This window comes from Triturus cristatus, chromosome 1_2, assembly GCF_964204655.1.
Source record: "Triturus cristatus chromosome 1_2, aTriCri1.1, whole genome shotgun sequence".
In the NCBI taxonomy this organism is placed as follows: Eukaryota; Metazoa; Chordata; class Amphibia; order Caudata; family Salamandridae; genus Triturus; species Triturus cristatus.
In genome coordinates, this window is record NC_140580.1 from 617,770,377 (window position 1) to 617,842,465 (window position 72,089).

At 44.6% G+C, this 72,089-nt stretch overlaps 2 long non-coding RNA genes across 2 annotated transcripts; both read left to right on the plus strand.

The window, feature by feature from the left end:
• Positions 1-28,578: 28,578 nt before the first annotated feature.
• On the plus strand, positions 28,579-34,649 carry LOC146867733 (uncharacterized). Its single transcript, XR_014966130.1, has 2 exons — positions 28,579-28,707; positions 33,607-34,649. It is a non-coding gene; the product is annotated as an uncharacterized LOC146867733 (long non-coding RNA).
• LOC146867734 (uncharacterized) lies at positions 29,234-30,197 on the plus strand. The gene is made up of 3 exons (XR_014966131.1): positions 29,234-29,394; positions 29,618-29,718; positions 29,999-30,197. It is a non-coding gene; the product is annotated as an uncharacterized LOC146867734 (long non-coding RNA).
• Positions 34,650-72,089: the final 37,440 nt, after the last annotated feature.

A 72,089-nucleotide genomic window follows, 5' to 3' on the forward strand; every position in this document is an offset into this window, starting at 1 on the left:
TGTGCCAGATGTCGTTTTCAATGATTGCACAGTGCAGACAAGCAACCGGCACTGTGCAATCATTGAAAATGGCATCTTGCACAGTGCGAGCTGTAGTTTTCTGCTGCTCGAGTAGATTTTTACTCGAGCGGCAGCTTTCTCAACACGAACTGGTAGTTTCTCATCGCGAGCGGTCGCGAGCATACGCAACCACTCGCAATGAGAAACCTGACCTCCTCACGTTGGGAATCTCGCCGGGAGGTTTATTATCCATGCTCGCGATCGCCAACTTAATGTTGCTGATCGCGAAGAAGGAAAAAGTCTCGCCGGGATGTCACTTTGCTTGCTCACGGTCGCCAACTTGACGTTGAGGACCGCGAGCAAGCAAAAAATGACCGCAGCACTACGCAACACTACGCTACGCGTGTTCGCACTGTGCTACGTGCAATTCGCGTAGTGCGAAGTAGCGCGAACTTCGCAAACTACGCGAGCGTAGCGTAGTGCTTTGCCCAGGCTTACTTTTCATACACAGGCAGTATTCCCTTGATATGTTCCTGCTTACTGAGTGGTACTGTGTTCATCCCACAACTTTGCCATGGGCTACCGGATGTGTGGGTGCATGACACACTACTGTTAATTGCTGTTTCATCATTGGGATTTGTCAGTTCTGAGTTGTGATGATGTTGTCAGACACAAATGGGACACAGTCAGGGGTCCCCAAGGCACTTGTTTGTTCGCAATTTCATGTAGTTGTCCCTAGGTGGTACCTTTCAGTGATTGAGACATATGTATGTGTGTGTGACTGCTCCCACTTGTCCGGTTCAGGGCTGCAATCTTTGCAGGTGTCAGCATGTGTGCTTTGTGGTTCTCCTTGGCTTCTGCATTGTCCTGGGACTGTGGCAGGTATTCTGAAGGTTACATGAGCTTTGACATCATTGCCATGTACCGCATACTGTGCAGTATGTCTGTCATTCACCAGAGTTGTGAACTGTCCTTGTGTGATGAGTCTGTGCACCTTAGTTCCTCCCAACATTCCTGTGTTGGTCATGGGTGCATGTGCAATGTCACCTGTCCATGTGTGCTTCACAGATGCACATTGGTGCAGTTCAGGGTGTGTGGTGTTGAGGGTGGACTGATGTAAATGTTTGCATGGATGGGCCCCTAGCTCCCGTTTGTCCATGTATGAAGGGCCATGCTGAGTGGTTTGTGTTTGTGTAGATGTGATGTACGTTTGTGGCACAGGACAAATGTCTGGGTTTCACAGTTTGGACGACATCTACCTTTGTCATCACAGTGGAGGTGTCATGCATGCTTGTGTCACCCCAATGTCTGAACAAGCAGTAATGACATTAGATGTTTCATCAATGATTACTGGAGAATAATTTCTGATGACCTTGAGCTCATTGAATCACCAATGCACTCTTTTAAAAAAGGTTAAAAGCATTGAGGACCATGTGGTCTGTTCCTTCATGGGAATCCCTTTACAGCCCTCAATCTGCTCCATGTGGAATTTACCTCAGATTGTGGGACATTACAAATGTGGTCACTGTAAGGCCTGTAGCATCACTATTGAGACCAAACACTTTACTTACAACCAACACACCTTTTAAGACTCATACCAATTGCAACAGTACTGACTTAATTTCTGGCATCCTCTGTCGCTGTGAATTATTGTGCATTGGGCAGACACGCCAGAAAGTAAAAGCACGAATATTGCAGCTATGTAGTTGTGTGAGATGGAATGTTCCGGGGGCCCCTTTAGTAGAACACTTTCAAATACTCAACCACCCAGCTGAGAGTCTCAAATGGGTGGTCCTTGAGAAGGTTACACTTGGTCTTAGAGGTGGTGTCATAGCAGATATTCTCAATTTGTGCGAGTGTAAGTGGATGTACATCTTAGACACAGTCCAGAAAGGTTTAAATGACCAGGAAGAGAGCATAATGGAGATGCCCTTTCTTAATACCGGTTGAATCCTACTACTCTGTCTTCTAATGTAATCCATTCAACATTGAACCCCTTTTTTGCTCATCAAACCCAGAAATGGCATATACATTAAGGATGTATAAAACTGAACATCTTGCAAACTACTTACTATTTCAACAAACTTGTATGATCTGTTCTTAATAAAATTATTAAATTATTAGGTACTGTACTGATGTATTCTTTTTCATCTTTTGTAATTCTCAAAGTGACTGTATAATCAATCATTAAATTGTCACACCACCTACAGTTGATCACAATATGTTGGAAATCCCGCTTTCTATGAAATGGTTCATGTATTGGGAATAGAATTGTTGATCTACGCTTGTATACAATATGTGGGCAATCATTCCCTGTATGCAATGTTCATTTTTTGTATGTATTGGGAAGAGAACTGTTGTCACTCACCGTGTTTTCACTTTGTGAAATCATTGAAATTTCACAATGATCTCGAATGACCTCTATTATTAATATTGTATGTTGGGATGCCTGGGTGAGGGTTTTTCATCTGAAAACCCCCCTCTAATCTCAGGGGTAACAATGAGGATTGGCTGAAACTCCTCAACCTTAAAAAGAAAGATAAACATACTGCATCTCATGCGGAGTTTATGCTGGAATACCTCAAGGCAGGGGTCATTCCGAATGGTCTTCGAATCAGGAACATGCCAGGCCTATTCGTCGAAATAAGGAAATTTCTTGAACGCTGTTCACTAATAGCCAACAAATGCTCTAGGGATCTTATGATCCTTATAATAGAAATGGCTAGAGAGGTAGTAGACGCTCTCTTTAAGGAAATAGCTGAAATGGAAGACACTATGAAAAAGAATAACTCAGTAAAAGATGCTAAGAGAAAACTTGAAGATATTAACTTAGAATTGAGTTCTTTCAGTGACTATCTGATCAAGAAAAAAACAGAAAAGTTACGTAAGGACATACGATACTTTTCTGAAGAACGAGTATATCCCTATCTAGGGGCTCAATACTGTAATCACTCAAGGGATTCTACCAATCGGGATGACCAGCAATATTGGTCAAGTAATAGAATACTTACATTCTCCGATACCTCTGAATCTGAGGGTGAGGGTGGTCAGAATACCTTTGAGAATTATGGCAACAGAAGAATTCCGTTTGAAGGTCAAAGAAGAAATACTCGTTTTTTAGGCAACCACAGTGAGAATATGAGGGGGAGATACAGAACTCAAGAGAGGGGACGATACCAACAAACAGACAATCCCCCCCAGTTTCTTCAGACGAGACGGAACCAATATTGGAGAGAATAGATTCCTCTATGCAGATTGAACCGATCCCGATTTTTAATATCTCCAAGATAACTTTGGATACTCCATCTCAGGATTTATTAGTCAGAGGTCTTTCGTTTATACTTAGCACTAACCTTAATCGGTTTGAATTGAATCAGGATCTCCAATCCTTCTTTCGCAAAATTCGCCTCAAAAGATTCTTTGAAAATCGGGTTATCAGTGAGATCGATAACAAATCTGGACTCAGGCCTAGGTCGGTATTTACTCCAGGTTTGGACGATATTGGTCCTGAAGTAGGGATTTTTTAAAAGTTTGTTAATACGAAAATCAACAACATGATGAAATTTGTTCCTAAACCCCCTTACAATTTGAATTATGATGAGTATAAAGTAATGCAGTCACTTGCGAAGAATAAGGATTTGACCATTAAACCCAGTGACAAGGGTGGTGGTATTATGATTATGGTGTCAGGAACTCAATTGCTTGCACACTTACCACTTCTGCTCCTAGAAAGACTAAGGTGTTTCGGCACGTTAAGCTTAGAAGGTTGCATCCCCATCTGTGGTTTCTGTTTAACAAATTGCTCCTGTTGATTGCGCAAACCGGCTTGAACCCCATCCAAGATGGCGGCTACCGTTTATTCAATATGACCCGCTCTAGTCTTCAGGAGAAAGGCTCGAGCTCAAGCCAATCTGCTGCGCGAGCGCCCGGTGAGCCACACACTTCAACTGACGAACTCCGCATCGACAGCTGTGTCCCTCAGCTGTTCCTGTGAAGAGACTTAATTCCAGTCAGAGATTCCCCTCCAAATTTTTCCGTTAGAATATATAGTGTGTGCACACCGGGAACTCGTTCCCCAGAATAGAGTTCACTAGTTTTTTCTGTGTTTTTCCCCTTACGCTTTGAGTTAAGCGTTCGTCTAATAGTTTCCGCCAGAGTTCCAGAGTGAGAATTTCAAGAGACGAGTCTTCGTCATCTTCAGAGGCAGTATTTCGGTTTCCAGTCAGAGTTCATGACCGTGAGTCCCGAGAGCATTCAAGCACACAGCGAGACCAAGTAAGGCACAGACATCTTGTTATTGGTTCAGTAGACTGAAGAGATATATGAATATAAATGACTTTTCTTCACATTTGATCGGAGAGCAAGTGCTTCACCTTTCCTAGCGACAATATTGGAGCATATTAAGACTACTGAGAAGAGTGTTACAGTTCTTCAGCATTCCCAGAGAGTTAGGCTTAGTGCAGCTACTCCAGGTGTAAACTTAGAGTCGCAACACTTCAGGAACACCAATTTCACTACCATCAAGAGAGAGGCAAAACTGTGACTACATCAGGTAGATAATGTTCGAATATGTAGAGAGAGAGGAATCCCAGGTAATAGGGAGGATTTAGAATTGTAAGGTTGTTTTTCTTCCCCTCTTCTGCAGGTCTGCCAGATCCTTCCAGAATCAAGAATAAACAAGGAGAATATTAATATAGAAGATTCAGAATAGTAAAGGTGGCAGCTCCTGAGATCGCAGGCAGTCTCTATTTCTTTTCCCATTCCCCTTTCTCCCCCGTGGGTGTCGATACAGAGTTATTCTGTCTCGGCAACAGCGCTGGGGATTTGGGACTTGTCATCTGCTTCTGTGGAAGAAATTTTGTCACCAAGGTAAGAATCCTGACAGATTGAAGTGCCTTCTATTTCCACCCAAGCAGGATGGCAGAAGGGCTAGATCTTAACGCCTTAGCAATCCTAGTTCAAAACATGCAGGGCCAACTAACGCTAGCTATGGAGGAGAATAAAGAATTAAAAGAGAGTATGAAAAGATCCCAAGTAAAGAACCAACAATTAATACAGAAATTAAACGCCCTAACTTCGAGTTCCTCATTCCAGGCAAGAGGACCAGAAAGAAAGGAATTCCCTAGTTCAAATTCTGAACTAAGTACACAAGTAGTACACTCTATTTCCCCAGTAATTCCTTTAGCCCATCCTGAACGCTTCAATTGGGACCCTCAAAAAGTGCAAATATTCCTGACCCAATGTTCATTGCATTTTCTTTGTAGGCCAGTTATCTTTGCCGATGACCAGTCTAAAACAGCTTTTGTATTGTCTTACTTGAGTGGTGACGCAGCATCCTGGTCATTGCCTATTGTCTCCCGCAATGACCCAGTGCTATATAACTTTCAGGATTTTAAAAAGGAATTTCTCCGTATTTTTGACCGTCGAGCTATTTCACAGGCCACGGATAACGAGCTGCTTGACTTGAAACAGGGAAATCGAGATTTAATTTCTTACCTGGCCCAATTCAATAAGCTAATAGTTGAAACGGAGTGGCCGGAAGAAAAAAGAGCTGCAATCTTCCACAGGGGTTTAAGAGACAAGTTGAAGGACGCACTAGCGCAAATTCCCGATAGACCTACAGAAGTCTCTAAGTTGATCGATTTAGTATCGCAAATAGACCAAAGGTTTTACGAGAGAAAATCAGAACGAGGCTTGAGTTCAAATCATTTCCTCCCCGGTTCGATCGGAGTAAATCTGAAACCACCAAGAATCTTGATGTGCGAACTGCAGAAGAACCTATGCAAATAGATAGTGTACGAGGGCCTCTTTCCAAGGAGGAAAAAGAGAAAAGAAGGGAATTTATGTTTGTATTGTGGACAATCTGGGCATTTTGTAAGGGAATGTCCTAAAAAACCCAAGAGAAATTATCCGTTAAAAGAGAAGTCCCATCAGTGAAGGGAGTTGCCCTGATGGTAGACCCACCCAAGTCGACTCTTGAACCCCAACATCTGGCGAATACCTTACAGTCCGCATCCCCACATCTTATAGTATCATTTAACCTAAAATTTGGAATAAAGGAGTTTAAGGATGTACCAGTGATGATCGATTCTGGAGCGACCGTAAATTTCTGTGACATACAATATGCCAAAAGATTAGGAATACGTTTTCTTCAAAAGAAGTTTGCAGAACCAGTCCGTGCTGTTGACTGTACTAATTTGACCTCCGGACCAATCACAGATGAAACTGAAATTGTAGAGCTAAAACATGGTCAAGGACATCTCGAAAATATTTCTTTCAACCTCATTGATGCCCCTCAATTCCAGCTAATTTTAGGCTTACCATGGCTCACGGAACACAACCCAGAGATAAAGTGGGAATCTAGGACTGTAAAACTTAATTCTAATTACTGTCAAAGACATTGTTACGACTCTCCGACTGAGCGTGGTGAGATTTCCCTGGCAAAGTCTTTAGCCATAAAACCAGTTGTAATTGGAGCCATAGAAACAGTGTCCATTCCCCAGGAGTATGAAGATTTGAAGGCAGTATTCGATAAGGCTAAGGCAAAGAACTTTCCCCACACAGGCCTTACGATTGCAAGATCGAACTGGAGCCGGGAGCAAATCTGCCCTGTAGCAGGATCTATGCACTTACAGAAAAGGAAAATCAGTTCTTGAAAGAATGCCTGGACCAATATATGGCCAATGGATTCCTCCGTCCTTCCCAATCACCAGTTTCCTCTCCTTTGTTCTTCGTCCCTAAGAAGAAGAAGGAGGAGTTAAGAACGTGCATAGACTCCAGGGCATTGGTCACGGTCAAGAATAGGTAGCCTCTCCCACTCATTTCTGTGCTTCTTGATCAAGTGAAGGAGGCCAAGATTTTCACTAAATTGGATCTTTGTGGAGCATACCACTTGATTCGAGTAGCAGAAGGAGATGAGTGGAAGACTGCCTTCCGGACCAGATTTGGATTATTCGAATACCAAGTGATGCCGTACGGCTTATGCAATGCACCAGCCGCGTTTCAACATTTTATAAATGACGTGTTAAGGGAGTTCCCAGATCACACTGCTGTGGTCTACATCGATGACATCTTAATCGTCTCCAAGAATCCTCAAGAGCATGTGCAACATGTAAGAGCAATTCTTCAACGACTCTTGGAAAATAACTTGTACGTGAAACTTGAGAAATGCGCTTTTCATGTAAACAAGGTTGAATTCTTAGGATTTGTTCTGTCAGAAGAAGGAATTTCCATGGATACCGCTAAGATTCAAGCAATTTTGGACTGGCTATCCCCTAAGAACGTAAAGGAAGTACAAAGCTTCCTCGGCTTGCCAACTTTTTCGACGTTTCATCAAAGAATTCTCTAAACAAGTGAGCCCCATTACCAAACTTCTAAAAAAAGGGGTGATCTTCCAATGGTCCAGCAAAGCTGAGGCAGCCTTTAAATTTCTCAAAAATTCCTTTACTTCTGCACCCATTCTTCTTTACCCTGATACTGAAGAACCTTTCTATGTTGAAGCAGACGCCTCGGAAATGGCCATAGGAGACATAGTATCTCAAAGACACAAGGAGACGGGACAACTTCACCCTGTGGCGTTTAGATCTAGAAAGTTGACTCCTCCTGAAATAAATTATTCCATCGCGGATAAGGAGCTGCTTGCTGTGAGGGAAGCCTTTTTGGAATGGAGGCATTATCTGCTGCTAGCTCGTCACGTGGTCACCGTGTTCACGGACCATAAAAGCCTACAATTTCTTAAGTCAGCCAAGACCCTAACATCCAGACAATTGAGATGGTCACTCTTTTTCGCTGATTACAATTTCACGATCACATATCGTCCTGGATCGGCAAATGGGAAGGCTGATGCATTGTCTAGATTGGGAACAATTCCTGAACTCAAGGAGCCCAAGGAAGAATCGATTATACCAGCAGAAAAATTCATATGTGCCTTGCAATTTTCGGAAATCATTGAAAAAATTCGGAAATCGATGTCTAAGGAAGAAATGCGGAAGTGGGCCCTGGAAGATGATGAGAGAGCTGTTATTGATGATCTCCCTTATGTCAAGGAAATCTTATATCTACCCGCAGAGGAAATGCGAGAGTCGGCACTACAAGCCTGCCATGACGATCCTTTAGCGGGGCACAAGGGAGTCATGAAAACTACAGAATTGTTGAAGAGATATTTTTGGTGGCCAGCTACGACCCCTCAAGTGAGACAATACATCCGCTCTTGTGAGAAATGCATTAGGGGAAAAAGCAATAGACAGGCCCCAGAGGGGGAACTGCAGCCCCTCCCCACGGCACCATACCCATGGCACACAGTCACCATGGACCTAATTGTAGAGTTGCCAAGCAGTCATGGTTTAACATTTTCGTTTTCGTGGATACATTCTCCAAAATGAGTCACGTTATTCCATTAAAAAAGATTCCCACGGCCCAACAATTGGCACAGTTGTTCACTCAACACATAGTTAGAGCTCATGGGATCCCAGTAGTTGTGATTTCCGACCAAGGGCCTCAGTTTCTTTCTCGGTTTTGGAGAGCCTTCTTGCAGCGGTTGGGAACTGATTCACAACTCTCCACAAGCTATCACCCAGAAACAGATGGCCAGACGGAAAGGGTGAATCAAGAAATTGAACAATACCTCCATCTGTACCTTCTAGATCAAGATGGGTAATGGCCAGAACTTATCTGGGCAGCGGAATTTGCATACAACAATGCGGTTCACGCTTCCACGGGTTTTTCGCCATTCTACTTGAATGCAGGCAGACATCCAAACATCCAAACATAATTTTAGGACGACCTAATGACAAGGTACCGGCCGTGAAAGATCTCAGTGAGAAAATAGAGAAAATACTAGAGACATACCAGTCAGCCAAACAACACTTGGCACAAGCTAAAAATTCTTATAAAAAGTACGCAGATCTAAAGAGAAGGTCAAACCCAAAATATTCAAGAGGAGATTTAGTCTGGCTCTCCACTAAACACTTACGTCTCAAAGGAAACAAAAAATTTCAACCTAGATTTTTGGGCCCCTTCAAAATAAACAAAATTGTTAATCCTGTCACAGTGAAACTCTCCTTTCCCTCCCAAATGAAAATCCATCCTGTCTTCCATGTGTCATTGTTAAAAAAGGGGCCAGCAAATGTAAGATTAACCTCTCCACCGAATCCAGTTACCATAGATTCTCAGTCCGTATATGAAGTCAAAAGAATTCTGGACTCAAAGATTAAGAGAGGGAAACGGTATTATTTAATTGACGGGAAGGGTTATGGCCCAGAAGAAAGATCTTGGGAGCCCTCTGGAAATGTGCACGCTTCCAGATTAGTGAACCAATTTCATGACACCTTTTCTAACAAACCAAAACTGGTAGGGCGATCCTTGGAGGGAGGTACTGTCAGGAACTCAATTGCTTGCACACTTACCACTTCTGCTCCTAGAAAGACTAAGGTGTTTCGGCACCTTAAGCTTAGAAGGTTGCATCCCCATCTGTGGTTTCTGTTTAACAAATTGCTCCTGTTGATTGCGCAAACCGGCTTGAACCCCATCCAAGATGGCGGCTACCATGTATTCAATATGCCCCGCTCTAGTCTTCAGGAGAAAGGCTCGAGCTCCAGCCAATCTGCTGCGCGGGCCCGCGGTGAGCCACGCACTTCAACTGAGGAATTTCGCGTCGACAGCTGTGTCCCTCAGCTGTTCCTGTGAAGAGACTTAATTCCAGTCAGAGTTTCCCCTCCAAATTTTTCCGTTAGAATATATAGGGTGTGCACACCGGGAACTCGTTCCCCAGAATAGAGTTCACTAGTTTTTTCTGTGTTTTTCCCCTTACGCTTTCAGTTAAGCGTTCGTCTAATAGTTTCCGCCAGACTTCCAGAGTGAGAATTTCAAGAGACGAGTCTTCGTCGTCTTCAGAGGCAGTATTTCCATTTCCAGTCAGAGTTCATGACCGTGGGTCCCGAGAGCATTCAAGCACACAGCGAGACCAAGTAAGGCAGAGACATCTTGTTATTGGTTCAGGAGACTGAAGAGGTATATGCAAATAAATGACTTTTCTTCACATTTGATCGGTACTAGACCTGATAATTTTTGGCAGTCTACAGCACCCCGCATACGTACCTGCTCCCTGCTGACGAGAGGCAATTACCTCGAAACACGTGTCCAGGGATGGCATTTTAAACTTTTTACTCGTGGCATAGGTGTACCCGCCGCTGTCACTACATCCTCCAGAATCCTATGGGGCTATTTGCTAGTATGACGAGCGGTGTGCGACCCACTTCGCATTTTGTATTTAAAGCTCCCTGAGCTATGGGTTGACGAGCCCGGATCCCGCACCCGCGCGCCGTGATAGGTACTAGACCTGATAATTTTTGGCAGTCTACAGCACCCCGCATACGTACCTGCTCCCTGCTGATGAGAGGCAATTACCTCGAAACACGTGTCCAGGGATGGCATTTTAAACTTTTTACTCGTGGCATAGGTGTACCCGCCGCTGTCACTACATCCTCCAGAATCCTATGGGGCTATTTGCTAGTATGACGAGCGGAGTGCGACCCACTTCGCATTTTGTATTTAAAGCTCCCTGAGCTATGGGTTGACGAGCCTGGATCCCGCACCCGCGCGCCGTGATAGGTACTAGACCTGATAATTTTTGGCAGTCTACAGCACCCCGCATACGTACCTGCTCCCTGCTGACGAGAGGCAATTACCTCGAAACACGTGTCCAGGGATGGCATTTTAAACTTTTTACTCGTGGCATAGGTGTACCCGCCGCTGTCACTACATCCTCCAGAATCCTATGGGGCTATTTGCTAGTATGACGAGCGGTGTGCGACCCACTTCGCATTTTGTATTTAAAGCTCCCTGAGCTATGGGTTGACGAGCCCGGATCCCGCACCCGCGCGCCGTGATAGGTACTAGACCTGATAATTGTTGGCAGTCTACAGCACCCCGCATACGTACCTGCTCCCTGCTGACGAGAGGCAATTACCTCGAAACACGTGTCCAGGGATGGCATTTTAAACTTTTTACTCGTGGCATAGGTGTACCCGCCGCTGTCACTACATCCTCCAGAATCCTATGGGGCTATTTGCTAGTATGACGAGCGGTGTGCGACCCACTTCGCATTTTGTATTTAAAGCTCCCTGAGCTATGGGTTGACGAGCCCGGATCCCGCACCCGCGCGCCGTGATAGGTACTAGACCTGATAATTTTTGGCAGTCTACAGCACCCCGCATACGTACCTGCTCCCTGCTGACGAGAGGCAATTACCTCGAAACATGTGTCCAGGGATGGCATTTTAAACTTTTTACTCGTGGCATAGGTGTACCCGCCGCTGTCACTACATCCTCCAGAATCCTATGGGGCTATTTGCTAGTATGACAAGCGGTGTGCGACCCACTTCGCATTTTGTATTTAAAGCTCCCTGAGCTATGGGTTGACGAGCCCGGATCCCGCACCCGCGCGCCGTGATAGGTACTAGACCTGATAATTTTTGGCAGTCTACAGCACCCCGCATACGTACCTGCTCCCTGCTGACGAGAGGCAATTACCTCGAAACACGTGTCCAGGGATGGCATTTTAAACTTTTTACTCGTGGCATAGGTGTACCCGCCGCTGTCACTACATCCTCCAGAATCCTATGGGGCTATTTGCTAGTATGACGAGCGGTGTGCGACCCACTTCGCATTTTGTATTTAAAGCTCCCTGAGCTATGGGTTGACGAGCCCGGATCCCGCACCCGCGCGCCGTGATAGGTACTAGACCTGATAATTTTTGGCAGTCTACAGCACCCCGCATACGTATCTGCTCCCTGCTGACGAGAGGCAATTACCTCGAAACACGTGTCCAGGGATGGCATTTTAAACTTTTTACTCGTGGCATAGGTGTACCCGCCGCTGTCACTAAATCCTCCAGAATCCTATGGGGCTATTTGCTAGTATGACGAGCGGTGTGCGACCCACTTCGCATTTTGTATTTAAAGCTCCCTGAGCTATGGGTTGACGAGCCCGGATCCCGCACCCGCGCGCCGTGATAGGTACTAGACCTGATAATTTTTGGCAGTCTACAGCACCCCGCATACGTACCTGCTCCCTGCTGACGAGAGGCAATTACCTCGAAACACGTGTCCAGGGATGGCATTTTAAACTTTTTACTCGTGGCATAGGTGTACCCGCCGCTGTCACTACATCCTCCAGAATCCTATGGGGCTATTTGCTAGTATGACGAGCGGTGTGCGACCCACTTCGCATTTTGTATTTAAAGCTCCCTGAGCTATGGGTTGACGAGCCCGGATCCCGCACCCGCGCGCCGTGATAGGTACTAGACCTGATAATTTTTGGCAGTCTACAGCACCCCGCATACGTACCTGCTCCCTGCTGACGAGAGGCAATTACCTCGAAACACGTGTCCAGGGATGGCATTTTAAACTTTTTACTCGTGGCATAGGTGTACCCGCCGCTGTCACTACATCCTCCAGAATCCTATGGGGCTATTTGCTAGTATGACGAGCGGTGTGCGACCCACTTCGCATTTTGTATTTAAAGCTCCCTGAGCTATGGGTTGACGAGCCCGGATCCCGCACCCGCGCGCCGTGATAGGTACTAGACCTGATAATTTTTGGCAGTCTACAGCAACCCGCATACGTAGCTGCTCCCTGCTGACGAGAGGCAATTACCTCGAAACACGTGTCCAGGGATGGCATTTTAAACTTTTTACTCGTGGCATAGGTGTACCCGCCGCTGTCACTACATCCTCCAGAATCCTATGGGGCTATTTGCTAGTATGACGAGCGGTGTGCGACCCACTTCGCATTTTGAATTTAAAGCTCCCTGAGCTATGGGTTGACGAGCCCGGATCCCGCACACGCGCGCCGTGATAGGTACTAGACCTGATAATTTTTGGCAGTCTACAGCACCCCACATACGTACCTGCTCCCTGCTGACGAGAGGCAATTACCTCGAAACACGTGTCCAGGGATGGCATTTTAAACTTTTTACTCGTGGCATAGGTGTACCCGCCGCTGTCACTACATCCTCCAGAATCCTATGGGGCTATTTGCTAGTATGACGAGCGGTGTGCGACCCACTTCGCATTTTGTATTTAAAGCTCCCTGAGCTATGGGTTGACGAGCCCGGATCCCCACCCGCGCGCCGTGATAGGTACTAGACCTGATAATTTTTGGCAGTCTACAGCACCCCGCATACGTACCTGCTCCCTGCTGACGAGAGGCAATTACCTCGAAACACGTGTCCAGGGATGGCATTTTAAACTTTTTACTCGTGGCATAGGTGTACCCGCCGCTGTCACTACATCCTCCAGAATCCTATGGGGCTATTTGCTAGTATGACGAGCGGTGTGCGACCCACTTCGCATTTTGTATTTAAAGCTCCCTGAGCTATGGGTTGACGAGCCCGGATCCCGCACCCGCGCGCCGTGATAGGTACTAGACCTGATAATTTTTGGCAGTCTACAGCACCCCGCATACGTACCTGCTCCCTGCTGACGAGAGGCAATTACCTCGAAACATGTGTCCAGGGATGGCATTTTAAACTTTTTACTCGTGGCATAGGTGTACCCGCCGCTGTCACTACATCCTCCAGAATCCTATGGGGCTATTTGCTAGTATGACGAGCGGTGTGCGACCCACTTCGCATTTTGTATTTAAAGCTCCCTGAGCTATGGGTTGACGAGCCCGGATCCCGCACCCGCGCGCCGTGATAGGTACTAGACCTGATAATTTTTGGCAGTCTACAGCACCCCGCATACGTACCTGCTCCCTGCTGACGAGAGGCAATTACCTCGAAACACGTGTCCAGGGATGGCATTTTAAACTTTTTACTCGTGGCATAGGTGTACCCGCCGCTGTCACTACATCCTCCAGAATCCTATGGGGCTATTTGCTAGTATGACGAGCGGTGTGCGACCCACTTCGCATTTTGTATTTAAAGCTCCCTGAGCTATGGGTTGACGAGCCCGGATCCCGCACCCGCGCGCCGTGATAGGTACTAGACCTGATAATTTTTGGCAGTCTACAGCACCCCGCATACGTACCTGCTCCCTGCTGAGGAGAGGCAATTACCTCGAAACACGTGTCCAGGGATGGCATTTTAAACTTTTTACTCGTGGCATAGGTGTACCCGCCGCTGTCACTACATCCTCCAGAATCCTATGGGGCTATTTGCTAGTATGACGAGCGGTGTGCGACCCACTTCGCATTTTGTATTTAAAGCTCCCTGAGCTATGGGTTGACGAGCCCGGATCCCGCACCCGCGCGCCGTGATAGGTACTAGACCTGATAATTTTTGGCAGTCTACAGCACCCCGCATACGTACCTGCTCCCTGCTGACGAGAGGCAATTACCTCGAAACACGTGTCCAGGGATGGCATTTTAAACTTTTTACTCGTGGCATAGGTGTACCCGCCGCTGTCACTACATCCTCCAGAATCCTATGGGGCTATTTGCTAGTATGACGAGCGGTGTGCGACCCACTTCGCATTTTGCATTTAAAGCTCCCTGAGCTATGGGTTGACGAGCCCGGATCCCGCACCCGCGCGCCGTGATAGGTACTAGACCTGATAATTTTTGGCAGTCTACAGCACCCCGCATACGTACCTGCTCCCTGCTGACGAGAGGCAATTACCTCGAAACACGTGTCCAGGGATGGCATTTTAAACTTTTTACTCGTGGCATAGGTGTACCCGCCGCTGTCACTACATCCTCCAGAATCCTATGGGGCTATTTGCTAGTATGACGAGCGGTGTGCGACCCACTTCGCATTTTGTATTTAAAGCTCCCTGAGCTATGGGTTGACGAGCCCGGATCCCGCACCCGCGCGCCGTGATAGGTACTAGACCTGATAATTTTTGGCAGTCTACAGCAACCCGCATACGTACCTGCTCCCTGCTGACGAGAGGCAATTACCTCGAAACACGTGTCCAGGGATGGCATTTTAAACTTTTTACTCGTGGCATAGGTGTACCCGCCGCTGTCACTACATCCTCCAGAATCCTATGGGGCTATTTGCTAGTATGACAAGCGGTGTGCGACCCACTTCGCATTTTGAATTTAAAGCTCCCTGAGCTATGGGTTGACAAGCCCGGATCCCGCACCCGCGTGCCGTGATAGGTACTAGACCTGATAATTTTTGGCAGTCTACAGCACCCCACATACGTACCTGCTCCCTGCTGACGAGAGGCAATTACCTCGAAACACGTGTCCAGGGATGGCATTTTAAACTTTTTACTCGTGGCATAGGTGTACCCGCCGCTGTCACTACATCCTCCAGAATCCTATGGGGCTATTTGCTAGTATGACGAGCGGTGTGCGACCCACTTCGCATTTTGTATTTAAAGCTCCCTGAGCTATGGGTTGACGAGCCCGGATCCCGCACCCGCGCGCCGTGATAGGTACTAGACCTGATAATTTTTGGCAGTCTACAGCACCCCGCATACGTACCTGCTCCCTGCTGACGAGAGGCAATTACCTCGAAACACGTGTCCAGGGATGGCATTTTAAACTTTTTACTCGTGGCATAGGTGTACCCGCCGCTGTCACTACATCCTCCAGAATCCTATTGATGAATACAAGCCCCAGCTAGGCCCGCAAGAGACAAGGGTTCGCTCTTCTGTAACGAAATCTATAAGGAAGTTGGCACGGAAACTGCAAAGTACAAAGACAACGTTTATTAACCCTTAAGGGTGGTCCTACAATCCACACAACACTCTTCAGTATTGCAAGGAGTAGCACACCGAACTTGCGTACACAGTCCCCTTTTATACACAACAGAGGGGCTCATGAGTGGGTGGATACCACATGGAGTCAAAGAACATTACCATTTAGGGTCATTCTCGATACCAAATCAATACATGGGCGGAGTTAACACACTCCTTAGGCCCGTGAAAACACATGGTCAAGCAAAGCTAATTATAACAGATGTGGTCAAGTCTGGGCATGCGCCAGATGGACAAGAGAGAGCTATTTATAACTGTTGCTAGGCAGATTACAAGAGCAACTAACACAGAGGTCGGACTCTCCTCGTGGTGAACACATGGCAGCATGTCAATACAAAATGGAGTCCGGACTTCGGCCAACATAAGGAGGAAAACACGATAAAGGGGAAACATTAATGTTTTCAGTAAATGCTTAATCACATTCTGCCTTAATTTACAACAGACGACCCTTTCAGCATTTACTGAAGACATCCGGTTTCCAAGAATAATCATCGTATATGTCAATTATCATCATTCCTCTAACCTCTTTAGCTAGACCCTTCTGACGGGTAACATCGGCAATAGCTTTCTTATCTGGAATGCAAAATGAAATGCATACGGAACAGCACAATGGTCCACATTGAATACACATACAAAAAAGGAACAGAATTGCTACAATAATACAGAGACCAGTTAGAACCTTCCAACCCCAGGCAGTAATCAACGCCCAAAACCATCCAGAAAAGGACCAAGTGCCGTTTTCTGTGTGGATTTCAGCTGCTATTTTATGCAGCTTATTAATGGCGTTATAAACGGATGGCGTATGATCAGGGATGAACACACAGCAGCTACTTCCAATAATTTTACAGGCTCCTCCTCGATCAGCTAGCATCACATCCAATACCATACGATTCTGCAATGCAACAATCCTGGTTATCTGTAATTCTTCCGTAAGATTCCCAAGAGCAGCAGCAGTCTGATTAGTCACAGCTTCTACCACTCTCGTTAATCTCCGGATCTTCCTACTATTCAGAGCGGCTCCAACAAAGAAAAACAGTCCTAAGTTGAAATCAATATACTGTTGCAAACTAGTATCGGTTTGATCCACCTCATTAATGGATAGAGTACGTTTATATCTATTTACAGTCACATTATTCAGCAATTTCAAATCCTTATGGTATGACGCGGGTGCTAGAAATACAGGAGGTAATAGGAATGATACATAGCATACCCCAGACCACCCAGCCGGCAAACGGTAATAACCTTTATTTCCACATACAAAATAGGTATTATGGGATGCTAGGAAGGTGCTATTATTAAACCCATCAATGTTTAACACAGTTATACAATCACTGACACCAACAGGGATAAAACCCACACTCTGGACACACAGGTCCGCTTGGGCTTGGGCCACTTGGATCACAAATTTTTCCTTTCCCACAGTGTCTCTGGTATTCGTGAAGATATAGGGAATGGATTCATTGTCCGGTCGGTACTCTTCCCATTCCCAAATTGTTCCATTTGCTTGTGGATATCCATTTCTGTCCTGATGACATTCTTTATTAAGTCTGAAAAGCAATCGTCCCACTGTCGGTTTTCGAGTGGCAAACAACAGAGTGTACCATGCTCTACAAGAGCCATTGTGAGAGAAAGGAAGGGGTATGAATGGCGTACCTCCTTTCTTCTGATGGGCTGGCATCATCCCACATATCCAACAGTTCGTAGCGTTCGTAGCAACGTGGGTGTGATGCAGCATCTGAATAAAAGTGTTATTCAAATAGGATTGTCGATGCTTCAACTCTTGGTATGGCAATGTATAAAAGTAGTGCTCCGCAGGCACTGGAGTCGTCAACACAAGTGTCTCTCGGGCAGGAGTTGCCTCCTCCACAAACCATGTGGTTATACCAACGATAGCTACTGTTAGTATGAACCCCAACGCACAAATGATTTTCTTCTTCTCCATGTCAAAGGAAACAATACCCTGGTATCTTCCTGAAACTAAAAGTCTGTCAGAACTCTTCCCCTTGGGCAGCGGTTGATTTCTTCACCAGCGGGCCAAGACGGGTGTCGCTACACTAATGCAGGGCTGATCCCCCCCCCTTGCCTCATCGGCTCTCCGTTTCACTAACCCAAGGGCCGTTCTGACAGTATGTCCCGTTACTGGAAACCTCACTTCCTTGGTCGCAGATGATATCGCCTTCCTCCAGAAGTCGTGTGGCCCGAAAAGAGCTCCTCCGTGTCGTTTGGCTCTGCAGCACGGCCTGTCTCTGCTGCTAAGATGTCTCGTTGATCGGTCAGCACGGCAGATTCCACCAATCCGGGCGGTACCTTTCGACAGTGCAAGGAATGGATCCAATTCTTCCTGTTCGAGACTCGCACTGCCGTCCTCGTTGCAAGAAGAACTTGCTCAGGTCCGACCCATCTCGGCTCCAAACTGTTCGTTCTGTCGAAAACCTTCAGCATGACATGATCCCCAGGCCGGAGACCATGTCCTTCACCGGTAGACCGATCAGGGAGCGCCTCTCGGACCTGTTGATGAATAGAAACCAAGTTATCCGTTAACTGTGCCAGATAATCACTCATCATCACACAAGGTACATCATACACAGCCTTAGGTCTTGGTGGACCCCAAATATTCATTGGGCGTCCAAATACAATCTCATAGGGTGTAAGGCCGGTTCGAGAGTGTGGCACCGACCTAATTGACAATAACGCCAGTGGCAAAGCGTCTGGCCAAGTCAAAGACGTTGAAGCTTGAATTTTGGCGATCTTAAGCTTCAGTGTACCATTATATTTCTCGACTAGTCCTGCAGACTGAGGGTGGAACACGGCGTGGAACTTCTGGGTGATGCCTAGGCCCTTCAAGACATACCTTATAACATCCGCTACAAAGTGAGGGCCATTATCACTCCACAGAAGTCTACAGACGCCGTATCGGGGGAAAAACTCTTTCAGCAATAGCTTCGCTGTAGTCATTGCAGTATTGTCTTTCGCAGGGTACGCCTCGACCCATTTACTAAAGGCGCAAACCACTACTAGAACATACTTCAAATTGTTACAGCGCTCAAGCTGGATGTAATCCATCTGCAGAACCTCAAAGGGTGCAGTGGGTGTCGCAAATCCTCCTGCTGGAGTTCGCGTGCCTTTCCCTGGGTTATACTTCAGACAGATCATACAGGTCTGCACCACCCTCTTTGCCGTGCTAGCAATCTCTGGATGCTCCCAGACTTGGGTAAGCAATTTCACAATCGCGGAAGCTCCAACATGTGCTAGCCCATGTGCCATCTGGACCATAGGTTGTACAAAAGCCGTGGGTAATTTCCATCTATCCATCTGCTTATTTCTCCAGCAACCCTCGTCATCCAGTTCTCCTTCGCTAGCCCATTGTTCCCGCTCTTTGTCAGAAGCGGTCTTTTGTATTTCTCGCACTTCCTCCTTCGCATCATGCCATCTCTCCACCTGTGACTTCACTACATACATGGCAGTAGTACCGGGCTGCATCGCAGTCTCCCGTGCTACTCGATCCGCTAACGCATTCCCTTCTCCAACCTTATCAACCACTTTCCTATGGGCGCTACACTTAACAATGGCAATTTTCTTTGGGTATGTCAATGCAGTTAAAAGATTGTGGACTAACTCCCCATGCATTATCTGCACCCCATGTGACGTTAGAAACCCTCTCTCCTTCCAGAGTAGGCCGAAATCGTGCGCTACTCCGAAGGCATAGCGGCTATCTGTGTAAACATTCACACACAATCCTGTGCTGAGCTCACACGCTCGTGTTAACGCTATCAGTTCCGCTGCTTGAGCTGATTTCTGTGGTATGCGTGCTGTCTCCACTATCGTCCGCAACGTGGTAATTGCATACGCTGCTGAAGCCGTACCATCTGGTAGCTTCAGACATGATCCATCCACCCACAATTCTCCATCTACCTCTGAAAAGGGCGTATCCTGGAGATCAATACGACCCTTTGTTTGTTCCTCAGTCACAAGAATACAATCATGCGCTTTCTGTGCCTCAGGCTGGGTCTCGGGATATGGCAACAATGTGGCCGGGTTTAATGTCACGCACCTTTTTAACGTAATATGAGGAGCCAAAAGCGTCAGCTCATATCCCGTCAAACGGGCACTGGTCAAATGCTGCGTCTTTGTTTGATTAAGCAGGGCATCCACAGCATGGGGAACTAACACCAACAATTTATGGGACAACACAATTCCTTCACTTTGGCGTATTGACACAGCTGTCGCCGCAACCGAGCGAAAACACCCCGGCAATGCTCGGGCGACAGGATCAAGTACAGCCGAAAAGTATGCACAAGGGCGCTGCTTATCACCGTGCATCTGTACTAAGACTGACAATGCACATCCATCTTTCTCATGGACATACAACGAAAAGGGTTTTGTATAATCAGGGGTCCCTAACACTGGTGCTGAACAAAGGGCCTGTCGCAATTGCTGAAAAGCAGCATCACACTCATCTGACCAAGGGATTGGGATAGGCGTGTCTTTTGTCAAGAGCGCTAGTAATGGCTTAGCTATGTGTGAAAACCCCAATATCCACTGTCTACAAAAAGAAACGAGGCCCAAAAATGCACGCACATCCTTCTGCGTGGATGGCCTCGGTGTGTCCAAGATTACTTGGATACGATCTGGTGTGAGTGCACGCCCCTCCTTAGACAAAAGGTGACCCAAATAAGTCACCTTTGGTCTACAGAATTGCAATTTCTTCCTAGAGACCTTGTGATTGTGGGATGCTAAAAAGGAAAGTAAGGCTATCGTGCTTTTCTCGCACAACTCCAGGGTGTCAGCCGCCAACAGGATGTCATCGACATATTGAATGAGGGCGACCCCCTCGAGTAAAACAAAGGAATCCAACTGTCGCTTCAAGGCCTGACTATAAATACTAGGGCTTTCCGTATAGCCTTGGGGAATTCTACAAAAACGATAAGATCTATTGTTTAATGTGAACCCAAAAAGAAATCGGCTATCAGGGTGAATGGGAATAGAAAAGAAGGCATTTTTCAAATCAATCACTGAGAACACGGTCGCCGTAGGCGGGACCAAGGTAAGCAACGTCGTGATATCGGAAACCACCGGGTACTGAGGTATCACGATCTTATTTACCTCCCTCAAATCAATTATAAACCGATAGACTTTTGCATCCGTGTCCTTTTTCAGAATAGGGAGAATCGGACTGTTACAGATATTATAGGGAACTTCTTCCACTACTCCTACTGCGATCAAATCCTGCACAATCTGTATGAGAGCTTCCTCGCCCTCCTGGGAAATACGATACTGTGGGAGGCGTGGTAGCACCGCCCCCTCCTGGACACTAATGTGGACCGGAGGAATCACCATTTGTCCCACATCTGTGTCCGAAGTCGCCCATAAAGCTCGGGGGAGGGTAGCCAACAACGCATCCTCTGATATCGTACACATCCGCCCAGACCGGGGGTAGTTGTCATTCAAGATCACCCTCACACCCTCAGGGGAGCAGCGGATTGTACCCTAAAGTACTTTAACATATCAAGGCCCATAATGTTATCCGGTGTGTACGGAGCAAGCAGAAACGGACAAGGCGCAGAAAAACAATCAACTTTAAACGCAAGGGGCTGTGAAAGAGGGCTTCGGGAGAGTGTACCGTCAAACCCTACCGATGTAACTATTGAGCCGGATGGGGGAGCCCCCGGAACCAAGTACCTAGACAATGCACTACGTGTCGCTCCTGTATCCACTAGGAACTGATCAGTAGAACCTAAAACCTCAGCCGATACATAAGGACCCGTCTGATCGACCGGCACCTCAACTGATTCGGACCCCCATCCTACGCATTCCTATGCATGCTGAGAATCATGATATCCCGAATGATCGATGTCCGATACATGATACTGATGCTGGCGATCGAAAACGTTTGAGCTATCTCGGTGCTGCCCAGCAGTGCCGAAACGGACATCATCGTTAGAATTTCCTCTAAAGTTCGAGAAGCCCCCTCTACCTCTCTGGCCACCCGGAGCGTGCCCCTGCCGCGAAGCACGCAATGCTGGGCACTCCCTAGCCCAATGGCCCAACTGCTTACAGTACGCACATTGGTTCTTATTCAAATCAGATCGGCCCGAAGGGGGACCACAAGATCCGCCCCTTCCCCTATTATTATTACCCCGGCGGGGCGGGCCATATACTTGTGCTAACATCACTTTGGTTTTGAGATCTTTCGATTTCTTCTCCTCCTGGCCCTTCGCCTCGTGCTCCTGACGCTCATAATACTGAGCGATGGTCAGAAGGGCCGTCGGTGTCGCGGAGGACCAAGAACTCTCACTCGCTTTTAACCGGGCCGCAACTGCCGGCAGCAGATTGGCCACATATTTGTCCGCGAAAAGGTGGCGGCCTGTGTCGTCGGTAAGCGACTGGCCACTAAAGTCATGGAACGTTTCTTCGAAACGCGTGAAGAAATCTGCAACTGACTCATCAACTTTCTGCTTACATGCCGCTAACATATTCCAGTCAATCTTTTTAGGGGGGATTATCGTTTTCAATTTAGCCACAATAGCAGCAGGGAGATCTAGAATATTCTGGGGTGGTTTCTGTGCAGGCTTCCGCTCCCTATCCTCATCCTCAAGGTCAGACCACCGGGCCTTGAAGGCAACCGCATCATCTACCTTCCGGACAGAGCGCCACGTATCCGGCGGTAGGATAAGGCCAAAGAACAGGTCTATATCCGCTAAGGTCATAATGCAAGAATTCAAGGCCCCCTCGACTTCTTCATAGAAGGCCGCTGGATTCTTGCGGGGGTCAGGCAATGCATTCTTTAACGCCATAACATCGGCCCTATGCCAAGGAGTATAAACCCAATTATACACAAAATATCCCCTAGCATCGGCAGAGGTAATGTCCGAGCTAGTCCCTGCTCCTTTCGGAGGGACATACAAAGGTGCCGCCTCTCGCATCGGTTTAGCATGCACTACATTATCCTTATCTGACTGGGAGGCGGATGGGTGGCCCCCTGCCGCAACTGAATCCGACCGCTTCTCCTCCTCCGCTCGTTGGCGTGCTTTCTCTCGAAGGGCCAGCACCTCGTCCCGTAAGGCGAACAGCCGCCGAGCCGCCTCAGGAGCCTTAGAGGGAGAAAAAGCACCGTTACGTATTGCTCTTGCATCCGAAGACACTTCATCAGGCTCAAAAACATGAGAATATTTTCGGAAAGCATTAATCACTTCATCCGCGAAATGACCCAAAAAATACACTTTATCTCTCTCCTGCCATGGCCCCCAAATTTGAAATAAGTCCTCCATGGATACCTTGCCTTTAAGCGCACGGAAGGAAATTTGCCGAAGCTCAGCCATTTGCTCGGCCGGCAGCATGGACCGTGTGTCTACCTTACCCAAAGCCGGGTCAGAATCTTGCGGCCGCGGAGCGGATGCGCCAACATAAGGGGGCGGAGAGCGATCTAGCAAATAAAAATCATCATCAGGATTATTAAGGACAGGATAAAGCGGCTGGCGAACAACATATTGACCCGAAACTTGTAGCCTACGCTCTTTCTCTTGTCTGTCCGTTTGCTCTTTGTCCTCCCGATGCTTCGCTTCCTGCGCTCGCATATGATCATTCTTCCGTTGCTCTTTATCAAACAGCGCTTTCTCACGCTTCTCTCGCTCACGCACTTCCTTCACCCATAATCGCACACACTCAAACATATCCTGACGAGCACGTCGCTTACACATACACTGTTCCACATACTCAATCTTACGTATATCAAACGATCCATATAAAGGCCATCGCAACTCAGGATCCTTCTTGGTATATTTCCTCCACAACGTGCTGTACATTATGGAAGAAAGACCATGCTTCACATACATATCCCTATTAGGAGTCCCCTCTGGGGGAGCTGGAGCAGATTCCTCGAGGTTCAACCGGTTACCCAAACAGCAGCACCACTTACGGAGTGCGCTAAAAGCAGGCATGCTAGGAATAATGCAAAATATGCAATATTATCAAGTAAAAATGGCACTTAATCGTTGCGCCGTTCCAAGTTTACACAGCTCCGGAGAAATTTCTCCACATTACCTGCCTATATGTGTTGCAACGCATATATTTTCACAAAGACAAATTCAAAATATGACTAGTCACCATCAATCAAACTCAAATAGCCAGACCAGGCTTCAAAACTCGGAGCAAGTACCGTACAACGGTTCTTACCAATCAAGAGTCCAGGTTCCAACTGCCAAGCTCCACAATCGCCCAAACGGCTCTCACGGCAGGACCGACAGAAGAGGTCTCAGTCGATGACCGGCGCCACCCAGACGGTCAGCTCGGAAGGGAAGGAAGAAAAACCTCGGGATGCCAGGGCTAAGACGCCGCTGGCAGTGATCACGTCCCCGGCCAAACTCCTCACCTTCGTCGCGACCAATCCTTCGAGCATCCGAGTCGCCGATGAGCCCTACGTGACGGGCGCCAATTGATGAATACAAGCCCCAGCTAGGCCCGCAAGAGACAAGGGTTCGCTCTTCTGTAACGAAATCTATAAGGAAGTTGGCACGGAAACTGCAAAGTACAAAGACAACGTTTATTAACCCTTAAGGGTGGTCCTACAATCCACACAACACTCTTCAGTATTGCAAGGAGTAGCACACCGAACTTGCGTACACAGTCCCCTTTTATACACAACAGAGGGGCTCATGAGTGGGTGGATACCACATGGAGTCAAAGAACATTACCATTTAGGGTCATTCTCGATACCAAATCAATACATGGGCGGAGTTAACACACTCCTTAGGCCCGTGAAAACACATGGTCAAGCAAAGCTAATTATAACAGATGTGGTCAAGTCTGGGCATGCGCCAGATGGACAAGAGAGAGCTATTTATAACTGTTGCTAGGCAGATTACAAGAGCAACTAACACAGAGGTCGGACTCTCCTCGTGGTGAACACATGGCAGCATGTCAATACAAAATGGAGTCCGGACTTCGGCCAACATAAGGAGGAAAACACGATAAAGGGGAAACATTAATGTTTTCAGTAAATGCTTAATCACATTCTGCCTTAATTTACAACACTATGGGGCTATTTGCTAGTATGACGAGCGGTGTGCGACCCACTTCGCATTTTAGATTCTCAGTCCGTATATGAAGTCAAAAGAATTCTGGACTCAAAGATTAAGAGAGGGAAACGGTATTTTTTAATTGACGGGAAGGGTTATGGCCCAGAAGAAAGATCTTGGGAGCCCTCTGGAAATGTGCACGCTTCCAGATTAGTGAACCAATTTCATGACACCTTTCCTAACAAACCAAAACTGGTAGGGCGATCCTTGGAGGGAGGTACTGTCAGGAACTCAATTGCTTGCACACTTACCACTTCTGCTCCTAGAAAGACTAAGGTGTTTCGGCACCTTAAGATTAGAAGGTTGCATCCCCATCTGTGGTTTCTGTTTAACAAATTGCTCCTGTTGATTGCGCAAACCGGCTTGAACCCCATCCAAGATGGCGGCTACCATGTATTCAATATGCCCCGCTCTAGTCTTCAGGAGAAAGGCTCGAGCTCCAGCCAATCTGCTGCGCGGGCCCGCGGTGAGCCACGCACTTCAACTGAGGAATTTCACGTCGACAGCTGTGTCCCTCAGCTGTTCCTGTGAAGAGACTTAATTCCAGTCAGAGTTTCCCCTCCAAATGTATCCGTTAGAATATATAGGGTGTGCACACCGGGAACTCGTTCCCCAGAATAGAGTTCACTAGTTTTTTCTGAGTTTTTCCCCTTACGCTTTCAGTTAAGCGTTCGTCTAATAGTTTCCGCCAGACTTCCAGAGTGAGAATTTCAAGAGACGAGTCTTCGTCGTCTTCAGAGGCAGTATTTCCATTTCCAGTCAGAGTTCATGACCGTGGGTCCCAAGAGCATTCAAGCACACAGCGAGACCAAGTAAGGCAGAGACATCTTGTTATTGGTTCAGGAGACTGAAGAGGTATATGCAAATAAATGACTTTTCTTCACATTTGATCGGAGAGCAAGTGCTTCACCTTTCCTAGCGACAATATTGGAGCATATTAAGACTACTGAGAAGAGCGTTACAGTTCTTCAGCATTCCCAGAGAGTTAGGCTTAGTGCAGCTACCCCAGGAGTCGCAACACTTCAGGAACACCAATTTCACTACCATCAAGAGAGACGCAAAACTGTGACTACATCAGGTAGATAATGTTCGAATATGTAGAGAGAGAGGAATCCCAGGTAATAGGGAGGATTTAGAATTGTAAGATTGTTCTTCTTCCCCTCTTCTGCAGGTCCACCAGATCCTTCCAGAATCAAGAATAAACAAGGAGAAAATTAATATAGAAGATTCAGAATAGTGAAGGTGGCAGCTCCTGAGATCGCAGGCAGTCTCTCTTTCTTTTCCCATTCCCCTTTCCCCCCTGTGGGTGTCGATACAGAGTTATTCTGTCTCGGCAACAGCGCTGGGGATTTGGGACTTGTCATCTGCTTCTGTGGAAGAAATTTTGGCACCAAGGTAAGAATCCTGACATATGGACTGTGATAGATATAAAGCTGAAATACAGAAGATGCTCAATATTCCTGCAAACTATAGTAAAGTTATGAGCTATCCAGAACGTAGAATTAAGAACAATATCCTGGATATTACGCTGAGAGCTTTGGACAACGGGAGTATCTGTACTCAAGAATTTGAATTCTTGAATAAGGATTACTTCCAAATCCCTGTGTTATATGGCCTTCCAAAGGTACATAAAGATATGGAAAATCCTCCCTTCAGGCCCATAGTCTCTACGATTGATTCATTGACGGGACCTTTATCTACATCTGTTGACGTATTTCTAGCACCGTTGGTGAGTAATCTCCCAGCATATGTGAGGGATACTGGCCATTTGATAAGTAAAATTGAAGGCCTTGAATTCAACTCTACCAATGATTTTTTTGTCTCAATGGACATTGAGGCACTTTATTCCAATATACCCCAAATTGGGGCTTTGGAAGCGGTAAAGCTTTGGAAGAGAGTATGAACAACCTAGACAATCTTTTTGTTCTAGAATGTCTTGCGGTTGTACTACAAGAGAACTATTTTCAATTTGATAAAACCATATATAAGCAAACGCTTGGCATTAGTATGGGAGCAGCCTGTGCCCCGAATGGGGCTAATTTGTATATGGGTGCCTTTGAAAATAAGTTCATCTACAATGATGTTGCTCCATTTTCTGAAAACATTACTCACTATGTTCGATATATCAATGACATCTTTTTTATTTGGAGTGGGCCTGAGGAACATCTTTCTGAATTCATGTGTGGATTAATCTTTGTGATCCACATCCTAAATTTACCCCCAAAACCAGTAAAGAAAGAATTGAGTTTCTAGATGTATGGATTGAGGTAGTAGAGGAACATATTGCGGTTTCTCTGTATACCAAACCTACAGCAAGAAACACCCTGTTACAATACCACAGTTACCATCCACGGAGCTAAAAAGATAGTATTCCTTTTAGCCAGTTCCTGCGTCTCTGCAGGAACTGTACATGCTGATAATTTAAAAACTAAACTTCTGAATAGAGGATATCCTCACAGAATAATCAAAGAATCGTATAAAAGAGCGAAATATTATAATCGCGATTTTCTTTTACAACCCAAGGCACAAGAAACTCAAGAGAGTTTAGTCTGTGTCACTAGGCATTCGACTTTTAACAACAAACTATGTCAAGTGATTAACTCCTCATGGCATATTCTTAATTCTGGGACTCAGATGAAGACTATGCCAAAACCCATGTTTGCCTTCCGCAGAAACAGAAATTTGAGAAACATACTGGTTAAATCCATGTTACCTGATAGGAAAGATAATATTCAGCGTTCCATCACTGGAACTAACCTAGTCTTAGGATCACACAGATGCGGCGGATGCCAGGCCTGTGCCTTTGTTAAAACTACGACTAGCCTTCAATGGGAAACAGAACTTTTCTGTTTAATGAAATGACGAATTGTAAGACCTCTAACTTGATCTATCTCATTCTTTGTCCTTGTAATAAAGGCTATGTAGGGGAAACCAGTAGGGAGATGCGGGTCAGATTTGGTGAGCACAAATCTGCTATTAAAACCAAACATGTAGGAGCACCCCTAGTTAAACATTGGCTAGTTAAACAATCAACATTCCATCAATGATCTCCAATGGTTGATATTGGAACGTATCCATACACCTATAGATGGCAACAGTGATTCCCTTAGATTGAAAAGAGAAGTCTTTTGGATTTTTACCCTCAGGAGATAGGCTTAAATGAATCTTTGCCGGGCCAAAACGCTATTTCGTAAATATAATTTCTTTGCGGATATGCTATGCTGCTTAATTACATACCCAATAGCTCCTTATTCTTGTTTGTTGTCTCTATACGCTAAGATTGGGACTTTACTTTTATAGTATTTTGTTATCCATAGTCTTTCTTAGAAGGTTCACGCTTATTGTCTCTATTTACCAAACTGATTGTATTCCTGTTCCAATATGGCTGCCATTTTATTATGCCTTCAACTTATTTCTCTTTTTTGTCACTGACTTTTGTTTATTATTGATTAGCAGATATACCTCCTAACTTCATGATTTTTGGAATACTGATGTTTTGATTTTGAGATTTTTTGAAGAATAAATAAGGTTATTTATTTTTTCTATATATATACTTATTACGTTATGTTTTTTTATCTCTGTAAGTAAGGCTCACGTATTGTTTATACGGAGTCTACCTTCGGTATTAGTAAAGATTTTCATTCATTTATTGGATTCTTTGTTTACCTTTTTGATTAGGATTTCTATTTCTCGGAACGGGCCCCATACTCCCGTAACTTCAAGATGGCGGCACATTGAAGTCAGGACACTAGTTTGCAGTCTAGCGTTTGGTATATTGCCAGGTGTACCGGGTTTGGATTTCTTGAGTTTACCGCGAGCACTATTTAAAGAGAGCTCACATTAGGGATCCGTTTATTTCCGTACTGCATGAGAAGAGGATTGACGGTGGATCTAGGACACGCTAAGAAAACTCTCGCTATAATCTGTAAGTTTTCTTTATGATCGAGCCTCCCTCTCCTCCTCCTGTTTTCTCCTAGTCTTGCATTAGGCAGGAGCTGCTTAATGTTTAAGCTTATAACATTTTATATAGTGCATTTTTAGCATTAGTGAACTCTCGGTAGCCGTTCGATACAGACTCTATCTCCACAAACGCACTATTTTCTGTTTCAATTTGACATTCGTCACTACCATTCTGCCATTCAACATTCTTTTCTCGGATGTGCCATTCGATTATTAGAAGTAAGTTAGCTTTACATTTAGGGTAGAGGCTCACATCTTATGTGCATTTAATCTTCAATTTTAGTGGCCTGCGTGTCCTCTATTCATTTTCTCTTTCTTATCTTGTGTTTCAGATTTTTTATTGTTAGAGAGAGGAATCTAGGCTGAGCGATTGGATTACTTACCACTCCCAAAATGTAATTAATTTGAATAATCTGCGATGATTTAAGGCACGACTCAGTAAGAGATATATACATATTTTTGGGACATGTCTCTCTATGACTCAGGAATAAACTTTGATCACCTTGATCTGTTTTCTTTTCCCCTTCCCCATCCTTTTCTCTTATTCCGTGTACGTAGTTTCCTGTGGAAACGGATCGTTTCATGTATATTATGTCATTCTAAGCTTACGATATTCTGTTTTGGATATACTTGGACATCAACTTCCTTTGAGGTGGGTGTTATGGCGGTTCTTATAGAACTTCTATTGAATAGCCTTTTGAATTGAAATTAAAACCAATTCGAAATATATATAATTTTTTATATATTACTCTTAATGTTGTTATATGTATCTTTTCTCTTTTAGTCAACTTACTTAGAGGACTTATTTAAAAAAATCTACATTTCCATAGTGACTGGTGGGCCTTATCCATGGTCAAAACAATTTCTCTTCCCAGGACACGCATTCAATAATCCTAACCTTTGGATAAGAATGTTGGTGATATAATCTACATCCATGACCTATAGCACCCCATGTTTACAACATGTGGGTTGACAAGTATGTAGAATTTGATATTTATGTATATATTCTTGAGTTTGTGGTGCATGTGGGTCTATCTTCACTCTTGAAGTGCTCCTTTTTCACTGGGTGATTTTTTGCCTATTGATACTTTCTTTGATCCTTTAAAGGTTTTTTGGATTATTATCCCTGATTCTTTCATTCTTCTGGAACTATGTTCGTTTTTGACTCCATTTTTTAAGCTCATATGAAACGTTTTTTCTAAGTATAAAGTTTGATTTATTCAATATACTGAATGACTATATAACTGTTCCCACAGATGCTATTGACGAAGCTTCGACTAATGTTTTAATTTGAACCTTTGAGTATATTATAATCAGTTATTATGAAGTATTGGTTCTTTATACTATCACTGCCCTGAGGAAGGACGGCTCATTGGATTCCGAAACGCGCGTCGGCGCAATTGTCTGTTTTTGTTCTGTATATTGTTTTTGATGTATATTATTGTTATATGTATTTTGCACAATAACTGTTTTTGTCTTGTTCTGATTAATTGTCCATATATTTATTTTTTGTATGTCTATTGTTGTTGAAACATGTTTTTTGGATTTACTTTGTTGCTTTGTCTTGTTTTGAGATATTCTGTATTTGAATGAAAAGTATAGCGATATGTATTTACTGACTTAGTGATGTATATTTTTGTATGAAAAAGAAATATAGTTTTTGATAATAAAATATGAATTTGTGAGAATATTGGTTAGCTTCTTTGTGGGACAGTTTTCCGCTATTTTTGGAAGGGGTTTGTGTTGTTTATTTGAATGCCTGAGCTACACTACAGCACTAATATGTCTCATTTGGTAGATCACATATTAGAGGCTCCATTCGAGTGAGTTTTGCTCTGTATTTGACAAGCGCAATTGCTGAGGCTGCATCAATATCATTGTTAGTATTTCTTCTGTCTGTTTTCTATGACGTGTTAGAGAGGCTTCACCCCCATTTTTGCATCTGAATTTCTTAGCATACATCAGAGGCCACGTTTACCTCACAAGGCCACGCAGCATCCCCATTTGCAATGCTACGTCATCTGTGTTAGCAGCTAGGGACTGTGCTCTCAATGTAAGCATAGCCACATGCATGCTGACCTTAACATGTCTATTTTTAGACATGCTCTCTGGAAGGCTTGCAGACACGCGACACACTTCTGGAGGATTCCCAAAACGAAAGTAACTTTCTCCCCTCCAGCCTTGCTCAGTCCTTTTATTTAAGATCGTAAAGCTTTTAATTAGCAAACTTAAGTCTTCACTTAGAACTTTACATCCTTCTGTTCAATCAGTAGCTATGGATGAAAGACGCACATCTGTTTCTGTTTTGTCCAGTTTTTTAGATTTAGATCAGATTTGTTCTATCTATATGTACATTGCAACGCATGTCGTTACGTGTAATGAGCCAAGAGACTGCTGCTTGAGGATCTCTAGTTTTTTGCGGCCCCTTATGGTAAGTACTAGATTTAATCCGCGATTTTCACACTCGCCATTTACAGTTCTTAGTGTTGATGTGCACTCTTTATTTAATTTCAGCACAACAACTGGTTCTTATATTGATTATGGACCAATGCCGAATATTTTGAGGTTGTTGTTTTTCTGACAATGGAGCCTATGGGCCCAACTATCAGTTGTCCACTGTTTTTTGTTACAATGGTAGTAAGGTGATCCGTCGTGCCACGCATTCAACTAATTGTTTATTTGCACCTAGCAGTCACCCACATATTAATTTGTGCCGTTTCCGTAAAAAACCTGCAGGTTGCTCCTTTTGTCCTGATGAGACGCCTGTTTTAAGGAATCATTGTCCCTTTCATCCTCATTGGGTTGAAACATCGACTTTCTCTTACACCAACCTGTACTACAATGTCATCCACATGTAGATAACAGGCATTCATTTACTGTATCTCGTGATTGTGGTTTTCTTTAGTTATAAATATATATTAGATTATTAGACAGGTTTTTCACTACTGAATGCAAATATTGCATTTCATTGAACTTTTTACCCTCATCTCAACCTCTCACGAGCACTCCCTTGAGCACCTGCTTCTCCTCACTTATCTTGGAGCACCATTTATTAAATATGCTGTATAAATTAATTTTGTCATGATGAATATGATATAAAGTTGAGAAATTGATTTTCAAAAACCCTTTGGAACATGTGTTTATGTTGGGTCTCATAGATTTTTTAAGTCTTCGTATTCCATTTGGACCAATTCTTTTGTAACTTACCTGACCCAGGTCCAGCAGATTACTGGGTTTCCCCATTGTTATGTAAAGTATTTATGCAGCCGACTGTGAAAACACAACACAAGAAAGACGGCACAGTGCTTCAGGAATTTTGGGCTACATGAAAGGATATTCTGTGACTCTCAGATAGGTTGCAAAAAGGTTAGTGGTATTTTGAGATGTACAAATTCGTTACGCAAATCTAAATCTGCAAATCGACTGATTTGTGAATTGGCATTTTTAGTGACCGACATTTGTGAGTCACAATATTGGCGACTTATAAACCTTATGTTTGAGGCTGCTGCAATTAGCGTCCAGTCAGAAAAATACCCTTTTCTGCATGCAATTTAGCACAAATTTGAAACAGGTGGTAACTGAGTGCATACTACAAAAGCTGGTCCAGGATGCATCAGGGGTTTCCACAATGGCCGCTCTATGTGATTGTGAGGAGTATGCGACTACTGGATGTTTAGCAAAGGCAGAGGAGGAGACAGGAGAGTATCTTCAGAACTAGGCTTACCATTTTCCAATAGACAGACGAGGAAGCTTAGAGAAATACAGGCTAAGTAGTTCAGTGTTATATCTAATTGAAAAGCTGAAACCACATGTTGAAACAGTACTATATGCAGTAGTTCCATCCACACTCATGTGCAGGTGTTGATCATTGCACCTTTAGGCCTCTTGCAGCTACCAGGGTATGATTACTGTTGCTGGTGGGGTGTCTCAAACTGCCCTTTTGCATTTCTTTGTAAGTTTGAAAACGCCATGCTCCTAAATAGCAACAGGTACTTATACCTTAAATTAACAAATAGGACAGTTGTGATATGTGTCACCACACTCTAAATTGTTACTAAAAAGTGAGTGCTCCACTAACCCAGGTCAACCGTACCAAAGAACTGCATATAAATTACACTGTTTATATAGTAGAAGGGGCAAACCAATAATTTGATGTCAAAACAATCAAGAAGTCCATTCATGAATACATTTCAATGTTATTGGCAATCCAGATTGTTGTTTCTTATTTAATTTTTGTTGCAGAATAAAAACACACACCCTTAGTTACATCCCTATCCACATAGGGGGACTTCTTCAGGGCTGTTATAAAAACAATAGCAAAAAACAAATCAAAATGACATACTTTCAATCAATAAACAATGTCTGATGACACAGTCCTAATTCTCTTCAAGAAATTCTCCAAAAGATGAGATGCAACACTACACATGACACAGACCCATTATCAAGCCAAATTTCACTTCATCCAACTTATCTACAAATACATTTTTATACAAATACTTATGTCTTTATTCATATCTACAAGTCCATTCAAGTTATAGAGTTGACCACATTTTCACCCTATCACACAAGGTATTCCTACCCTCTAAAGCATCTTCTTCAAAAAGACCTGGTTCATCTTCTCTATACAAATGTTATTCATAGTTCTTCTCTATTTGGTAAGTATCACATTTCCAAAGATTTTCTCATCGTCTCTGGGTCCCTATTTGTAAATACCAACATCATAATTTCTAAATAGCGGTTGTGAGGCTGTCCATTTTATTGTTTATTGTTGCTAATTGTGTGCCAATGTTTCAAATCCACATGCCATGCATTGTTGCATGGTGTGCATCTTTTTGTTCATGAGTCTCATTTGCTTGTATTGCAGGTGCTGAATTTGGACCATGGGTTCCTCAAGGTCTTCATATCAACTGTGCAGTGGCTTCAGGATCTACAGCATGATGTGCCTCATGGCGCTGACTGTGCAGAGGCCCTGGAACACGCAGATGTCTTTGCCTGACACCTGGGTGCTGGATGGAACTGTTAGGCAGAGTGACATTGTCAGCCTCCATTGCTGGTGCCTGTGGTGACAACAAGGAAGAGCTATATCGGGCTGGAGGTGTGCTTAGTGACTGTCAATGGGAATGAGTTCTTCGGCTTTTTGAGTCCTTCACTCCCTCCACATTGGTGTTATCAGTATCTTCCTCAGGGAGATCAGTGTAAAATAATGAAAATCTGCTTAATCACTGATATGATGAACTATCATTGTTTCAGTTTTCAGTTTTGAGAGCATTAAGAAAAAAACATTTGATGTATCTGATGTATGCGACAGTTCTATGTGGACTTGGACATAGATTTAAATTCTGAGATGTGACAATAGTAAATTAGGCACAATTACTTTGTGAGGTTCCAGGTGCTGAGGTGCCACTGTTCCCGATACCCACAACAGCCTCAAGCTCCAGGGAAGTCTCAACCATGGTCTTCAGTGCAGTGGATGGGGGCAAATTTGGGAGGCCACCTCCTGCTGCCTGGGATTATGATAATCACTTTGCCACCTTTTCTTTTGTTTGCGACCTGAGATCATACCACTTCTTCCTGATCTCATCGATGGAGCAGTGGGTGACTACTAAGGTATTCATATCTTGTTGCATATCCTACCAGAGTTTCTTCTTTTGGGAATCCAGGACTGTCATGAATGCCCTACCAATTAGTACATCATGGTTGTCACAGCACTCATTGGTCAGGATCTCCAGCTCCTTCTCAGAAAACTTCATTTTTTTCTGCCCCCTACATACTTTTTGCACTTTGGCTGGCTATTCATGCTGATGATACTCCTTTGATTGGGCTGATATTTTTGCTCGAAATTGTTGCTGATTTCCACCTCCCTACACATCCACTCAGGCTGGTCTCCAGGCATGTACTGTGAGGCACTTCCTGGTTCAGAGGTGATTACCAATGACCAGGAAGTGTTTTTCCTCTATCAGTGGGTTACATTCCCAATTTCCGACGTCATTTGCAATTTTTGAAATTGCTAATAGCAATTTCCAAAATTGCGATAAGGCTGAGTAGCGATTCGCATATTGAGGGCTCAAATGGTATGCACATACAGATTTGCGATTTCCTATTTGCGATTCTCAGATATTTGCTATTAAGAAATCAAAAATCATTATGTTCGTACATCTAGCCCATGAAGTAGATGTTAATAAATTACCTGACATGAACACTTCAAAAATCAAATCAGTAGAACTGGTGTTATAAATGTTTAAAGTTTAAGGTAAGAACTAGCACCTAAAAGATCAAAGTAACAACTGTGAGCATCTAGTTGCCGGAGACCTAGACAAGGTTAAAAAATGTGGCTGACCACAATGGAGTGTTAGTCAAATACAAAAAGTGGTTTGGATCTGATCAACGCTTACCTTCGGACTTAGAAAAAATTTGAAGAAAAAGTTACAGAGGAGATAGAAGTTCAGAGAGACAAGGCTGCAGGCAGTGTCTGAGGCGAAGGCGTTGTCATCCGCGAGCTACAGGACAAAGTTTCAGTGAAGATTTCTACATTCTGACGCGTCTCTTTTTTGGAAGTCAAAAATCTCCAGCTGGATAAAGCTGGAGGCTGTAGTCAAAGAGAGTTCCATGAGGCATGATACACATTTGGCTAAGGACCATTGTACAGGATTTGCTGGTGCAGAGAAGAAAGTAGCAAGAAATGCCGCAGAGTCATGCTGACTGGCAATGCACCTTGGGCATATAGACGAGCAGGTTGGACCCAGTCTCCTCTCAGTTCTCAGAGCAGATTTTAGCAAAGAAAGAAATAAGTTTGAAGTCTTTGGATTTTAAGAACCTTTAGTACCACCACTAAGAGTCCAAGCCTGGAGGGGCACCACTTGGGGGGATAGGACTCACTCAAGCTGGGTCCAAGTAAACGTTCAAGATGGTTGGAGCCTTTTCTGTCCCTGAGGCTCCAATCAAGAGGCCAGACATATTGTCCTTGGAGTCACTCTGGTAGTCCTGGATACAAAAAGTGGAACACTGCTTTATACCAGCACAGGCTTTTGAAGGTTCAAGGCAGGGTTTAGGCAGCAAAGCAGTCTTTCGTGTTGCAGCAAAAGTTCACAGCAGGCCACAGCAGCAGGAGGTTCTCTGAGAGTCCTTCCACTGGTCCAGAAAAGGAATTAAAGAGTGGGTCTGAAGGTCCAATTTTTATACCTGGTGCCTTCTTTGAAGTTGGAGAAGTTTCTAGAGAATTTCCTTTGAAGTGCTTGAAGATTCATGCCTACCCTGCCCTAGCTCCAAGCTGGCTGCATGAACAATACAGTGGTGGCAAGTTCTTTGTATGGAGGCAAGGCATAGGTTTTAAGTTACATTTGAGGCTGTGCCCAGCGCCAACACCCCTATCCTGCCACTGATGTGCCATACAGTCCCCACTAATCTCTCTATTGTATGGCTGTCTGGGAGAAATAAACAAAGTCCAACTGCCAACGACACCCAGTCATGTAACCCAGGAATAGGCTGCAGGCCCCAAATAGATAAGGAAAGAAAATGCCAATTTTATAAAAGTGGCCTTTCCAAAATTGAAACTTAAAATCTGACTTTACAATTAAAGAGGATTTTAAATTACAGTTTCTCAGACACCAAATATGAAATGCTTACCTGTTCCTAATCAAAAGGTAGCACTTATTAACTGTAATTAGGCAAGCCAATATTATCTTATGAGAGAGCAGACTTCACAGTAGTGAAAAATAAATTCAGGAGCTTTTCGCTACATGGATATGTAAAACTTTAAGGTACATGTCCATCCTTTTAATTACAATGCACCCTGCTCTACGGGCTGCCTAGGGCTTACATTAGTGGTGGCTTATATATACTAAAAGGGGAGTTTAAATATTGGCAAAGGAGCTTTTGGGTCAAGTTAAATTGGCAGCTTAAAACTAGATACAGGCTGCAATAGCAGACCTGGGATATGTTTAACGGGGCTACTCAAGTAGGTGGCATAATAAGTGCTGCAGACCGACTAGTAGCATTTAATTTACAGGCCCAGGGTATATGGTATACCACTTTCCTATGGATTGATAAGTAGATTTGAGTCACTCTGGCAGTCCTGACAGGTCTTGTGGCTGTCACTTGGGCACAGTCTTAAGCTTCACTGACATTTCTGTAATCAGCTGGCTGAATTCTTTCAACTTAAAGTTGACTCTATCTTTCAAGCTTTTTCTGCCTCTTCAAATACGGTAAGGTTAGAGGATGATGCAGGGCAGACTGTGGGATTGAACCCAGGATCAGATCTTGATTATTGTGACACACCTCACTTTGAAAGGTTCTCTTTTCTTACTAAAGAAAAAATACTAAATCTCATTAGCTTAATTAAATCTGGTGCTCTCTTTGACCCCTTTCCCCCTCTGGTAATCAACTCAGTGGCCAGTGTGGTGGCTGGACCTCTCATGGACCTATTGAATGAGGTTTTCTTTTTAGGGCTCTGTCTAACTATATGGAAAAATGCTTCAATCCTTCTGTTGAAAAAACCCTCTATGGATCAAAAAAAGGTGGAAGGCTACAGACCCATATCTTGTCTACCCTTTCCAGCCAAGATTTTAGAAAGGGCAATGAATGAGGAAATACTGACATTCTTAGATGCTAACCAATGGCTTGATTTGTTCCATTATGGCTTCAGAGCAACCCATAGTACTGAATCAGCTCCGGTAGCAGCATTGGAAGAACTAAAAAGGGCAGTTGACAAGGGAGGTAGAGCTGTACTTATATTATTATACCTTTCAGTCACGATACAGTTTATCATGCAATTCTCATCAAATGGATAAACTTACTTTATTTCAGGAACATTGTTCTAACATTGTTGAGCTCGTTCCAGCATCGGATAGATATGGGAAATGCAAGCTTCATGCCTTTCCGTCTCTCCTGCGGTGTGCTCCAGGGGTCGGCTCCTAGCCCCACATTGTTTGATATTTATATTACTCCCCTTGTTAATCTTATTCGTAGTTATGGTCTGACGGTTTTCTCTTACGCAGATGACACACAAATTGTAGTGTCCGTCTCATTGGATGCCAAGGAGGAGGCAAGCAATTTCTCTAGATGTATGCCCCATGTTGCCAGCTGGATGCAGAGAAACTGTCTTAATCAGAATTCATTCAGAAAAGACGGAGGTAATGCTCTTTGGAAATGAGACCACCTTTTGGGATAAATCATGGTGGCCTCCAGACCTAGCCCAGAAAGCAAGAACTCTGGGAGTCATCTTTGACACAAAGTATGTTTTGTAGTCCAATTCATGCTGCTACCTCATCAGGTTTTTCTATGCTGAAAGCTCTTTAAAAAATCCACCCATTTATCCCTTGTAATCTATAAAAGACAGTGATGATGGCGCTTATCTTCTCTAAGATGGATTACTGCAATGCCATACATCTAGGTACCCATAAACATCTGACAAGGAAACGGCAGTCATTGCAGAGGACGGCAGCGAGAGTGCTGCTGAAAGTTCCAAAGTTTGCATCGATATCTCACCTAATGCACAGTCTACACTGGCTTCTGGTGGGAAAAAGAATATCCTTTAAGGCCTTGTGAATAATTCATAAGGCTCTCTACCGGACCGGCGCTACATATTTCCGGGAACAGTTCTTCTGGTATATCCCCAGTAGGAACCTTAGGTCGAGCTCAGCACAAAAGGTCAAGGCCTGAGAATATACAAAGTGAAATGGGGGGAGAATGTTTTAAATATAGGAAGCAGTTGAAGACCTGGCTATTTACCCAATAGATGAATTGCTTTCCCAGATCTGTCTTTGTTCTAGGTTTTGTCCTGGTTCTTTGCTCCGTCTAGCGCTAAGACACCTTCAAGTATTGCGTGCTTCATAAAACTATTTCATTTCATTTCATGTTCAGTGGCGGGGCCCAGAACTTGTATTTGTGGATTACCATACAGTAATATGTGCAGCACAAAAATCCCATACAAATATTTTGACACCAGATTGACCTCTCTTTACATTCTCCTTAGTTTTCCATTGGCTGTTCTTTTCTTTTTCAAAATGTAAGTGCCCTACCTCTCATTTTTGCACTATGGTGATGGAGTGGCTCAAAATCAACACCATCACCAGGGCTGAGCTACAGAGGCTCTGCAGGGAAAAGGGGCTGAAGGCAAGCAAGAAGACCACAAAGTTGGACCTCCTAATAGCCCCCAGCTCCCATGAGGACGTCCAGAAGTAACATCCACCCCAGAGGAGGATGATGAGGAAGGGGATGATAATAATGAGGAATACCAACACCTGAGTCCTGAGCTGCAGGTGGAGCACAATTCACCCCCAGAGGATGCCCAGGGTAGGGGAGAAAGCAGTGGGTCTTCCCGGGGTCTGTCCCCAGAGGAGCGGACGGACAGAGAGTTCAAACTGCAGCTGGCCAAGCTCAAGCTAGAGGTAGCCAAGGAGAAGGCTGCTGCAATGCTGGCACTACAGGAGAAGAATGCTGATACAGAGAGAGTCTTGGCTGAAAAGAAACTTCTGCTGGCACATGAGATTGACATGTAGGAGCTGGAGCTCAAAACCAGGCAAAACCCAGAGTCTAGCAGCAATGGTGGCAACATTACCCCAGTGAACACTAGAGAAGAAATAGGCCACATCCCAAAGGATCTGGTTGCTAACTTTGTTGTAGGAGATAACATAGACAACTAGTTTGAGGCCTAGGAGGTAGCCCGAGAGATGCATAGGGTCCCTGAGTAAGATTAGGGGGGCAGCCTCCGGAGGCGCATTCTCAATGAAGGGAGGGGTGGCCTGTTAGCCCTAGGGAAGAGGGATTGGATGAAGTATACCCTTATGAAGGATGCTCTGACCAGGAAATGTCGGCTTACCCCAGAGAGATATGGGCAGAAGTTCTGGGACAGCCAGCAGCTGCCCCAACAGACCTGGGTGGTTTATGTCAGCTATGCTGCCCGCGACCCCCCCAAACATTATATGACCACTTGTTTCTTGGAGAAATTGAACACAAGTAAACAATGTGGTCATATCTTAGGTGTCAATAACATCATAGGCTCGATAAACTGCTGGAAATGCCAGACACAAATAATTTTCGTTGATCATCATATCACGAGTAATTTAGGAAATGAAAGCAGTCACCCGGTCTCCATTCAAGGGGGTCTAATAAACGCTCGGTCTTTAATTAAGCATGCCCTGGACATCAATGGACTGATTAATGACAATAAGCTCGACTTCTTATGTATTACTGAGACCTGGTTGAGGGAAAACTGTAACCCGGATATAGTGGTCGCTCTGCCGCCAAATTTTACTATGTGCAGGAAGGACAGAGAGGACGGTAGGGGAGGGGGAATTGCCATTATACATAGGGAGACCTTACAATTGAAGACCTTTACCCTGCAAGGACTAAAAGGAGCTGAAAATATGGGTTTTTGCTGTACTATGCATAACTCTTTCTCCTTTTCTGGGTTATTGCTATATCGCCCCCCAGGCAACTGCAATGCCTTTTTAGAATCTTTAGGAGATGCTCTTAGTGAGGTAGTGCTCAGATATTCGAACTTTACACTGCTCGGGGATGTTAATCTACACTTGGAATGTGATAATAGCCCAGGAGTTTCATCTTTTCTTGAAATGATTTCTATATTGGGCCTTAAACAAATGGTCCAAGGTCCATCTCACTGTGCAGGGCACATGCTGGACACAGTTTGCACTAACCTAAAGTCTTTACAGACTAGCAATCCAATGCCACAGGTGTGGTCGGACCACAGCCTTATTCCTTTCGCCTTTTCAATTCCTCAAAAATCCAGTATAGGCATAAGTGATAGTGACATTACCAACGTATTCAGGCGGAAATGGCACTCGCTAGTCTCTAACCCCCTCCTATTAGCTACAGCTCAAGACACGGTGCCTGTACTTACCGGGGAACCAGGAGAGGATTCGGCTAGAATGCACAACTGGCTTACATCTATAGGGAATAAATTAGAACCCACAAAAGGAGGTACTCGAGTTTCTAAAAAGAAAATTCAGAATGACCCCTGGTTCTCGAAAGCTCTGGTAGATCTTCACCTGCACAGCAAACAGCTTGAGCGCAAGTGGCGAAGGGGATATGAAGCAACTAATTTGCAAATCTTCAAAGCATTTAGGAAACAATACAATCGGGCTATCAAAACCGCTAAAAGAGAATATTTTCACAATCGAATTATTATGGCCAAGCATAATCAAAAAGAAGTATTCAAAATTGTAAAATCCTTCACAGATCCTAAAGCCTTGCATTCTGCTATTCCTCCGTCTTCTGCACTTTGTAATGAAATTGCACTTTACTTTGATAATAAGGTTAAGAACATTCAAAGGAATTTCGAGACTTATAGGCCTCAAGATTACACTGAGGAAAGAATACCAGACTACGGAATGAACTCTCCTGTCCTGCAATCATTTCAAACTGCTACATTAGTTCAAACGAAAGAGGCTATATTAGCTTGTAAATCTGGTTCACCACTGGACGCATGTCCCCCAATTTTCTTACATCACATCGTTGATGTTGTAAATCCGATCATCAACAGTATAGTGAATTCCTCCCTAGCCTTTGGTATTGTACCCAGGGAATGAAAATTTGCTATCGTAAAACCCCTAAAAAAAAAACAGAGCTTCGAATCATAAATTTTATCTAATCATAGGCCTATATCCCTCTTACCAATCTTGGGTAAGATTACAGAGAAAATAGTGTATAAACAACTTTCTAGCTTCACTGAGTCTACATCTATTCTTCATCCCCGCCAGTCTGGATTTCGCCCAAAACATTCGACAGAGTCAGCGTTACTTGAGATATCAGACACCCTAAAATTCATCATGGATAGTGGCAGGAAGGCAGTCTTGATCCTTTTGGATTTGTCTGCCGCGTTCGACACCATCTCCCATGACATCCTGTTAGCCAGATTAAGATCATGTAGCATCACTAACCTGGCATTGGCCTGGATTACGTCTTTTCTGTCAAACAGAAAACAGGTTGTTTCTTTGGGTTCTTGCTTTTCATCTGAATTCACGGTCTCTATGGGTGTCCCACAGGGGGCTTCTCTTAGTCCCCTGTTGTTTAACATATACATGGCTCCGCTTATCTCACTAATTTCGTCCTTTGGGATTGAAACCACATCTTACGCTGACGATACCCAACTTATTCTGTCATTAGAAGAGAGATCGACAAAAGTGGAAGAGAACTTCAAAGCTTGTCTTTCGGCCATTATTAAATGGATGAACAACAACCATCTCTGTTGTAACACCGACAAAACAGAAATCCTTCCCATCGGAAAAAACAATCTGTTCCGACCCAAAGACTGGTGGCCAGATGGCATTGTAGCCCCTCCTTCAACGGTTGAAGTTGCAAAAAATCTGGGAGTACTGTTTGACTCTTCTCTCTCCTTTAAGCCCCATGTTTTAAAATTAACAGGGATCTGTTTCGGCTATATTAAAACATTGAAAAAGTTTTTCAATCTTATCCCGCCCGCAGCTAGGAAAACGGTGACAGTAGCTCTGATACTGTCACGGCTGGACTACTGTAATAGCCTCCTCGCTGGGACGAATAAATCTTCCCTGAGGCGGCTTCAGGTGGTCCAGCATGCAGCGGCCAGATTGGTCTTGGGACTTCCTCATAGAGCGTCTGCTTCTGCTGCATTGAAGACCCTGCACTGGCTCCCGATTCATAAAAGAATCCTGTTTAGAGCCTTTCGTGGAGTTGGCCCTGCGTATCTCTCCACTAGATTTAAATCATACACCACAACAAGGACACTAAGATCTAGCTCTGCAAACTTACATGCAATAGCTAGGTTTAAATTGTCATCTAAAGGAGGGAAATCAGCTACGGTTTTGGGAGCAAAAGCGTGGAATAACTTGCCAAAGGAATTGAGAGCGATCCAACTTGAAGATCTGTTTAGAAGAGTCCTTAAGACCTGGATATTCGGTTTAACAGATGTCCGCTCTCTGGCAATGATTTAACCCGGATAGTTACAGTCAGTCTCAGATATCTGCAGCGCCAGGAGACTCCGTCAGGAGTGACAGTTGCGCTATATAAACCTTACTTTTCATTTAATTTCATTTCATTTCTTGTAGATGATTATGCAAAGCACTGGATGGCTGGGAGAAGAGTAATGAAGTTGGTGATTACAAGGGGATGTACAATTTGATTGCAAGAGAGCACATGTGCAGTCTCCATTTTATAGAGTTGCACCAACGCCTTCTAGATAGCAGGCTCTCTGACCCCAGAGAGCTTACTATGGAGGCAGACCGCTGGATCAGCACCAGGGTTCACAAGAAGGTATCTGGAGAGTACTCCCAAATGGGTGGTGTGGGTTTCCACTGGAAGAAGTAAGAAGCAGATAAAGCTAGGAAGGAGTTCTCGCAAGCCCCTCAAAAGGGTTCTTAGCATAAAGGGCTCCAGTCCAAATCTGACCAGAAAAAAAGTGTTTGTAAACAAGAACACTGGTAAATTTGTCCCCAAGTGTTATACGTGTTACCAGTTTGGGCACAACAAGGTGGATTCCAAGTGCACCAAGAGGGCATAGCCCCCAGTGGTGAGCATACCATGAGACTGGCCATAATAGCACATGGGGGAGATTGCCCCAGCCAGTATAGGGGAGACAGCTGAATTTACCTGAGTGTCCCTGAGTGACAGAGAGATTGTGCACAAAAAACAAACGCTTGCAGATATTTCCAAGTACAGGCAGTGGGTCACCATCAATAGAAAAAGAGTGGAAGCTCTGTGGCACACAGGAGCCAGTATGACTACTGTCAGGTGTCATCTTAGAGTGGGTTTGGTAGCAGACAACCATGAGAGCCTCTACCCAATGGCTCAAGATTCCTTTGAATTGGGGGTCTCAGGTTTTCTTAATATAGATGTGAGTTCTGCCATGCCTGTGGATTTTTTGCTTGGTAATGACTTGGAGAACACTGCCTGGAAGGAACTGAAGCTCAGGTTACACCTGGAAATGTTATGGCTACCTGAATGGGACTGTATGACCACAAGGTCCATGGGTGCCCAGGAGGGTTCCAAGGAGGCCTGGAACCTGAAATAAAGGGCAGGTGGTGTTGGAAACCAGTCCCTGAATTCCCATGGTACAGCTGGATGGGGTGCCACAGGAGGCCGCCCCTGACCCAAATGAGGAGGACATTGCCTCTCTATGGGCCTACCAGAGCTTGCTGGATTGTAAGCTGAGGGTGAGCCTACAAGGGAGGAGTTCTGCAAAAGCACAGAAGTGTCCTACCCTAGAGGGCAAGAGGTGGCCACCCACAGCCCAGGCAGCTGGTGACACCTCTGGAGAACACCTCATATATTGGGACAATGACCTCCTGTGCAGTGAACCTGCAGTCCCTGTACATGGGGCAGCTCCTGTGTTGAGGGTCCCCCAATGATACAGGGCCTTTCTACTAGGACTGGCTCATGATATTCCCCAGGCAGGACATCTGGGGCAGGACAAGACCTTTGCCAGGCTTATCTCCCATTTTTATAGGCCTCGGATGAGGATATCCTCAGATACATTCTGCAGGGCATGTCTCATCTGCAAGGGCAGTGGGAGGGAGAGGCTGAAGGCTCCCCTGATTTCCTTACCTGTCATAGGCACCCCGTTGGAAAAGGTGGGCGTCAACGTTGTGGAGCCTTGGATCTCAAAACTGTCTTAGGTAAAAGGTTTATCCTGGTTAGATGGACCATGCCACTAGATATTCAGAGGCAATCCATCTGTGATATGTGACTGCACATGCAGTGGCTAGAGCCCTGATGGGGATTTGCAACTGGATAGGGTTCCCCAAGGAAGTGGTGTATGAAAGGGGCACTAATCTCATGTCTGCCTACATGCAGTCCATGTGGGAAGAGTGGGAAGTAACCTACAAGTTCTCCACATCCTATTATCCCAAACCAATGGACTTTGTTGAAAGGCATGGTTATGGGCATGCCTGAGTCCTTGAGCCCTTGAGGCTGAAGTGGAACTTCCTCTTACTATGCCTGTTCTTTGTCTACAGGGAGTTATCACAGAAGAGAGATGGGTTAAGCCCTTTCAACTTCTGTATGGACACCTTGTTAGGGGTCCTCTCAGTCTGGTGAAGGAGGGGTGGGAGCAAGCTCCCAAGAAACACCCCAGAATGTGGTTAGCTACATGCTAGCCTTCAGGAACCAGATGGCCAAGTTCTGGAAGAAGTCTCATGAGAACTTGGAGACTAGCAGAGATGTCACAAAACTCTGACATGACCAGAAGGCCACTCAGATGGAGTTTCAACCTGGCCAGAGGTGTTGGTTATGGAGTCAGTGGAGCCCAGGGTCCTCCAAGACCGATGGACAGGGACTATGAGGTGATTGAGAGGAAAGGGGGGTGCCTACCTTTTAGACTCCAAGACCACCAGACACTCGTAATGGTCCTCCACACCAATCGCCTCAAACCTGACTATAAGAGGTCCGAGGTCATCATGCTGTTAGTAACAGGTGATGGAAAAGAAGAGGAAAGTGAACCTCTGACTGACCTCCTGTCATCCAAAGTAAATATGGGTCAGTGGAAGGTTTCAACCTCTTACCTACCCTGACTTAAGAATAGCAGAGGGACTGTCACCGGTTGATGGGGCAGTTTGCCTCACTGATTTCACACACTCCTGGGCTTACACACTTATGTACCCATGATATTGATACTTGAGGTAGCCTGCCTGTCAAGAACACAATCTACAGGCTGTCAGACAAGGTGCGGACCAGCATTGATGAGGAAGTATCCAAGAAGTTGGATTTGGGAGTGATTAAGCACTCCAATAGTCTGTTGTCTAGCCCAGTGGTACTGTTACACAAAGCTGCCCCACAGGGCGCAACCCCAGTACATAGATTCTATGTGGACTGCCTTAGCCTCAACTCAGTCACTAAGAATGATGCTCATCCCTTCCGCAGAGCTGATAAGCTCATTGATCAGTTAGGGGCTGCAAAGCTCCTAAGTACATTTGACCTTACTTCAGGGTACTGGCAAATTGCATTAACTGAGGGGGCAAAGAGAGGTCATCATTTTTTACCCCAGAGGGCAACTTTCAATTTAGATTGATGCAGCTGGGTTGGAAGAATGTGCCTGCCACCTTCCAGCCAGAGATTAGTGAACCAGGTCTTAGCTGGGATGGAGGCCTTCAGTGCTGCTAACTGAATTACATAATTGTCTATAGTAGCAGGTGGGAGGACCATCTATTTCACCTACAGGAAGTGTTTCAGGCCCTGCAACAGGCAGGCCTGACTATTGGGACACTTTGTGGGTGGGGCTAAGGTGCAGCCCACCAGCCCAAAATAGAAACCATTCTGGCCTAGAAGCCCCCAAAACTCAGACTGAATTGAGGGCCTTTCTGGGCTTCAGTGGGTACTTTGGGAGATAAGGGATATGGCACTATTTTTGACCCCTTAACTAAGAAAACTTCAAAGAAGCGGACCAAATAGGTGATCTGGACAGAGACCTGTCAGAAGACATTTGACATACTCAAAGAGGCCATGTGTACAGGTCCTGTACGCAAGGCCCCTGACGTTTTTTACGAGTTCATTTTGCAGATTGATGCCTCAAAGCAGGGCAATAGGGACAGTCTTATCACAGCTAAATAGGAAGGGACTAGACAAACCTGCACGTTTCATCTCTAGAAGGCTGCTTCCTAGAGAACAGAGATGGAATACTATCGAAAAGGAAGCCTTTGCTATGGTCTGGACACTGAAAAAGTTGAGACAACACCTGCTAAGGACTCATTTCCAGATTCAGAAAGATTCAAAGGTTTGTGAAAAGGCCTCACAGTGTTTGCAATAGTGGGGTGCTTGATATTGTCCAATCCATGAAGTCCAATTAAACATTTTAAAATCATTTACAGCTTGCAGATATTTTAACTAATGATTTAAAATTTAGGAACATATTGTGGAATAATAACTTTCAATTTCTAAAATCTAAATCTTTTTAAAAAGTAGTACATACATTGTATCCGTCGGGGTGGGGGGGGGAGACTCCAAAATTAGAATGTCTTTATTATGGAAATAATATTAACAATTAAAGCTTATCTCGTTTATTTCTTTCCCCATGGAAAACTGCAAAAAATATTGCAAGAACATTTCATAGTTCATTCAAAAGTTCATTTCTCACAGTTGCAAGCTAATATTTTATATCCAGCTCATAGGATGACAGAGAGCAAGCTGAGTATTTATTTCCACAGCTAGACTGTTTATTTTTAATCACACTGAGACGTGTTAATTTCTTTCAGAATAGCCATTTTGAGTATGGGCCAGCGTCTAGCACTTACTGACAATCAAATTTCTCAAATTATTTTGGATGCACCAGTATTCCTGATGCTAAGCTATCCATGACACAGATCCTCTGAAAGTAACAGTGTAAGACCTGGCCTCCTTGGAGTGGTTTTCCCCTGTTTTTTTGCCTCTGCCTCCTGTATTTTTTCTGTGTGTTGGAGTTAGTTTTTGCTGCTCCAGATATTCTGGGCACTTTGCCACTGCTGATCATTGCTAGGGGTGGGCGGAATCTGCGAAATTCACTTTTGCAAATTCTCGCAAAAATTTTAAAAATCTCCGCAAACACGTGGAAATATCGCGAAGATGCGGAAGTTTTTTTCCCGCCCGTTCGCGGTATTTTCTGCGTGGTCGCAGCTCGCCAACTTACCCATGCGGTTGCTCGCGGGCGTGGCCATCTTGTTTTCACTTGCCTCGCGGTGCATGATTGCGAGAAGAAAGACGTGATCGCGCGACAAATGACGTTACTGCGGGCACGAACTGTCGCGAGACAGCGCAAATGGCTACCAACAATCCAACATCTCGTGGAGAACGCGACCGGACCGGGAAAACTTGTCGGCGAATGCGGGGATTCAGGTAAGGCGATCGCGCGCACGTGAGTATGTATTATTTTACAGCAGACCGAGCAAGCAAAAAATTTCTGGTAAAATGCGGATTGCGGAAATTTTGACATTTTTGCGCTCTCCGTGGAACGCGAAAATGTCAAATTATCGCAATTTCCGCGAGCGGAACGGAATTTTAGCCCAGGCCTAATCATTGCCAAAGTGCAAGTGCTCCTGATGTGAATTGTGTTTAGAGATTGGTGTTTCCATGATTGACTTTTCTTGAATTACTACTTAGCACCTAGCACACTACCCAGTGTGTGCCCATGGCCTGTGAGTCAAATGCTGCTAGTGGGCCTGCAGCACGGATTGTGCCACCCACATAAGCAGCCTTTTAAAAGGGTCTCAGAATTGCCACTGCAGTGTCTGCATGCAGTTTCTACTGCCATGTCAACCTGGCAAGTGCACCCACTTGCCAGGCCGTAATATTACCTTTTCCTATATGTAAAACACCTCTACGGTAGGTCCAGGGGATCCCTATGGGCAGGGTGCAGTGTATATGAAAGATAGGACTTGTACTGGCGTTGTGGAGCCGCTTCAGTGCAGAATGGAGGGAAACCTTGCTAGCCTTGCCTGAGGAGGATAAGATGGTTTATGCTCCCATAAAGGAGGCCTTGATCTGAAGGTATAGATTAACCCCAGAACTGTTTAGGCAGAAGTTCAGGGCCTGTAAGAAACTTGAGTCATAAACTTGGTGTGAGTATGTTGCTTCCTTTTGCAGAGCACTGGATGGTTGGGTGAAGGGTAGTCAAGTAACTGATTTTCAGGGGCCCTATGATTTGATGGTATGAGAGCACTTGTCTGCTAATAGTTTTCCAGAGCTATGCCAGCACTTGACAGAAAGCTGACTGACTCCAGGAAGCTTGCTATAGAGGCAGACCACTGGGTTAGCACCAGGGTCCACAAGAGGTATGCAGGAGACCAAGCCTATTGTGGGCAGGGTACCCAGCGGAAGAATGGGGGGGACAAGGGTACATAAAAAGAGTTCCAAAAAAGGCCCCAAAATAATTCACAAGGGAAAGGTTCCTAGCCCCCGGTGGTAAGAAACCATGGATCTCTTCAGGGAAGCCTGCAAATGTTTTGCTTGTAAGCAGGTGCGTCACTTTGTGGGATTCGGGCCAGTATGTAAAGTTAGCATAACGTATCTTGGGTTGTGTCTCTTTCCTATGTACATCGAGAACTGCTTTGTGAGATGGCCTATTCCTCTCTGTGTCCTGTACGATAGAAAGGGCCGAAAAGCTATACTACGGCCATCTTGGATTATGACTAGTTGTGCCCAGGTCACGTGGTTCTCTCTTAGCACCATCTGTACTTTAGCTTATACCAGCCTGAAGACAGGGTGAATTGTATTTACGATCAAGGCCCAAGGTCACATCTGCAGTAGGGAGTATCAAGAGAAATTCCTCTCAGCCCGAGACGAAAGGGAGTCACCCCGCCGACCTTCCCTGCAGAGATAGTAACCTTATGCGTACAGATGGTATGAGCTCATTTAGGAGCTCTAGGGCTTGCTGGTGTTTTTCCATTTGCAATGCTTTGTATGCTGAATCTGTTATGTATATAAGTGTGGTTCTGTCAAGAAGCCAGCAGTCTTCCTCGGCGCACCTGATGGGTGAAGATCGATGAGGCTCCTCTATGTAGAGTTCTGTTGTGGCCAATAAACGCTTGAACCTTCTACGTTGCCAACTACTTATTATTGACTCAATATCGCGGGCCACTGGTAAGTGTGGCCCTTGGGATTACTATTAGATTACTTCAACTTCATTGGAGATCGTAAGTGTCCTAAGTCTACAGCTGCACCCACTGGTGCACCGCACCGTGGGTTGACTAGTGTAGCATTGCGGGAGGAGTTGGACCCACAGGAGGAGTGGGAGCCAGCAGAATTGACCATTGTCTCACTAGGGAACAGTGAGATGGTCCCAATGACCCACCTGTGCGCTAACAGTAAGAAATACGGGCAATGGGTGACCATTAATGCCCATAGGGTGCAGGCTTTGAGAGACACAGGGGCCAGTGTGACAGCTGTCAGTTGTTGGATGGTATCTGATGAGCAGGTGATCCCCAATGTACTCCAACCAGTAGTGCCAGCTGGCAACTCAGAGTGCCTCTGCAAAGTGGCTCAGGTTCCTTTAGAGTGGGGGGATCTCAGGTTCCTTGAAAGTGGTTGTGGGACCATCCATGCCTGTTGACTGGCTGCTTGGTGATGACCTCGAGAGTGCCCCTTGAGAGAAGGTAGAATGCAGGTCTCATCTGAATATGTTGGATCTACCTGAGTGGGCGTGTATGATCACTCGGTCAATGGCAGGCGGTAAGGGCAATTAAAAGGGGATGTATGACGTTACAACGCATACTTTTACAACGCATGCACTTACAACGCAATTTTTACAACGCAACATCCACTACAACGCATTCCATTACATAGCATGACACTACAACGCATTTTTAAAAACTACCTTTACAACGCATTCCATTACAACGCATACTACCTTTACAACGCATACAATTACAACGCATAATATTACATTGCATTTAAGGTAAGTATTGGATAGTATAGGGGTAAATATTACTATTCTAACTCCAGGGGGTGCAACAGTAGGGTAAGTGTTGGATAGTATAGGGGTAAAAATTACTATTCTAACTCCAGGGGGTGCAACAGTAGGGTAAGTGTTGGATAGTATAGGGGTAAAAATTACTATTCTAACTCCAGGGGGTGCAACACTAGGGTAAGTGTTGGATAGTATAGGGGTAAAAATTACTATTCTAACTCCAGGGGGTGCAACATTAGGGTAAGTGTTGGATAGTATAGGGGTAAAAATTACTATTCTAACTCCAGGGGGTGCAACAGTAGGGTAAGTGTTGGATAGTATAGGGGTAAAAATTACTATTCTAACTCCAGGGGGTGCAACAGTAGGGTAAGTGTTGGATAGTATAGGGGTAAAAATTACTATTCTAACTCCAGGGGGTTCCACAGTAGGGTAAGTGTTGGATAGTGTAGTGTAATATTATGCGTTGTAATGGTATGCGTTGTAAAGGTAGTATGCGATGTAATGGAATGCGTTGTAAAGGTAGTTTTTAAAAATGCGTTGTAGTGTCATGCGATGTAATGGAATGCGTTGTAGTGGATGTTGCGTTGTAAAAATTGCGTTGTAAGTGTAGTGCGTTGTAAAAGTTGCGTTGTAAAGGTTGTTCCCCATTAAAAGGACCTGGAGGCTGAAAGAGTGGCCCAGGTGCCTGCCAGAAAGAGAAAAGGCAGGGGGTGCAGGAAACCAGCCCCAAAGTTCCCACTGTCCAGGAGGAGTCAGACATTGAGGGGGATGCCCTGGAACCTACAAGGAAGCAAGTGGCTGAACTGGGATACCTGCCTGAGCTGACCCATTGGCAGCAGGAAGAGGGTCCCACCAGGGAGGAATTCTGCAAGGAGCAGCAGTAATGCCCGTCTCTTGTTGGTTTGTGGCAGCAGGCTGAAAGCCAGGCAGCAGGTGATTTGTCTGGATCGCATTGGATTTACTGGGAGAATGGGCAAGCCTAAGGTTGCTGACCCTGCGTCAGCCCATGTGCTGATGGTACTCCGGCGCTTCAGAGACTTCCTCCTAGGTCTGGCTCATGAGGTGCCTTTGGCAGGGCATTTGGGGCAGGATAAGACCTTTGAAAGGCTTGTCACCCACTTCTCTTGGCCCTCAGTTGTGCAGTAATTAATCATTGTAGGTCTTGCCATACTTGCCAGGCAAGTGGTAAAAGTGGGAGGAAGTGTAAGGCTCCTTTCTAACCTTTTCCCGTGGTCAGCACCCCCTTTGTTAGGATTGGTATTGATATTGTGGGGCCTCTGGATCCCAAGACATCCATGGGAAACAGGTTCATTCTGGTCTTGGTGGACCATGCCACACGGTACCCCCAGGCTATCCCTCTCAGGACCACTACAGCCCCTGTCTGGACAGAGGCCTGTCAGAAGACCTTTGACATACTCAAACAGGCCATGAGTACAGGTCCTGTACGCAAGACCCCTGACTTTTCTTAGGAGTTCATTTTGCAGATTGATGCCTCAAGCAGGGTACAGGGGCAGTCATATCACAGCTAAATAGGAAGGGCCTAGACCAACCTGCAGGTTTCATCTCTAGGAGGCTACTTCATAGTGAAAGAGAGATGGGGTACTATTGAAAAGGAAGCATTTGCTATGGTCTGGCCAGGTTTCTCCAACAAGTAGCTCATGAGCTACTGGTAGCTCTATACCTCCCTTTGAGTAGTTCTCCTGTGTGCAGACCACTCTTCAAACTTAAAAGGTTTTCTGGTTAAATATGTTTATACCAAATCAGTTTAATACTAAAGAGTGGACTAAGTTAAATGACTTAGCAAATAAAGCTCTTAGAGGCACCAATTTTAAAAGAATGAATTTGTTATCCAGATGGCTATTATACTTTACCCCTCTGAAACTGTCCAAAATGTTTCAAACCTGCCCAAATAAATGTTTCCGCTGTAATAGAGGGGGAAGGGGGATGGCTACATATATTCTTTGAATGCAACGACTTACAAAATTTTGGGAAAAGGGTTTTTGAGGAAATATCTCGTATCTTAACCCTAGAAATTTGTCCGTCAGCTATGTTGGTGTTATATGGCTCTTCAGCAGAAGCAAAATTTTTCACAAAATATCTGCAATACTTTATATTAATTGCTATAGCAGTTGCTAGATCACTCGTTTTGCAAAATTGGAGAACCAGCATACAACCTAGTATTGAGCATTGGTTTAATAAGCTGACTAAGACTTATAAACTGGAAGAGGCTTACGCCAAACGTTTAGGAGCGGTAGTACGATTCAGAGGTATTTGGTGTTCCTTTGTCCCCGTTCGTTGCACTACCTAAGCCTGATAATGTCAAATATGGGTAAAATATGACTGAAAATGATTTGCACATGGCACTTTGCACTTTATTTGTGTATATTGCGCTTGTCACTTTACTGGTTATCTCTGGCTAATACAATATATATATATATTTTTTTTAAACTAATTGGCTTAGATAAGATTAGGATGGCGTGAGGCTGATTCTTTACCAGTGCTGTATGAAAATTTTAACACGAAACCTTTTTTTTTTCCTCTTTTTGAACATGTTTGTATTGTTTATTGGCCTGGTTATGTGATATGTAAAATGATGTGTAAAAAAGCTGTTTCTATTGTTTCTCCTGCACTAATAAAAATATATTTAAAAAAATGTTTATACCAAATCAATTTTTCATTATTTGAGATAAAAATGTATGTATTTTTAGAACTCCTAAGATGATGTTTGGAGAAAAATGGTTGAACTTCCAAAACACTTTTAAAGCTAAGTAATAAAACGTGCTGTTGGGGTGGCTTATTATTAATTCTATTACCTTGGTGCTAGAAGCATTTCAGCTACAGCTGTTATGTACTACCTATGTAAAATGATTCCACATTGACAAAGACATGTTTAAGTTACTGCTGGCAACCCTGCATGATGCACTGAGGTGATCACTGCCAATAATGTTGAATACCCTGGCCACTAATATAATCTTGTCTGATGTGGTTTCTATCACAAGGCCAACAATATTAGTAGCTCTGGAAAGTTTTCATTAAATATAAGTAGCTCTGGTTATAGAAAAGTTTGGAGACCCTGACTGTGGACACTGAAGAAGTTGAGACCACACCTGTTAAGGACTCAGTTCCAGATTCAGAAAGATTAAAAATTTTGTGAAAAGGCCTCACTGTGTTTGCAATAGTATGGTGCTTGATGTTGTCCACTTCATGAAGTCCAATTAAACATTTTGAAATCATTTACAGCTTGCAGACATTTTCACTCACGGTTTAACATTTAGGAACATATTGTAAAACAATACCTTTCAATTTCTAAAATCTAAATAATAAAAAAAAAAATTGTACATACATTGTATTTGTCGAGGGGGGGAGAGACTCCAAAATTAGAATGTATATGCAAGTGATATTGACAATTAAATGTTCATTAAACGTTCATTTCTCACAGTTTCAAGCTTATATTTTATATCCAGCTCACAGGATGACAGAGAGCAAGCTGGGTATTTATTTCCACAGCTAGACAGATTATTTTTAATCATACTAAGACGTGTTACTTTCTTTCAAAATAGCCATTTTGAGTATGGACCAGTGTCTAGCACTTACTGACAATCAAATTCCCCAAATTCTGTGGGATGCACCAGTGCTCCTGATGCTAAGCTATCCATGACACAGATCCTCAGAAAGTAACAGTGTTAGACCTGTTTTCCTTGGCGTGGTTTTACCCTGTCTTTTTGCCACTGCCTTCCGTATTTTTTCTGTGTGTTGGAGTTAGTTTTTGCTGGTCTAGATGCTTTGGGCACTTTGCCACTGCTGATCAGTCACAAAGTGCAAGTGCTCCTGATGTGAATTGTGTTTATGGGTTGGTGTTTCCATGATTGACTTTTTTGACCTATTACTAAGCCCCTAGTACAGTGCACTGTGTGTGCCCATGCCCTGTAAGTCATATGCTGCTAGTGGTCCTGCAGCATGGATTGTGCCACCCACACACACAGCCTTTTAAAAGGGTCTCAGACCTGCCACTTCAGTGTCTGCATGCAGTTTCTATTGCCATGTCAACCTGGAAAAAGCACTCACTCGTCAGGCCCTGATCTTCACATTTCCTATATTTTTGACATTCCTAAGATAGGCCCAGGGTACCCCTGTGGGCAGGGTGCAGTGTGTGTGAAAGATAAGACATGCACTAGGGTTGTAGAGCCGCATCACTGCAGAAAGGAGGGACACCTTGCAAGACTTGCCTGAGGAGGATAAGATGATTTATGCTCCCATGAAGGAGGCCTTGATCAGAAGGTATGGATTAACCCCAGACCTGTTTAGTCAGAAGTTCAGGGCCAGTAAGAAACTTTAGTTGTAAACTTGGTGTGAGTATGTTGCTTCCTTTTGCAGACCACTGGATGGTTGGGTGAAGGGTAGCCAGGTAACTGATGTTCAGGGGCTCAATGATTTGATCGCATGAGAGCACTTGTCTGGTAATAGTTTTCCAGAGCTACGCCAGCACTTGATTGACAGTAAGCTGACAGACCCCAGGAAGCTTACTATAGAGGAGGACCGCTGGGTTAGCACCAGGGTCCTCAAGGGGTATGCGGGAGACCAAGCCTAGGGTGGGCAGGGTCCCCAGTAGAAACCCTGTGGGTTGACTGGTGTAACATTGGGGGAGTTGTTGGGCCCTCAGGCGGAGTGGGAGCCAGCAGAACTGACCCTTGTCTCACAAGGGGACAGTGAGATGGTCCCAAGGAAACACTAAGAAATAAGGGCAATGGTTGACCATTAATGGCCATAGGGTGCAGGCTTTGAGAGACACCAGAGCCAGTGTGAGAGCTGTCAGTTTTCGGCTGGTATCTGAGGAGCAGGTGATCCTCAATGTACTCCACCCAGTAGTGTCAGCTGAGAACTCAGAGTCCCTATGCAAAGTGGCTCAAGTTCATTTGAGTTGGGGGGGGGGTCTTAGGTACCTTGAAAGTGGTTGTGAGACCAGCCATGCTTCGGGATGCCCTGGAGCCCACAGGGGAGCAAGTGGCTGAAGTGGGATACCTGCCTGAGCTGACCCATTGGCAGCAGGAAGGGGGTCACACCAGGGAGGAATTCTTCAAGGAGCAGCAGTAATGCCCTTCTCTTGTTGGTTTGTGGCAGCAGGCTGAAAGCCAGGCAGCAGGTGATCAGTCTGGATCACATTGGATTTACTGGGAGAATTGTCTCCTGTGTAGCGAGCCTAAGGTTGCTGAACCTGCATCAGCCCATGTACTGGTGGTACCCCAGCACTTCAGAGCCCTCCTACTGGGTATGGCTCATGATGTGCCTTTGGCAGGGCATTTGGGGCAGTATAAGACCTTTGAAAGGCTTGTCACCCACTTCTTTTGGCTCCAATTGCGCTAGAATTAATCATTGTAGGTCTTGCAATTCTTGCCAGGCATGCGGTAAGAGTGGTAGGAAGTGTAAGGCTCCTCTCCAACCTTTTCCTGTGGTCAGCACCCCCTTTGAGAGGATTGATATTGACATTGTGGGGCCTCTAGATCCCAAGACAGCCATGGTAAACAGGTTCATACTGGTCTTGGTGGACCAAGCCACCCGGTACCCCCAGGCTATCCCTCTCAGGAGCACGACTGCCCCTGTTGTGAGCGGGCATTGATGGTGATCCTTTCTCATGTGGGGTTCGCCAGAGAGGCAGTATCCAACCAGGGTACAAACTTCATATCAAAGTATATTATGTCCTTATGGAAGGAGCGTGGTGTTACCTACAAATTCACCACTCCTCACCATCCCCAAGGGCATGGGCTGGTTGAGAGATTCAACCGAACCCTCAAAGGCATGATTAAGAGTCTTGTAGAACCCATAAGGCATAAATGGGACGTCCTCTTACCATGCCTGCTATTTGCTTACAGAGAGGTACTCTAAGTCGTTGGAGTTCAGCCCTTGAGCTCCTGTATGGGCATCCTGTAAGACGACCTCTGAGCGTGGTCAAAGAAGGCTGGGAGAAAGCTCCCAGTAAACCTTCCCACCAGGATGGGCACAATCAATCAATCAATCAAGGCATTTATATAGCGCACTACTCACCCAGAGGGTCTCAAGGCGCTAGGGGAGGGGGGTCTGCTACTGCTCGAACAGCCAGGTCTTGAGTTGTTTCCTGAAGGCGAGGTGGTCCTGGGTCAGGCGAGGGTGGGTCGGGAGGGAGTTCCATGTCTTGGCGGCGAGGTAGGAGAAGGACCGTCCCCCTGTGGTGGCTCTTCAGATGCGGGGGACGGTGGTGAGGGCGTGGCCGGTCGATCGAAGCTGGCGTTTGGGAGCGTAGAAGTTGAGGCAGCTGTTGAGGTATCCTGGGCCTTGGTTGTGTAGGGCTTTGTGTGCGTGGGTGAGGAGACGGAAGGTGATTCTCTTGTTGACCGGGAGCCAGTGCAGGTCTCTCAGGTGTCCGGAGATGTGGCTGTGACGGGGGATGTCCAGGATGAGTCGTGCTGAGGCGTTCTGGATCCGCTGGAGTCTCTTCTGGAGTTTGGCGGTGGTTCCGGTGTAAAGGGAGTTGCCGTAGTCCAGACGGCTGGTGACGAGGGCCTGGGTGACCGTCTTCCTGGTCTCGGTGGGGATCCACCGGAAGATCTTACGTAGCATGCGCAGGATGTTGAAGCACGACGAGGAGACGGCGTTGACTTGTCTGGTCATGGAGAGGGAGGAGTCCAGGATGAAGCCCAGGTTGCATGCGTGGTCTGTTGGTTGGGGTGCGCTGCCTAGGGCGGGGGGCCACCAGGAGTCGTCCCAGGCGGAGGGTGAGGATCCCAGGATGAGGACTTCCGTCTTGTCCGAGTTCAGTTTCAGGCGACTGTTCTTCATCCATTCGGCTACCTCTTTCATCCCTTCGTGAAGGTTGGCTCTGGCGGTGGCGGGGTCGTTGGTGAGGGAGAGGATCAGCTGTGTATCGTCGGCGTCTTTAGAAACCAGAATAAGCACTTCAGAAACCAGAATAAGCACTTCAGGCAACTCGCTCAGGTGAATCTGGAAGCTAGCCAGGAGGAGATGAAATGCTGGTATGATCAGAATGCAACCCGGATTGAGTTCCAACCTTGACAGAAAGTGTGGGTCATGGTCCCAGTAGAGACTTTTGCTCTCCAGGACAAGTGGACTGGGTCTTTTGAGGTGGTGGTTTGCAAGAGTGATGTCACCGATCTGGTGGACTTCCAGTCTCCCAGGAACCCTTTGTCAGTCCTACACGTGAACTGCCTCAAACCTCACTTTGAAAGGACTGAAGTGAACATGCTCCTAGCAACAGATGATGGAATGGAAGAGGAGACTGGACCTCCTGTTTGCCAAGGAACATGATGTGTCAGCGTACAGTGTAATCCTCTTCCCTGCCCTGACCCCTGAACAGCAAAGGGACAGCTGCCAGCTGTTGGGGCAGTTTTCCGCTCTGTTCTTCCTGACCCCAGGTGTCACTCAGTGGTGTTTCCATGATGTGGACACTTGGGACAGTACTCCTGTTAAACACAAAATTTACAGGTTGACTGACAGGGTCAAAGATAGAATCAAGGAAGAAGTCTCCAAGGTGCTAGTACTAGGGGAGATTGACCCCTCAAGCAGCGCCTGGGCCAGCCCAGTGTTCTTGGTTCCAAAGGCTGCTGCACCCAGTGCCTCCCCAGAACTCCAGTTCTGTGTGGACTACAGAGGGCTCAATTCCGTCACCAGGACTGACACAAACCCCATCCCCAGAGCTGATGAGCTCATGGATCGGTTGGTAGCTGACAAGTACCTCACTACGTTTGACTTATTGTCTGGGTACTTGCAGATTGCCTTAACTGATGAGGCCAAGGAGAGGTCTGCATTTTCAACCCTAGATGGACCCTCCCAGTTTGGGGTGAGGCCCTTTGTGTTTAAGATTGCCCCAGCCACCTTTCAGAGGTTGGTTAACCAGGTGTTGGCTGGACTAGGGAATTTCAGCACAGCCTACCTGGAAGACATTGCAGTGTTCGGTGCCACTTGGGAGGAACATCTGCGACACCTCTGGGAAATTTTGCAGGCCCCGCAGAGAGCAGGTCTCATGATCAAGGCCGGCAAGTGCCAGATCGGGCAGGGATCAGTGGTGTACTTAGGGCACCAGGTAGGAAGCTGCCAGGTGGTGCCCCTACAGCCTAAGATTGCCACCATCCTGGCTTGGGAACCCCCAAAGACCCAGACAGAGGTGAGAGCCTAGTTGCCAGGTAGTATAGGAGGTTTGTTAAGGGATATGACACCATTGTTGCCTTGAATGAGCGGACTTCCAGAAAGCAGCCCAGGAAGGTAAACTGGACTGACGCCTGTCAGAAAGCTTTTGATGCCCTGAAATCTGTCATGTGCACAGCACCCGTGCTAAAGGCACCCAACTTCTCAAAAGAATTCATGGTGCAGACAGATGCTTCAGAGCATGGAGTGGGGGCTGTTCTTTCATAACTAAATGATGAGGGCCTAGACCAACCTGTAGCCTTCATTAGTAGGCGTTTACTTCCCCAGAAACAGAGGTGGAGTGTGATTGAGCATGAGGCATTTTCTGTGGCCTGAGCACTAAAGAAGCTAAAGCTCTACTGGTTTAGGACTCACTTCTGGGTTCAGACCGACCACGTGTCCCTCCGATGGTTGATGCAAATGAGGGGTGAGACCCAAACTGTTGAGGTGCTCATTTCCCTACAGGGGATGGAATTTATGGTGGAACAACACCCTGATGGCCTGTCCAGATTTTTCTGCCTTAGTGAAGAGAACTCCCAGGAGGGTGGGTAGTTCTCCCCACTTTTCAGCTGGATGGGACACGTGTTAGACTTGGCATCCTTGGAGTGGTCTTTTTTCCTTTGCTTCCTGTAGTTTTTGCTGTGTGCTGAAGTTCGTTTTTGCTGGTCTAGATGCTTTGGGCACTTTGCCACTGCTGATCAGTGCCAAAGTGCAAGTGCTCCCTATGTGAATTGTGTTTATGGATTGGTGTTTTTATTATTAACTTATTTGACTTACCAGTAAGCACCTAGTACAGTGCACTGGGTGTGCTTCGGGCCTCTAACTCACATGCTATTAGTGGGCCTGCAGCACAAACTGTGCCACCCACACAAGCAGCCTTTTAAAAAGGTCTCAGACCTGCCACTGTAGTGTCTGTGTGCAGTTTCTACTGCCATGTCAACTTGGCAAGTGCACTCACTTGCCAGGCTCTAACCAACCCTTTTCTTACGTGTAAAACACCCCTAAGGTAGACCCAAGGTACCCCTGTGGGCAGGGTGCAGTATATGTGAAAGGTAGGACATGTGCTGGTGTGTGTGACATGTCCTGATAGTGAAATACAGTGTATTGCTTTTTTCACTATGGAAAGCCTATCTGTCCTGTGGGATGGAATGAGAGTTTATTTATAACATTGTTTAACGTACCAATGGGACCAGGTAGGAAGGTGGATTCAGTATACCTGATCTCAGAATATGAAAATGCATCTTTTAGTAGAGATGATTTTTATATTGTGTGTTTGAAATTACTACTTTTTGAAAATGGGTATTTTCTTGCTGAGCCGTCCTAGGTGTCTTTGCTGGTGTGTGGATTGACTGCATGGCTTTGGAGTGACAGGGGCCGGGGATGTGCATTCTCTTCACACAGCCACTAGGGGTGTTGAGGTGTGTTCTGCCTTTCAGGGATGAGTCAGGGCTGGGTAGAATAGACTGGGCTGCATTTAGAGTAGTGGGAGGAGATTTACCTGCTCCTGAATAGACCTGGTCTGCTTTGGACAATGCTATCTCCACCTCCTGCCAAGAAGCTGGGCCGGAGAGGACAGAACTGATTTGGACTGAGCACAGACACTTCTTGCCACAAGAGGACAAAGGGAAATGTGGTATAAATATTGGGGCTCAGACCCCAGGATTTTAGAACTCGCTTGGATAAAGGAACCTGCCAAGAAGAAGAGCTGGGAAGCTGTGAGGAGAGACTACCACTTTGATGTGTTTGCCTGCAGTACCTGTTTCTGTCTTGTACAGGGAAAGGACTCAAATGAACTTTATGTAACCTTTTCTACTGAGTATCTCCCAGGGCTTAAAGCAGAACTTGCCCTCTGTTTGAAAAGTCTCAGGAACAGTAAAGACTTTACCTTCCTCTGGGTACTGCCTCTGGGACTGTGCATTCCAGTTGCTACAGAGGACAACCACAGCCTGACGCCTTCACCGACACTGCTGCCAGCTCCGTGATCTGAAGACACCGCAGAGGGCACTGCGACACTTCGCACCGCAACCCTGGTCTCACCAACGACGACAACTATTGCCACCAAGACGCTGCTTGCAACGTGATCTGTGGGCACCGCACTCTGCACCGCCTCAGTTCATTCTGCCACCCAGGTCTCACTGACGACGATGCTGCAAGCTGACATCAACCAGCACAGCCGCCTGCTCTGTGACCTGTCAGCACCGTAACGAGAACCGCCCCACTTCACAACACATCCCCGGTCTCACTGATGCTGCTGGACAATTGTCTCCAAGCCACTGCCTGCACCACAACCTAAGGGCACCGCACGCTGCACCGTTCCAATTCACACTGCAACTGCAACGATTGCCACAACTTGTCTGCACCAATGGGTTCGGTCAGAACAAGACTTATGACACTAATGCTGGTCCGCATCGACGCGGTTGACTGAAACTGTTCGATTTGGTTGTTTTTAGTGCCGCAGTAGCATCGGACTGAGCTACTGACTTTAAGGAACTTCATTTTTAAGGTTATTCTTACAAAGTGCATATTTTGGTTATTGTATGTTGGCTTTTTTGTCATTTTGGTCTTTTTTGGTTTGGATAAAGATTACCTATTTTTCTCAACTAGTGTGGTGTACTTATGTAGTGTTTTCACTGTGTTACTGTATGTGTGCACATATGCTTTACACATTGCCTCTGAGAAAAGCCTGTCTGCTTGTTCCAATCTACCAAGGGGGTGAGCAGAGGTTATCTAAGGGAGTAACTCCCTTACCCTGACTAGAATCAAGGGTCCCTACTTGGACAAAGGTGCAAACCATTGCCATCTAATGACCCCCATTTCTAACAAACAGGAAAAGCTTACTTCACTCAAGAAAAAAATTATCAGGTTTGCAATACATCGTGCTTTGTTGACAGAATACCTAGGTATGAATGCAGCTCCTGACGGTCTATTGGTTCAAACATTTTATGCATGATATTGAGTTCTGTCTTGCCTAGGGTTGCATTGTAAACAAGTGTACCAGGGACTGGCTTGTCCGTATCATTAATAAATCCAAGAGGCTAAGTGAACAGCTGGTGAAAGAAATTATTGAATAGGAAGACCAGATACAAAATTATACTACCCTGACTAACACAAAATAATAACTCAGTTGCATCCAGTGTGAAATGATTGAATACAAGACCTTCATTAATAAAAAAAACAATGCCCTCAATTGGAACAAGGACCGTTTTACTTATGAATGGGTCTTTCCTTACACCTTTGACTCCTATTGGTCAGTCTGAACCTCAAAGATCACCTTACCTTGGAAATCAAGAGGGACCAACTAATCATCACACACCTTCAAACTGGACCTTTGACAATACTAGCTGTGAGGAAAAGAATGGTGAAGAATTCCTATCCACCTCTTCAAATCCTAGAGTTCAGTTTGCTCCATAAACACGACAACTGGAGCAGGATTTAGGATTTCTGCTACAGTCTTTTTCCAAACAGTCACAAAAAAACTACTGAGGCAGAGTAACACATTGAGGGAGAAGACCCATCCAGCTCAATCAGTAGTTGCAGAACCAGTCTCAAAGAGTCACCATTAGATGTAAAAGGAGCAGCTCCTGCAACTTCAATCATAGTATATCTGTCTTGCTGCCAATGTTCTGAGACTGAAACAGGAGTACTAAATAAAGATTTCATTTTTCTTCCTAAACTCCACCTTGAACCTTTTCAATTCCAGTGGGAATTTTAAAACTACATGAGAAAAATCAATCTACACCAATACTTTCAGGATAAACCAAAGACTTTGCACAGTATCCGTTCAATTCACTTAAGGATCCCTTCTGAATTTTCTCCACATCCATCCACCATTGGACCTGAGACCAACACCATTAAGAACATATGAACTGATTTTAAGTTTTGCGAGTGAGTTACTCCATTTCAAACATGATGGATATCCCATCCACCATAATACAAGTGCCATAGGATATAATACACTTGAAAGAAAAAAGACAGGACATCTGCCACATTAGTGATTATGTAACCCATCCACCAAATTCTAAATCAGGCCCATTGTCTTTAATGAAACCAGTGAAACGTAATCAGGTGGAACAAGACCACAACACAAATGACAAGGACAGAAAAGTTACCACTCAGAACTCCTCATGAATGTGGTATCGTGATGATGCTGAATGACAGAAAGAATGAATACCTGATTTTGGAAGACCTTACCTCCAAAAATGATCAACATATAGTATTAAAACAGTTCAAGCAGGATCGATTCTCAGAAGAAAGCAGTTTTTTTTATCACAAGTACTCAAGAATCCACACTCCTATATTCACCCAAAAATTCACAAAAAACAACTCCAGCACAGGGACACCCCATAGTCTCTGATATTGGTTCAGCACTAGAACATTTATTTAATTTTGCAGACTTCCTTAGGGAATGTGCAGTTCAACAAACATACATTACATTAAAGTTACTACAGAGCTCCTTAATCTACTGGAAGATTTACAGTTCAGCCAGACCTCACAAATATTAGTTACAGTGGACATTACCTCATGGTAAACTAATATGCCACTAATGTCCATGTGGTTAGCAGCTGGCCATGTTATCAGATCCATCAAATGGTATTATGACACATTATCAACTTTTATTTTGCAATGCATTAAACTCACTCTCACTAGAAACCATTTAAATTTTAAAATAATTTATTTTTACAGGTTGCAGGAGCTTCTATGGGGGGGAAATTTAGCTTGCAGCCTTGCCTGTATGTACATGTGCCAATTTGAAGACATTTTCATTTACATTGAAGACATTTGCATCCCTGACTGCTTAAAGTCCGGCCTGGTTTTGCCTATTCTCAAAAAACCCACGGTTGACCCAGAGGATCTGAATAACTTTCCGACCTATCACAGACATCCCTGCTCTGGCAAAACTCCTTGAGAAATATGTTCATGTACAACTATGTAACCACATTGAGGAATTCCAACTTCTTGAACAATTCCAATCGGGCTTCTGTCAGGGCCACAGCATGGAAACAGTCATTACAGATATAGACGATGACGCTCTTATATTGCTTGACCGGAATGAATCCTACTTATTAATCCTACTCGACCTCTCATCAGCTTTTGAAACTATCAAACATGACAATCTCCTGAGCCTTCTGGAACATTGGATGGGGCTCTCCAGCTCAGTACTAAAGTGGTTTGCCTCTTTTCTCCATTACAGAACTCAGAGAGTGAAATGCAATCAAACCCTCTCCAATCCCAGTCCTTGCACTCTAGGGGTTACCCAAGGATCCTCTCTCTCACCCACAGTTTTTAACCTATTCATGGAAACTCTGACGGAAATCCTCAAAGCATATAACATCCAGTACCACATGTATGCAGATGACACCCAATTGTACATACAAATCTCTTCTCCGGATGATATCAAGACACTCAACGGTACCCTGCACAAAATCCAAAACTGGTTAACCTTCAACCATCTCAAATTGAACGCCCTCAAAACGGAATTCCTCTTTATTTCACCACCCAGGCAAGCCCCCATCATGGAGAAATATATGAAAAATCTCTCCTATCTCAATTGCACACCACACATAATAGACTCTACGAGATCCTTGGGAATAGTGCTGGAAAAGAACTTGAACATGCAGGATCACATCAGCGCATCTACCAAAGGAGCAAACTTCCAACTGAGCATCCTAAGGAAATTATAACCCTTCCTTCCCTCGGATGACTTCAAGTCGACTGTGCAAGCATTAGTCATCTCACGGCTGGAATATGGCAGAGCAACCCTCTGCGTTCTACCAAGGTACAGACTGGCCCCTCTCAGGGCCTCACTGAATGTGAGGCTCATCACAGGCTCCAAGAAAACTAACTACATTTCTCCGGATTTGAAAACTCTAAATTGGCTACTATTTGAAGCAAGGATTCACCTAAAACTGATCCACAAAGCACTCCATTTAAACACTCCTCTGTACCTTGCAAATAAGCTAGAACTCTCAGGCGGTGCCCATTCTTCCAGGAGCTCCAGTACCTTCTTGCTTAAACCAAAGAAATTTAAAAAAATGAAAACCTATAATCGTTCCTTCTCAGGTATTGCCCTAAGGATCTGGAACTCCCTACCTATGGAAACTAGACAAAGTCCTTCAAAAAGGAAGTGAAAGCTCTTCTGATGAGTACCTTTCTGAGTTAGAAGTTTAGCCTCGGCCTTTCGGCATACCAGCCTAGTCCTGGCTGGTCCCCCAAGACCAACGGCCTGTTCCTCCTCATCTAGTGTCACGTTGTCACCTTTTGCCCTACTCTACTTACATGTTCTTCTGCCTTCCTTCTCTTGCTCCTCTGCTCACATGATATTATGCAATGTTAGGGTTCTGATGCCCTCCATTATTACTTCATTATGTACCTTTTTTTTTCTTGAATACTGCTCCTGTTGTGCCACAACTGTCCCCCCTATGTCTGTCGCAACTCTTCTGTAAAGCGCTCTGATACCGTATTGGGTCATGTTTGCGCTATACAAAACTTTTAAAATGAATATATCAATAAAATACAATGATTCCAATACTTACAATACTCAATAATGGTTATGAAAACAGTACGGTGATAGAATCCTCTCAGTGGGAAGGTAAGTGGACTGAATTGACTGAACTTACGGAGTGATTGAATAATCAAGAGCATCACTAACACTTCATGCCTTGGCATGGACTTCAAAGTGGGGGCATCTACATTTACGACCACCGTGCACCACATTATAGATAATTTCATCCCAGTAGGAGATTACCTTTCAGACGAACATCTTTTCAGAAACAGACAGAACTATAGCGGTGCCCAAGAATTTTCTGAACAAGCCACTACACTACAAGAATGCGCATCAGAATGAGAGTATCTTAGAAAAGTAATTTCCCAAGCGTTAAACAGGAACTCAGCACTCCTCATTCGACACTATTCGAATATTCACCCAAACAAACCGGAACAGGACTGTTTCATATTCGTCTCTCCCTTTTACCCCTTAAAGATCTAAAATCACAACCTAATTGAAAAAAAGTGATATGTTTTGAAATCAGGTGATATTAAAATATCAAAACCTGGGTTTGCTTTCAAAAGCGCTAACAACCTAAGAAACTAGCCCGTGAACACACCCCCTCGCACACCCACGCTCCTGCATTGAATGTGGAACCTAGCCCTTTAGTTGGACTTCACCCACGTCAGGGGCGTAACACAGGCCCCCGCATCCCCCACGGTGCGGGGGGCCCCAAGCTGCAGGGGGCCCCTTCAGCCCAGTACTAAGACCTTAGAGGTTCGGATTAAATCCGGAGTGGAGGCCCCTCCATGTACCTTGCAAGGGGGCCCCCTGAGCTTTCGTTACGAGTGTAAGTGCCATGTGAAAGCCAAGAAAGGAAGTCATAGGGAGCAATGGAAGAACTTGGTACCACAGAGGTTTGATTAATGGCAACACCACTTTTGTAATGTCCAGGTTTCAATGCCCTGGCAGCCTACATTACATTGGCCTCACAACAATAAACTCAGATTATGTATACAGGCGCATGCACCTCCTTCCACGCACACAAATCCCTACACAACGCCGGACCAGCATACCTCAACGACCGACTCAGCTTCTACACCCCCACCCGCAGCCTCTGATCGGCCAACCTCGCCCTCGCCACAGTCCCACGCATCCAGAAATCCACCGCTGGCGGCAGATCCTTCTCCCACCTTGCCGCCAAGACCTGGAACACCCTCCCCACCAACCTACGACAGACCCAGGACCTGCTTGCCTTCAGAAAACTTCTCAAGACCTGGCTCTTCGATCAGTAGCAGCCCCCCCCAGTGCCTTGAGACCCTCACGGGTATGTAGCGCACTTTACAAATGTTATGATTGATTGCTTGATTGATTGAAAGGTGAAAAACAAAATTGATCTCCCACTTTGTAGGAGCTGGGCATCAACCTACCGTGCACCAATGAACTATTCTGGAACATGTGTCTCGGTCAGCACACTTTGCCAAGTACCTACTTTAAAAGAAAGAAAGACACTTGATGGATTTTCTCAGTAACAAGAGATACATTTGGCCTTAATGATTCGATCTAATGGAATGCCAATTCCCATATGTAAACTATTGTTCTAGCTATATGGCGGTGTCACATTTAGATAAGTATCCTGAACTCTAACTTATTTATCAACCATATTTGATCGATACAATGTATATTAAACACTTCATAAGCTTACACCATTCTATTAGATGAATCACTCCACTTTCAGGATTCAGTAAAAATAACTAATATACTGCATTTAGTGTAGAAGACATATCATTTGCCGAGGAATTTCTTACGTTTCCCTTTTCTCAACAATACATTAAGTTGTACTATTGGATGGCATAATCGAGGGACCTCGTACATTTGACAATTATAAAATTCATTGAAAGCCCTGCTCCTAGGAGATATTCCTGCACTATGAATGATTTTCCAATTTTTCTAATTGTGACATCATTGTCCTGTTGAGTACGCAGGTACTGCTTGCCATTTATTCTTTGAAAGATAGGACCACAGTTAACTTATTTTCTTTCTTTTTAATTTTACATGTGTTTTGTACTTTCTAGGCTACTTTTTGCATTTGAGGCCTATTAAAAGTATTTAAACTTTCTCTCATTCATATTGTAACAGGTATACTGGGGTACTCTTGTTGTACTTTTGCTTTATTGAACAATTAAACATATGGGATCCACACACTACTTATCCGCATCAAGATGGTGGCGCACTTGAGATTATACCAGATGCATATGCTTCCATTTCTGATTTCTTATTTTCTTGCCCTTTCAAATGGCATCCCATAATACAAATGACACCAACTTTGGCACAAAGATCGCACAAGTCACGTTAAGTCAAGTCACTGAAATGATTGATTAATTAAAACCATTCCATATTCAAGGCATATAAAATACTTAATAGAACAGATAAAAATGTATTAAAAGTCCTTATTTTCTTTAAGTTAAGATGTTTATGATTAAGAAGACCTGCCGGAGAATGTCTCTTGGTTCATTTACTTCTTGTTGCCCGCTGTATTTGTTGGTATGTGCAAGTGCTTCTCTGCTATATTAAGACATTTTGTGAATCGGCAGATCAGTTTTGTGGAATCCGATTTGAAGCTGGCGAGTACAGCCTGTCTGCGGCTACGGATCGCTGCCTGACTGAAGAGGGGTCGAAGTAATAAATGTTTTTCTTTGCCCATGCTTGGGCAAGTGCAGATTATATGGATGAGGGCTTCCAGTCCTTGATTAATGAGGTGGCAGATGTTATCGTCTGGCATCCTCTTCCAAGGTGGAATGTGTGGCAGGATTGGTATTGAGCATAGCTGATACTTTTAGTATTTTTATTTCAGCGTGATGTTGAACCCTGCACTTAGGTGTGGTGGTGGTTTAGCTGCCACATAGTCATTGAGTACAAGCCAGCCGTAGGCCCTTTTTCCAAGTGTGGTCTTGTCTTCTACAGTTGAAAGCGCTTTGATAGATTTAGAGACCAGAGTGTTTCACCACCGATTCCCATGCAATTTCCAGGCCTAGCTGTTTTAGAGAGTCTCTGAGGTATACTACGGCTGGCATTGTTCCTTTTTGTTTCAGTTCGACCCAGAGATGCCAGTTCAGAGCGTTTTCCTCTGCTCCTCTGAGTTTGTCCCAACATTTTATGTAGGCCCCCCTTCTAGTCAAAGTCTGTTTTTGGAGCAAGAATTCTAACCTTATTTGTGCAGGAGAGGTGTATTTTGGAATGTGGATAATCGCTCAAGATTGCACAAGTTAATGGCGGATTCAATGTTGGATCATGCACTCAAAACCCTACCAATTCACAGTGACTTACAGACTTACATATTTTCTTTTAAAGAAAATAAGGAAGATTCTTCCGTATATCCCGGCGGATACTGGGAAAACAGTAGTCACATCTCTTATTCAATCCAAATTAGACTACTGCAATGGGTTATACTTGATTGCGCAGAAGCAGTGCATAAAGAAGCTTCAGATGGTTCAAAACTCTGCGGCACGTCTACTGCTCAATATCCCCAGGCATAAAACGGTATCTAATGAAATCCGCAATTTGCTCTGGCTTTCTGTATTTCAGCGCATCAAATTCAAGGCACTGTGTCTTGCATACAAGGCCTTGAATCATACAGGCCCCTCTTTACTTCAGAATCTCTTTGTATGGTACCAACCGACCAGACATCTTCGGTCGATGGGGGCAAGACTTTTGTTACTGCCTAGAATTCGTACTGCACATTGGGGTGGCCGCAGCTTTCATTACGGTACATCTAAACTTTGGAATTCTCTTCCACTTGAACTTAGGAACGCCAGCTCCTTAACGGGCTTTAGGAGAAAATTAAAAACCTGGCTGTTCCAGGACTAGGCGCAGAGCATGCTGATTGTAGTCCTTAGCGCCAAGACACCCTTGGGTATTTGTGTGCTTTTATATATTCCATTAACATTAACTTTAACATTAACAATAGCCCCAAACCGCTGTATGTTGAATAGGTAAGTCATACATTATTTATGTCTTTTTTTACCAAGCCATTCTGCACTGCAATTTCAAAAACTTTTGTCCAATGATTTCTATGGTTATTCTTGGCTGTGTATGTATTATTGGGGTCTTCATAATTGTGATAAACAGCGGTCTTGTTTTGGTGAATTAAGTATTGCATTACTTTATGACATTGGCTTGGCATGCTTTGGGATATCTTTAATTACAGTGTTTGAGGTACCACATTGTGAAGAAATCCATCAAGTGACAACATTAAATCATACTGACCTGGACTTCGCCTTTTTATTGGCCATTAATCCCAATTATTACATTTGTCGCATTTAACAGTCATGAGAATCAACTTCTTGTCAAGGAGAAATCTTTTTTTATGTACTTGTTTTAATATTTGCAACCTTAAAGTCAAAGATGCATGAAACACACAGAGTATCGTGCAGATGGAGGAACATAGGGTAACTGCAGACACATTTTAGGACTTCCAGGTAGTTGCCCCAGCTATGCCTTCTATGAGGATCTGGGGCTCCCATTTGTGAAGGACTCAATCAATTTAGAACCACTGTTGTTATGCTGTTCGATTTAGTATAAACCGCAGGAAGTATTAAAAAGCGAGATTATTGTGTTATCTGATCCACGTTCCCGTATACCATGGCTTTCATATTTAGAACAAACAGTAAAAACATTTGGCAGGCCGTCCATTTATATGGATCTCTGGAGCCTAACAACCAAAGACAAAGTTCTGCTACAAGTGAAAGAAAATGTGGAAGCTGCTGAATTAGCTAACAACTCTTATTTGGCTCACCTAACTATTTGCACCACTTTGTGGGCGGAATCACACCGGGGTATGGTAAACAACACTCAGGACCGGATCTAACTTACCAAGTTTAGATTTTGAATTATTCGTTGTTACTTATGCTTCCAGTTGGGGCAGTAAGATGGTTCATCCATTTTGATCTGTTCATGTGATGAGTATTCCACTAAAATCTTAATGCCTTCTACTTTCTTCTGTACATTTTATGTTGCATATGCAAAAAATTCTTATTTACTGTACTGAGAAAATCGGACTTTGTTACATGCAAGTCCGCATTGCAATTCCTTCAGTATCTTGGCTCTGATGCTTGTGGGCTCTTGTGTTCACTCCTTCTTAAAATCTGCAGTTTGTCATAGGAAAAAACTGTTGTTTACATTTTTTTATGTTAATTTTTCTTTTGCTTATACTCGTAAGACTTAATGGATAATCTAATCTCTGGATGTTTTTGTATATTTTATGTATTTAAGATTTGTACATTTTTCACTGCTTTCAAAGATTGTTTTTAATGATCGAATAAAGCTATGATGATGACGGAAAACACATTCATAGACTTTTCTCACTAGAGGTACAACCATAAGCCCCACTTTTTCTGTAATTGTACCACTACACAGTATTGATGACCCTGATTTTTTGAAACGTTTTTGGATCCATTTACTGAAGAATTCACTATGAATTAATGGTAATTTGAGTGTATTGATCTGGGCGGTGGACATATTTTCACTAACTGTATTTTATGTTGGGTGGTTTTAAGGTGCCTTTATAAGACATCATTGAAATAACGCCTGTCCTTTGATCCTGAGCAAATTGCCAAAACTTCCTCTGGACAATAAAACATGTAGAACTTCATTTAACAATGGTCAATACATGTCTGACATTTTTTATATGTAGAGTAGGCAAAATTGCATTATACTAAGGACACACATAAGTAGCCAATGTTGATAACACCCTTTTCATTTTGCAGGTAAACAAAGGGCTGATTTAGAATTTGGTGGACACAGTGCCCTGTCCACCAGCTTCATTTAGAGATGGGTAAACCATAGGCAATTTGTTAGTGGTGCCCCTGTTTGCTCCATTTAAGAAAAGCTTATTCCATCGGCATGATGGGATAGGGTCTGTTGGAGTAAAGCTATCATACCACCCACTCTTTTTAGAGTAGATGGAAAAAAAATTTCTGCCTTAACCAACAAGGAAAGCCTGGCACTGAGGGTCGACAAAAAGATAATAATATCCTTTACACCCTAGGAGAAATGTCCCACATTGGGAGTTTATTTCTGAAAAGCAAAAAATGTTAAAAGTTTGATGAACAGCTGGCTAAACCAACAGCAGCTATTCACAAAACATTTTGTACCTTGAAGGGAACCGCTGTGGTTGATTTCAAGAGACGACTGCTTGGATGGTGGTCATCTCTACATTTGACGGATGGAAAATTGTTGGGCTGGTAAACTTAATGTCCTTAGTTATCCTGTTGGATTCTACTCCGTCTGTCAAATAAAAAATCATGTCCAAAATATCAGGGTCAGTTATGGATAGGCCTGTCCCACTCACTTGAGACTGTTGAATAACAAGTGTGTGACAGCACTTCATCTCTTGTTTGGGTAATCATTCCTCCTGTCCCTGGAGTTGACAACAATGATGAGAAGCCCAGGAAACACCAACATTTATTTTTGGGGCCCCCGTTGTTACTCCTGGTAGGTGTCTCCTCAACAAATAAGTTCGGCCCTGATTGGACCCACTAGAGATTTTGATCGCAATCTATGTATGCTAAATGAGATAGAGTTTGATCTCCTAAAGCTATGGATTAGCCTTTATTGACATTGACATTAACAATTATCATTATTAGCCTACACAATTGGGGCATTTTTAGTATTTGTATATTTGGTTGGAGGTTAGCCCAACTTGAAAATACCTTTTTGGTTCCCTTGATTTTCATATATACTTCACTGCACAAACGTATACCAGTTACACTATTATTAGTTACCTTTAGCTGCCCATTGTTGTTAAGGACGACTTGGTCAGTGGGCGTCACTTTATCTTTGCTCTGTATTTGCCTCCAATTTACAAAGGAAATGAGGTAATTCTATGTTTGTTGCCATTTTCTGAGATGTGGAAGAAAGGGAAGGCAATGTTTTTTATGGTAAAAAAATAATGAAGTTGAGGTTTAACAGTTCTGAGGCTGCTGGGGTTCGAACTGAGGGGTATTAGTCATGTTCTCTTTGTGTGCCATCTGTTCTTTATACCAGTAATGTTTTTAACACATCTGTACTGTTTAAGAGGATGGAGAAGTCACCGGGAACATAAAGAGAATTTTCATTTTATTTTCTGACTTTCTTGTAGCAATGATACTGGGAGTACTTGCTGCAAATAGGTAATTTGTTTTTTTACCCTTTTGGATCATAGGACGAGAATGGCGGCAAAGGGTGAAGATGACTCAATGTTAGTTTCTTTTGAACATATTTCTATTACTTAGGATGTGTGCATGAAGGAAGGAGGCTACGGTGCGTGGCTCCCATGAGTAGAAGATGGACA